We start from the raw sequence: 72,089 nt of genomic DNA on the forward strand, positions 1-72,089 counted from the left end.
TGCATCATTCAGTAACATATTATTTAGTCTCCAGGTATTGGAATAGCTTCTATTCTTTATTTTATCATTGATATATAATTTCATTCTGTTATGGTCAGATAGAATGCAGGATAGTATCTCTAGTTTTTTGTATTTGCTAAGACTTGCTTTGTGGTATGACATATGGTCTATTTTGGAAAAGGATACATTTGCTGCTGAGAAAAAAAGTGTATTTGCTTGTTGAGGATAGAATATTATCTATCTATCTATATATATACATATACATATATATGTACGTTAAGTCTAAATTACTGTTTTATTAATTTCTATTGCTTTTTTGTTTAGGTTTTGTTTGGAAGATCTATCTAGTGGTGATAGAGGTGTGTTAAAGTGTGTTCTGTTTGATCCTTGAAGTTGATAAGGGTTCGTTTGATATACATAGATGCCCCATTGTTTGGGGCATAGATATTTACAACTTTTATGCAACTTTTATGTCTTTTTGTTGCATGATTCCCTTGAGTAGTATGAAACGTCATTCTTTATCCCTTTTCACTAACTTTGGTTTGAAGTCCACTTTATCTGATAAGAAGATGGAAATCCCTGCTTGTTTACGTAGTCCATGTGAGTGATACGGTTTTTCCCATCCTTCCATCTTCAGTCTGTGGATGTCTTTTCCTGTGAGAAAAGTCTCTTGAAGGCAGCATATTGTGGGGTCTTTTTTGTTTAATCCAATCTGCCAGTCTGTCTTTTAATTAATGAGTTTAAGCCATTCACATTCAGGGTTATTATTGAAATATGGTTTATATTCCTGCTCATTTTGGTTTACTTTTTGGTATTTAACTTGACTTGTTTTCTCTTTGATTGGCATTTCCTTTAAGGTAGTTCAACCCTTTGCAGATTTTTATTGTTTTTCATTTCCTTTTCATGGAATATTTTGCCAAGAATGTTGTGTAGTGCAGGATTTCTTTCTGTAAATTCTTTTAACTTTTGTTTACCACGGAAGATTTTTATTTAATCATCAAATCTGAAGCTTAATTTTGCGGGATTTAAGATTCTTGGTTGGCATCCATTTTTTTTTTTTCCAGAGCATGGTATATATATGTTGTTCCAGGATGTCTTAGCCTTGAGGGTCTGGGCTGAAAACATCTGCTGAGATCTGAATTGGTCTCCCCTTACAGATAATCTGATTCTTCTCTCTTGCACCCTTTAAAATTCTATCCTTATTTTATATGCTAGTCATTTTTATTATAATGTGCCTTGGTATAGGTCTGTTGTAATTTTGTATATTTGGTGTCTTGTAAGCCTCTTATATTTGATTTTCCAATTCATTCTTCATGTTTTGGAAATTTTATGATATTATTTCATTGCAGAGAGTGTGTATTCCTTGGTTTAAAACTCTGTGCCTTCCTCTATCCTGATAAATCTGAATTTTTTAAATGTTATCCCCTAATTCTTGGATGTGATGTTCATGGTTTCTTACCGTCTTCACTGTGTGGTCAACTTTATTTTCCAGAGTGTATATTTTGTCTTCATTGTCTGAGCTTCTGCCTTCTAAGTGATCTAGTCTGTTGGTGATGTTTTCTATTGAGTTTTTATTTGGTTTATTGTTTCTTTCATTGCAGGGATTTCTATTATTATTTTTCTTTTTTTCAAAATCTCTATCTCTTTCTTGAAGTAATATTTTGCCACCTGTATTTGCTCTCTTATTTCTTTGTTGGTGTTATCTATTTTTTGCCTGTATTTTTTCTGTTCATTCTTCAATTCTCATGTCATTGTACCTTCTGAACTCCTTCTCTGTCACTTCATCTACTGCACTGTCAATGGATTCTATTGCTATAGTATCTTGGTTTGTTTGGGGCATTTTCCTCCCTTGTTTTTTTCATGCTGTTTAAGTGTCTTCCTCTCCAGCACTGTGGATTTGAGGTGTTGCAGTTTCTACTGTATAATCTTGTAGTGTCCCTGCAGGTTAGGAATACCTCACCTTTTTTTTTTAATTTTATCATGCTTTTATTTATTTATTTTTTATTATTAGTTGTTCAAAACATTACATAGTTCTTGACCTATCATATTTCATACATTTGATTCAAGTTGGTTATGAACTCCCATTTTTTCCCCGTATACAGATTGCAGAATCACATCGGTTGCACATCCATGTTTTTACCTACTGCCATACTAGTGTCTGTTGTATTCTGCTGCCCTTCCTATCCTCTACTATCCCCCCTCCCCTCTCCTCCCCTCCCATCTTCTCTTTCTACCCAATCTACTGTAATTCATTTCTCTCCCTTGTTTTTTTCCCATTCCCCTCACAACCTCTTATATGTAATTTTGTATAACGATGAGCGTCTCCTTCCATTTCCATGCAATTTCCCTTCTCTCTCCCTTTCCCTCCCACCTCTCATCCCTGTTTAATGTTAATCTTCTTTTCATGCTCTTTCTCTCTGCACTGTTCTTAGTTGCTCTCCTTATATCAAAGAAGACATTTGGCATTTGTTTTTTAGGGATTGGCTAGCTTCACTAAGCATAATCTGCTCTAGTGCCATCCATTTCCCTGCAAATGCCATGATTTTGTCATTTTTTTAGTGCTGAGTAATACTCCATTGTGTATAAATGCCACATTTTTTTTATCCATTCATCTATTGAAGGGCATCTAGGTTGGTTCCACAGACTAGCTATTGTGAATTGTGCTGCTATGAACATCGATGTAGCAGTATCCCTATAGTACACTCTTTTAAGCTCTTTAGGAAATAGTTCGAGCAGGGGAATAGCTGGGTCAAATGGTGGTTCCATTCCCAGCTTTCCGAGGAATCTCCATACTGCTTTTCAAATTGGCTGCACCAATTTGCAGTCCCACCAGCAATGTACAAGTAGGAATACCTCACCTTTAAGGAAGAGATCAATGTTTACTGCACCCAGTGCAACTAATATGCAGTCATAAATAAATTAGCTTCTATTTAGACACTGACAGGTTTGCAGCTATAAACGGAAATGATGAGTATGGTTATCTTCTTCCATATAGCCAGTAGGTTTGCATAAGGCTTTACAGTTTCTAGTGGTGGACAGAGAGAGAAGGGTGGGTAGGACATGATGTATATGAGGTATGATGTCAGAATATAGCAGTATTAGATTACAGAATGAGTGTAAGGGGAATTAACAGAAGTTGGCTGTTAGCAGGAGGAAAAAAAAGATAAGACGCGACCCCATGCAAGATTGTCTGTTGCTTCTGCAACAGTAACTGTTAGCACTGGTGCAACTGGACCCGCAGGGGCCTTGGGAACAGTCTTCTAGGTACTGGTTGTTGTCCCTAGATAAAAGGAGCCACATCCCTAGATTGTGGTGGCAGTAGCATCAAGCTTGTAGGTACCTTGCTATTGGGCTTCCAAGCCTTAGTTGGTGTTCCAACTAATGGTGGTGGAGGTGGCGGTGGAAGTAGTCTAAGATGGCCACGGAGGTACCCCAAGATGGAGGCAACCACTTTCAGACATGGGACTGGGAAGATGAGCTGTGTGATGGTGTTGGGTGGCCTATTGATGATGGCACACTGTGGTGTATGGTACAGCAATCGGCAGCTGCCTCCTGGCCCTGTCTGTTGTCCCACAGTGGAGATTACCATGTGGGGAGGGCTAGGGCAGTAGCTACAGTTTTCCAAGGTGGAGGTGGTTTGGGTGAAGCCACATGATAGTGGATAGGGAACCACAGTGGGCATGGTGTTCCTCTCCACCCAGGCGGCACACAGTGGTTCCTGTCTCCAGGAGAGGCAGCGTGGGGTGGGTTCTGGTCAGGGCCTAGATGTATTAGCTCTCTGGAGGCCTTTGGTGATTCTCCAAGTCTGTTCTTCTGTTGCATAAATTAAGGTGTTCTTCTGTTGGATAAATTTTGTGTTATTCAAGCAGAGATTTGATGAATTTAAGATTCACAGTTTGATGTACAGTGCGCAATGCAATTTTGACTTCCATCTGGCATACCATCCCAGAGTTGAAGAGATTCTATGTTTTTGGAAAGAATGTGATCAAGTTATTATAACAAATTTAGTTTACTCTTCTGATATCTTAAAAAATGAAGAGTGTGGCTTGCCAACTTGGGCTCACAAATTTGTAAAGAGAGATGGGAAGAAAGAAAATGTCATTTGAAAGAGACAAGAATAAAAGAGTAAATCACAACTTGCTATTTAATTACCCCACCTATCAAATAAAAGACATATTTATGTTACATTTTGTTAAGAAAAAACATAACTACTGAAAAGTCTTAAAACTTGATGGTTTTCACATGGTTGTGGTTGATATTTAAATATGAGATAAAAATTGCTCACTTACATGAATGTGTACTATAGATATTAGATGAAGATATTTATTTGATTCTAAATAAATTTTCTTAAGGAATATATAAATATATAATTTATATATAAGGAATATATATATAATTTATAAGATCATTAATTTTGTTTTAGAGAATATGGAAATTAAAGACCTTCCTATATTTTTATTAACATAGAACAGAGCACTAAAATTTTTCCTATTTAGCATTTGATTCATCATTACTGTATTTGGAGACTGAGCATGATTCATGCATTCAGTCCAGCACATAATCTGTAAATGTTAAAACCATGAGTTTCTTAAAACAAGGTTCTAGGAATGAGACAGCCACAATTTTGAGCTACATTTGATCTGTTACCTTTCACCTCAAAAATTCATGCTGTATAGGAAGCACACAAACTCAGTGGCTCCAAACAAACAACAATCATTAATTATTTCTCACAAGTTTCCCAAGTTGATGGATCCAGGCAAGAGAAGGAAGGGAAGTTGTAATCTTAGTTGGACCAACTGACACAGGCAGCCAGCCAAGGGTTGGCTGTCTGGGCTGGGCTGGATTCCCTGGGTGCAGTTTTGTTCCATGTATCTTTTAGTTTCCTCTTGAATCCAAAGACTGGCAGGGCAGAGGCACAGAAGGAAAAGCAGCAAAATTACAAATCTCTTGAAACCCAGCACATTATCAATCTCATCTCATCCTACTGGTTAAAACAAGCCATACTGCTAAACTCAGATTCATGTATTATGAAAGGAATTGCAGTCACATGGCAAAGAGGAGGATATAGGGGAGACGGTTCTGAATGGAAAGATTTGTACTTAATATTTGCGACAAATGAGATGCCTAATAAGACACATTGAGGAGATGATGTCGATCATGAACAGTCTACTGCTTTTAGCAGGATCTCCTTCTCAAGCTTTCGTAAGTAAATTCCAAACATTCAAGGTCCCGTCTTTTATATTCATGTCACCTCTGCAAACAGAGCAATATTTGGTAAGTGGACTTATCACAAAACTGAACGGGACTGCAGTACACATGAAATGGGGAATGCTATTTGTGTACTCCATTTGGCCACCATATCACTAATCCACGCAGTTTATGTTCCAGTGGCTCTAACAGCTTCATTACTACAATACTTTATTAAATCTTTCTTTCTACCAATTCTATTATAAGCAGAAAGTATGAAAAAAAAATCTCATCTAAAGAGCAGTTTCCTTTATGGCTACTCCTCCCTTCCATTTCCAGTTCTTCTTGGAAGCACCATTAAAGAAAAAAAAAATCAAGATTTTGAGATTAGAAGGCAAAAGAATAATTTTCTTCCTAACAGCTCCTGCAATGGAAGAAGGACAAAGATATGGTAAAGGAGGAAAGATTCCCCAAAGAAGTTGCGTTTTCATTTACATTTTATTTCCTTTCTCATATTTAGCTTGTACCACATTCAATTTAAAGGTGCTTGTTTGCCAATGTGATGTTCAAATCTATTACTTTATATGCTTCCAGAATAAATAGCATTTAAAAAGCTCTAGCTGCAAAGCCATTGAACACACTCCAGTTCTTTCTTTGCAAACTTTGTGCACTGTGCTAATAAAATGTTGTGACATATTTGATGCAATATATTTTCTTCTTTACCATGTACTTTTTATGTGTTTTTCAGAAAAATAAATAAAAACTATGTACACAACAGCAAATAAAATAAATATTTTGTTGCTGACTTCTGCTTTCTAGAGGATGAATTATAAATTCTCCACTGTAACAATTTTCAATAGGTGAAAATACCATCTTCCAAGACAGCTAAACAGTTTTATATTTAATTCATGTTCAAGCTGTGAGAAGTGTTAAGATTTTTTTTAATTATAAAATGAAGCAATGACATGATCGATCCAGTTAGCAACATTCCTCCTGTTAGTTTTTTTTTTAAATAATCATATGGTTTAAAATTATTGAGTGATACACAGTGGTAGAACAGATGAAGTAAAATGTTTCATAAGAATGGAAATGAAACATTAGCATTAAAGATAAAGTTATATGTCTGTAATTCACTCAGAGAAGTAGTGTTTCCTGCTTAGAACTACAGGAGATCATCTCTGAATAAAAACTAATATTTGAACCATCTTTTACAATTTGAAAAGTACTTCTGGCCTCATTTCCCTATGAGTTGGAGGATGACTTGTTCAAAGTTACATAGAAAATAGGGTATAGAACCCATACTCCCATCTCCTGATTTTTAAACCTCATATTTTAAAAAAATGGTCTACAAGTTCCACAACCTTATAAACTTTTCCACTTCTTGTGGCTTTCTCTCAAATTTCTATAAACTCAAGTTACACCGCATTTACTGGCAACATATCCCTGAGTTGTTATATAGGTGGCATGGTCTGTATTTACAACAAAATTGGGAATGTTATTGCAAGTAGAAATCTCTTGTTCTGGCTAAATCTTCAGTATCTCTTTCTGGTACCCCTAAGCCCTTGACCTCTCCAGGTTTATCATATCTGGTGACATTTGATGACAGACAATAAATAAATGATTCCTGATTAATGCAATTTGTAACATTTCATAGTCCAAACTGATTTGAAATTTCTTTGATTCACTATGTGGGACTTAAACACGTGTGATCGTGCATCCATACACCAAGGATCCTGTAGCAGCAAGTGGCCTTGAGTTTTCAAAAAATATGGAAGAGAGTCCAATCTGAGCAATGTTTGCAGAATTTTGTTAAACCAGACTATCTTCCCTGAGACTTAAATTCATACTCTCACTTCCCATTCAGTAAAGTTCCTAAATCTCCTTCTTCAAAAATAAATTTATGTTTTTCTGCTCTGAATGTTGAAAGCCTTCCAGCAAGTCCTAAAAGCACAGTATTTCATCTCCTGCAGTTTCAATGAACTTTTTTCTTAATAGCTCAGTGAAACTGGAGAATAATTACTTTCTCAGTTAATGTTAAACCGATGGCATTTTTAAACAAGAAGCTGGCAGCAAATCCTGAGTCACGCTCTGATGCGTTGAGAGTGGTTTGGCCACTTTGCGACTCACCTCGGGAACATCAGACTTCCTCTGTCGTGCCAAGTACAGCATTAAGAAATACCAGTCAAGGTAGAGATGCGGGGATCTGTTGGCTGTAGGCATAGAGTTTTGTGTCTCCACCAACTTCTATTTGAGCCCGGCTTTCCAATCCTTTTCATAATCACAGTCCTTTTGCAAAGACACAGGTTGGAACAGATATGTAGATGGAAATAGGTTAACATTAATAGTGTTCACATTAATAACATGTAAGGCCTTTAATTTTTCTCTAGTTTATTTGAAAGTTGGAACAAATTCAGAGTCTTTGGCCAACCTTTTGAAATGACTTAAGACAGGAAAATCATATTTTCCAGTAGTAACTCAAATATCCTGCTTGCTATACTGATAACAAAAATGAACTATGGCAGAGGTAAGCCTTTCATAACAGCCTTTCATATAATAGATATGTTGATCAATCTGCAGACTCTGAAATATACATTTTCATGAGAAAAATTCTGCATCAGACACTGTGAGGAAGATTTATTAATGATGAAACAGGTGGGTTATGACAACTACATCAGTAACTCTAAGACATACTAGAACGTATTAAATTTAATAATAGATGTGCAGATAAAATATATTGTGCATGGAAAAAAATGAGTCAGTCTCCTCTTTGAAGGGGTTAAGAGATGGTGAGAGAGGGATGGGTCACAGCCAGAAGACAAGGTCAGCACTGGGTGTGACAAGGCCAGAATGGTGGGTTTCCATCAGTGCAGACACACAGGAAGCATGCAATTGGAAGCAAGCATGAGATCGATTCTGAGCTGTAAGTCTTGGGCCAGGAATCAAGATTGGGGTCACAGAGTTGGAAGTTCAGCATTGGGAAGATCAGAATGAGAATTGAGAGGATGAGAGTTGCAGCAGTTTGGGAACAAATAAAGACAGTTGCCAGAAAAACAACTGCAAACACTGAAAGGTGTTCTCATGACTGGATTTGAGGTGCTTGGTTTGGGATGGCTCATTCTTGGGGCCAGAGTCTCCCTGTACCAATGGGCAGTGTGTGTGTGTGTGTGTGTGTGTGTGTGTGTGTGTGTGTGTTTGGTTGGTGCAACATCCTGATTACTATCATATTCATGAGTGGAATAAAGATTTTTGCAATCTAGAAAACAGTTAGAAAATGAATATATCACCCATAATCTAAAAATCTCTTTAAGCCCCACATTATTCATAATGATTAGACTGAGTTAATCAACTATATAACCCAATTTCAAGTCTCACTTTTAACTAAATAAACACAATGTTGGTGGCACAGAATCTCTAAGTATAAAAAAGAGGCAAACAGATGATTGGTATACTTTGGCTTTGGCCCTGGTTCTGCTATCTTTTCTTTTTTAAGAACTTTATTGTGGTATATTTTACATGTTATAAAGCTCACTCATTTTAGATCCATGTCAATAGTTTTTGAAAACTTTGAGAAGTGATGTGAACATCACCATAAATCAATTTTGGGAGCTTTTTCATAACCTATAAAATATTTAACTTAATTCTGGCCCAAAGCAGGTAGAAGTAGTAACCTATACTGTGTTTATTATCATCAAGATAGCAGGACAACTATAGCCACTTTGGAAGACAATTTCAAATTTTCTCAAAATGTTAAATATGTATCTACTATATCACTTAGCACTTCTATTCCTAGGAATCTATCCAGGAGAAATGAAATATGGTGCTTTTTTATAGTTAGTCCTTTTTCTACCCATAATCTACTATCTGATTTTATAAATTTTCCATTTCTTAACATTTTATGTAGGTAGAATCCACAATATGTGATCTCTTGTTTCTGGCTTCTTTCGCTTAACAAAATGTTTTTGAGGTCCATCCATGAAGCAGGTGTGCCAGAACTTTGTTCCGTTTCATCACCCAATACAATTCCATTGTCTGGCAAGACCATATTTTGTTTATCAGTTCACCAAATGATGGAGATCCAGGTTGTTTCCAGACTTGGGTTATTATGAATAATTCTGCTATGGACATTTAGGTGCATATCTTTGCATGGAGATGTGTTTTCTTTCTCCTGGATAGAAACCTAGGAATAGGTGATATGGTAGATACATATTTAACATTTTGAGAAAATAGGAGTTGTTTTCCAAAGTGGTTGTAGTTGTTCTGCTATTGTGATGATGAAGACAATATCTGCTACTATTTCTATGTGATTTGGGACAGGTATTTATTTATGTACCTTCACTCCCCCGCCATACACACATACATAAACACACACTGTTCAATTCTCAGAAAAATTCATTGTGGTCAACAACAATATTATTATTTATCATTCCCATATGCTGTGTTCATCACCTAATCACTCCAAAAAATTAGTAGCCTGGTATTTAACACACACACACACACACACACACACACACACACACACACACACACACTAAGGGGAAAGACCCCAAGTAGTATAAAAGAACAAGGAAGGCTGAGACAGGAAGATCATGAGTTCAAAGCCAGCCTCAGCAACTATGAAGTGCTAAGCAACTCAGTGGGACCCTGTCTCTAAATAAAATAGAAAATAGGGCTGGGGATGTGACTCAGTGGTCAAGTGCCCCTGAGTTCAATCCCTAGCACCTCCCAAAAATTTAAAAAATAAAAGAAGGAAATATCAGAATTAGTTGATATTACTGGGTAATTTATGAATGACTAAAAATCAATGTCTGAATAAGTTGAGTGAGATGAGTGAAACACACTGCTTTTTTTGGCAATCACATTTATGCAAGAAATGTAGTGCATTTCAAAAGAGGATTCAACCTGTTACTTGAGAAGTATCCCATTGTTAGTGCTGTCCCGATCTGATTATATTTTAAACTTTGCATATGCCAGCTTTTAGAGCAACTGAATTACTTGAGGACAGAAACTGGTCCTGTTATTTTTGCTATCACTGCTGACGAGGGGGATATGACATATTTGATGGTTCAAATGTGGCTACAAATATCTTTGAAGAAGTGATGTCAGTCTTACCAGAGTTAGAGCCCGATGAACATATGCCATTTAGAAGCAGTGACCATGAGTATCCAAACTGTAGGAATGATACTTTGTGCTAAAACTTGTGAATCTATTCCACTAAAGTGACCTCACTTTTGATCTTTAAGTTAATGACTATGAATTTTCTTCCCAAGGTAAACTAAATCTCCGGGGGTGGGGGGGTGGGGGGTGCTTTTATTGCATGCATTCTATATATTGTGTTTCAGAAAAACCTAACTTCAAGATGATCCTCTGATGTCAAATTTAGGAATGACAAGCTTATGCTGAAAGGGGAGAAAAGTACATCCCATCTGTGCATATGGTGTTAAATGAAACAAAACAGTATCTGGATACAACCATCATCTGTTCTTTATGCCATTTAGGCTTAGGTCTTAATAGCTTTTCAATATATTTTTTTTATATTAAGGAACTTTAACTTGAATATGTGATATTTTTCTCTCTTCTAATTGGTTTTGAAAGAAGACAGACAAATAATGGCAGATAAATAATTATGGTAAAAGCGATTGATAATGACTTTCAAATTATCTTTTGATTAAAACTAGAAGGATCACTAGAAAGATGTTTCGTGACAGATATTTTCTTATGCATCTTTAGGCACCTACTCAGGAAACGAATTGACGATAAACGTCATACGCTTTGAAAATGTTGATTGTTGACTAGGCAATCCTCTTCTTTAAACATGCACTAAGATTATAAGGGGATGTGCTATCTGAACAAAAATATTAATCAAAAACCCTTATTTCCATTTTAAGAGCCAAATTAATTAGATTCAGTGTACATCACATGACCCAGTCAATGGTATATAAAATAGATATTAATAATGTTTGTGATTTTAATTATGTACCACTCAGGAAAATGCTCATGATAAAGTTGTACATAAAACTGATACAGAGTATTACATGTGTGAGATTCAAAATGAGTGTATTTGTGTGTGAATGTGTGTGTGTGTGTGTGTGTGTGTGTGTTTGTGTGGAGAGGGCTGTGAAGAAAAAAATGCTGGAAAAATTATACCAAAATACAAATAGAAGTTGTGAGGGTTTTGTAATTAGGGGTACCTTCTCTTTTCTGCCATCGAATTTCTGTGTGCATTTATGTTATAGTAAAGAAAACAATAAGTAAAAATTGAAGTGAATTATTAAGACTTTAGGTTAAAAGTAAATCTTTTAATTTTCTTTAGTAGTAGCACCTATTTGTTGTTAATCATGTGCTGGTAAATTTCTTCCATAATATTTAGCTTTATTACTATTTGCATTGTTCAGATACTATTCTGATCTTCATTTCCTGGAGGAGGAAGGTGTGTCTTAGAGAATTGTGTTGAGTAAGATAAGGCCAGGAGCAAAGTACTCAGTGAAACCCCAGTTGGCTGTTCCTTCTGGAGAATACCCCCTAAGCAATGCACTTGTCTGCCTCACAACTGAAACTGAAGATTGAGTGATAAACATGAGAACTTACAGTCTAAGTGCTGGAAAGAAACAGAAATATATATATATATATATATATATATATATATATATATATATATATATATTCCTTTTAGATTTGGATTTTGCTGAAACAGAATTTTCATGTGTCTGACTGAACCTCTCATTCGTAAGTCAGAACATTTGGCCAGATGAGGTCAGATTCTTGGGATAGGAAGTCAGAGAAAGCGAGTGTTGGCATGCTTCCTGGTGATTAGTTTTACTGTTCTACCCCACCCAACTCTAAACTGCTATCACATTCTTGCTTGACCTCAGAGATCACTCAGGTTTACTGGAAACCGGATTAGCTGGCCATATTTGGTATTCCTGGGCATCTTTCCATCCTCCAAATAGGAGAAGTTTTGGGAAATATGCACAGTCTAAACACCAGGAAACAGGAGTCACATCTCCTGCTCAGGGAATAGTAAAGGAAAGGACCGTTGGAGCTCCAACCCTTATCCAAGGCCAGATTGCAGGCGGGCTTTCCAGTGGGACTTTCACAGAGTGGGTGGGTGGTATTTCCTTTCTCTTTCCTGAGGATAGTCTGACTCACCCTGTCTGATCAGCTGAGACAGTCCTCTAAGAACAGCCCTGACTTAGAATTACAATAACAGCCTTTGTCTGACAGAAGAGATTTCCTGAGCCAATGTGTTGGGCCTGGAGATGAGCCGAAAACCATTTTACACTAGAACAGTTGAATTTGTCTCAAAAAAATATTTGTTTGTACAGACTGTTTGCAATTTGAATCAGGAGTAGGAGGATCCAGCTGGTGGCTACAAAGTGTGACAGCGTTTATCTGAATTAGATAGTTAAAAGGGAGCATCAATGCAGGGAAGGAGTTTCTTTTCATTTGAAGTGTCTGTATGTTCCTCCTCTGCGTGGTATCTCCCACTCTTCCCTTCAGAATGGAACTGAGATTTTTGTTTGGGTTTAGCCACCAAAACAAACACATTCGAACAGAAGCAGCCCATGAAATGTTTTCAAATATCTTCTGATTGCACAGTAAAGTAGCAAAGAGTGATGATGAGATTATTATTTTTTAAAGATAACAACGCCATTTCCCTGCTGTTTAAAACAGTTGATAACAAATCCTAATGGCACCTTGACGTATTCAAACTGTAATTTAAAATAACGAAGAACTGAATAAACCAGGGTAGAACTGTGTCTGAAACTAGTGCCACTGAGTCACAGTGTAGCAATGTGTGGTGAGTTGAAAGCCTAGCTGTCAGTCTCACACGTGCCAAGCTCTGAAGAACTGGCAGAATTTTACCCATTAAAGGAATTTTTAGCCTCAATTTCCAAATTCATACATTCCTCGATCTTTGGCCCCCAAGAGGAGCAATTTGTAACAATTTCCACAGTAATAAATAAATGATCCTACCATGATGAAACAAACCGTCTTTAATCATGGATTTTTCTGTTGTATCCTTAATGAACATTGATTATCATCATGATTATAATGATTTTGATCGCTTACAATAAATTTTTAAATAAACACAGGTACACCTGTGAGCAGCCAGAGGAAGATCTGAAACCAATCCATCAACAAAAGTTCTTTCTAACCTTCCACGTTCTCAACCGCCATTTGTTTTGAAAGGGATTTAAATGAACATTAAACATTTGACAAAGCTTGCTTTTTTGTGCTCAATAATTTATTTCTTGTTAGAACAGTCTTTCAGGCTAATTAAGATGAATTGTTTGTAATTAACAGAAACCTGGCATTCATAGATTGGCTTAAAGTCTGAATTCTAAATGACTAAAAGAATAGGAACCTTGAAATTAGAAAATGATTGCTTAGTCTGTAATTTGTTGGCCCAGGAGAGTACACATTCAAGATTGGGATTGCCACACAAATTGAGCTTCTGTGTTCTGAAGTAATACCAACATTTAAAACAGAACATGTTTCCCAATTCAGGGTTAAAAATAAGTCTTTAAAAAGGTCTGAGATCCAAACTGAGCACACCTTGAATAATTAGACCATTTCCCTGAAATTTGTTGGTTGATTTTCTTCAGAGATTTGCTTTATTCCTTTTTTTTTTTCTCCTTTCGGATTTTCTTTCCTTCTTCAATTCCCAGTCTAAGTGACACTTTGATGGGAAAGAATGTGCAACTGACCCAACTTGGTGACCTTGCTTAAACAACACATTTTTCTTGTCTATAAAAGTATCCTGTTGAACTAGATATTCTTTTCAGGCCCTTTTCAGGCCTAAGATGTTATAATCACAACTGTTTTTTCTTCATTCTCTTGTATTCTCATTGTACTCTGAGTAACTTGTTCTACCCAAGACAATCCAACACAGTGGCTCTCAGACTGCTATGAGCACAGGTTGGGGAGAACCTGTTGATAGTCAGATTCTTTTGCCCCACCCCCAGGTACTCAGGTTTAAGAGATCTAGGAAGCAGCAGGTTAAGAGACACCTGCATCAGCTTTGTGGAAGATATTCTGAAGACCCCTATCCCTGTGGACCAACTGCTTTGATTGATTGTTTATCTACTTTATTTAGTAACATCCTGTTAAATTGCAGATGGTACAAAACCCAGCTGGCCTCATGGATCATCACAGGTTACAAACAAATAAAATTTAGTTAATACCAGGAAAGCTGGTTGTTAAGGAATTCTGTTTGACCAAGATATCTATTTTTATTATAGCTTTTTATAACAGAATATAAAAAGGAAAAAAAAACATACAGAGACAAAGAATAAAATTTCAATTCTGACTACCAGAAAATCATTTATCAGTCTCTGGAGAAAAACAGGGTTTAAGCATGAAGATTCTGTGTGGCCTAAGCAGGTTTCAAGGAAGAAAGCTGATGAATCAAGTGCATCCTTGTTTTAAGTCATCACAAGCCAGCTGGGACATTTTGTTTACATCTTGTACATTATGTTCTGAAGGAGGTTAAGACCTCTGGCAGTGAGCTCCCTGGTTAACTTCAGGCCTGTCCCAGCCTCTCTGCACCTCAAAGAGCAGCCCAGGAATTAGAGACCTGCCTCTGTGGCAGCTTGCTTCCTGGTCTGTCCCTTAGTGTGTTCTATAGGCAGTCCACTAACATCATCTTCCTGATTTTACAGACTCTTGAAAATCAAAAGGGATCAGGGCAGAGAGCTGTGCTGTACATTCTTCTTACTTTGTCATAACCCATCTCTACACTGTCTTCTGTCTCACCTTTTTAAAATCTTTAAAGTGGGATTCTGTCCCCTGTTTCAGAAAGGACAATTCCCTGACCCACAATTTCTGATGGAGTTTTTCACATTTTTTTAGAGAGGATGGTGCTGCCTGAGGGAAGTTCCCTGACTCCCTCTCCCGCCCTCCCATTTTGTTACCTTTGGAACTCCTGACCTGGGAATAGATACTCCACTTACAAAGTATAGAAGACTATTTTATTTTTTATTCTAAGAACCTATTAAATTTTGTGCATCTCCATGGGTGGAGAGAGTGGGACCTACCATGAGCTGTATTGATGAAACTCATGGAATTTTTTTCCCCCAAAGAACCCTTAATAACATTTTGAAGAACATTAGGATCTTGTAGAGTACAGTTTCAGAAAACATTTCTCAGGGAAGATGGCAATGGTTTTCCATCGTGTGTACTAAGGCAGTGTGAACCTGGGAAGAAACAGAAGGCTGGATTGATGGGCTGCAAGACTTTCAGGCAAAGGAAGAGTGTGACCATAAGGTTAAAGGAGACATTTTTGCATATGTATTTTGAAACTTATCCTTTTCTTCTTGAGATCCACTAGCTCATAACTACTTTGAATATGAAAGTCCCTCTTTCATGTCAAATTTCTGGTATTTCCATATGACTACATAATTACATTGTTATTATCAATTCATTTAGGCAATGCACTGTGATTAAAAGCTACTATTATAAAATAACAACAAAATACCACTACACATCTATAAAAGTGGCAAACCTCCTAAACACAACACCAAATGCTAACAAGGATGTGGAACAATAGGATCTTCCATGTATTTCTAGTGGTATACAAAAAAAGTGTAAAATTGGTTTTTAAAAAATTAAATATACTCTTACTGTAGGATGCAGCAACTGCCTTGGTTGGTATTTATTCAAATGAGTCAAAAAATATGTCTGCACAAAAACCATGTCTGCAAAAAAACCTTCACATGACATTGATGGCAGCTCTATAACTGTCAAAATTTAGAAGTAACCAAGATGTGTTTTAGTAGGTGAATGCTTACATTGTACATCCAGACAATGTAGTATTATTCCTAAATAAAATGAACCAAGTTATCACGCCATGACAAAACATGGAAGAAGCTTAAATGACAACTGATTAGTGAAAAAGGCCAAACTGAAAAGGCTAAAATCCTGTGCACTTACAACTGGATGATATTCTGGAAAAGGGAAAACTATGGAGACAGTTAAAAAAAAAATCTGTGTTTTCCAGGGAGTAAAGGGGAGGGAGGAAATAGAGAGGGTACAGGAAATATTTATGGCAGTGAAAATTTCTGTGATACTGAAATGGTGGATGCACATTATACATTTGTCAAAACCTATAGAATGTACATGACCAAGAGTGAGCCCTTACATAAATTATGGACTTTGAATTCTACTGATGGGTCGATGTAGGTTCTTCAGTTCTAACAAATGTGCCACTCAGATGCAGGATGTTGACAGCAGGGATGCTGTGCTCATGTGAGGACAGAGGTACATGGGAATTCTTTATGGCTAGGAACCTCAAACTGCTGCAAAAAAAAAGTATCCTAAAATTAAATGATAAAAGGTCCATTTATCCTGTGACATAGCAATCACATAAAATAAAAACTTTTGTACACAAACACAAGCTACTATGACCTTAGCAATCTACATAAGTTAATTTTAGTCTATAAATTTGTATAGAAGCTTATGATTAATTTGAAAATAGTATAATGGTCGATTGGAGGGCCCTTTGGAATGGTTTTGTGGCTGGCATATGGGGAACCACGGCCTTCCGGTTAAATCACCTAATTGGAGCTTTTGTGATTCTAACACCAAGGTCTCAGTCTTGCACGGGTTATTTTCACTCTGTAAACTTCATTTTGATTTGCCACACACATCTGCTACTTATTGGTATTTTCACTCCAACTCTCCAATATAGAAGAATGATCAGCAAGACACAGTATACATACCAGCTCCAAATCCACATAGACAGATACCTTTTTTGGACTCTCTATTTCCAAAATTGAGGGTATGAAGTCTGGGCCTAGGCTTCATGACCTCAGTTGCTACTTAGCTATTTTAGTCTTCAGCACTTGGTCTAAGAAATTCTTTTTAATGACCTAATGCATTGTTTGAAATACTTGGTAGAAGTATTTGATAGTTTAGGATTTACATTACTTACTTGTGGTCAAACTCATATCTGCTTAATTAGGATAAGCATAATTTGTCACTCTGGTTTTTATACTTATAATACAATTATCCTTTTCCAGGTAACTGTTGTATGCCAGGAGCTGGTAGTCTACGTATATGACTAGCAATCTCACTAGAATCCTGAAAGATAAACATTGCTCCATTTTACAGATTAAACAACTATAATAGCAAGAGGTCAAGAAATTTGATGATGATGATGATGGTAGTTAATAAGTAGCAGAACTGTTATCTGATCCCAAGTATACCGAATATTTAAATGATGGTGGTAATGAAATGAAGATTAATTTCCAGTTCTAAAAACAAGAATCATTATAGCATGTTTATCATTACACCTAGTGGAAAAAAACCCAAGACCTAAACCAAACTGCCTGGATTAGAATCTTAGTTATATAATTTACATGCTGTGTGATTTTAGGCAAGCTGTTTACCTCATTGTGTTTCCATTACCCATATTTAAAAGGGGATAATAATATGCTTAGAGATTCAAATGAATCGGTATATGTAAATATGTTTAGAACAGTCTCTGGCACATAAGTACTTATTCTATGTAGTTATTACTGCTGTCATCAAAGATGAAAATATTTTGGTGACATCATTGTAACACTACTATGGTACAGAACTTAAAGTTTTCAGCACCAATGACCACCACTTGAAATTCTGATTATGTGATATTCTGGAACTCACTGGAATTGACAGGTTGCTGCCTTTAACTGGTTTGATTGAATTCATCACTGAACACTCTCTCAGGATCCTCAGATTGCTGGCCAGCCAACATCTTTCTGATTGTAGAAATGGCAAGACAGTTAAAATGAAGGCTGTAGAGCCAGAAATTTTTATTTTTTGAAAATCCGATGGAGCATAAGCTTTATTGTATCCTTTTATTGAGAAGAATATGAGATTAATCTTATCTGTTTGTTTATAATATTGGGACCTGGGGTACCTTAGTGTCAGTGTTGATAAGAACTCAAGGTATTATGAAATAGGTTTAGAAATGTATTTGTGAGTCTTGATATTCTATAATAAAAGTGTTTTAAAACCTCATAGTTGCTATATGGTAGGCTTACATAGTTTGAAATTACATTAGCGGTAGAAACATCAACTTTGCTGACATCAGATACATTTCTCCCTGAGAGAAAGGTTGAAAACAGCATTATGAGACAGTTAATCAGAGAGAGATGCTGTATTTTTGACATGACCTGATGTTCATGCACTGGGGCTAATATGGTTATATTCAGCATCTCACATACAAAATACAGGTAACTCATTTGTGGCAGAGTCTAGTTCACAAAAGCTTTCCTCTGCTCATCTTTTAAGATAAAAATTTAAATTTCTGTAACCGTATTTTCAAACCACACTGTTTGTTCTGCGTTCATATTTTTCTTTGGTCTTAAAAATCACCTTTTTGTTTTTCTAACAGCCACATGAGAAGCTACAGCTATGGTTGAGCTCTGACTCTGTATTCAAAGAGAATCAATTTTACACAGTTTGGGTCTGATGCAAATGGACCAAAAGGCAGCATATGAAGTATATTTCCTTTTATGCCAGGCCATTAGTAGCAATGTGCATGAGAAAAATTAGGACTATAGCAGTTACAAACCAGAGTACTGTAACATAACTAACTTATAATTTATTTTTGAAAATAGAAGTATACAAGCAATTTGGAGAAAATAGCTCACTACATAGTTTCCAGATACTTAGGTAAGTAGTTACCATGAACAGACCTTAGTTATTTCATCTCTGGATGGCTCAAAACGAATATGCCAGGTGAAATGTGTTTAATGGTGAAAACAATAAAAGAAGATAATGCTTAAACTGAAAAACACTCCAGGAGAAGGTACAGAGTGAGGGCCATCAAGAAGCAGCTTGCAATGTTTCTCTCTCTGTTTCCAGAACCCCTGGGGCGAGGCTTACACCAGGAAAGGAATGTGCATCTCATTAAAAATTGTAGTCTTGAAAATGTTGTAAATCTTTCATTTCCCACTCAAGAATGTAGTCCTCCTGCAGCCTGACAGAGAAAGGAAGCAAGGGCTTTCTTCTTTCTCTTAAGTTAATTAAGAGTCTGCTGTACTTCTCAAGGGTTTTTATTCTTACAAAGAAAAAAATGAAGGAAAACGTGATTAAAAATGTAATCGATGCTTCTTCAAAGAAATTAACATCATGCACATGGGAATAATATCACTGCAAAATAAAATTTTAGCTTTTGCATTTTAAACTAACATAGATGTGCATGGCTGGGAAACATGGATTTAAGTGAATATTGTTAGTATCTACAGCACTTGCAGAAACTTCTGAAGACAGCAATTGAGTCATTTAGGTGGAGTCTGAAGCATATTTCTGTTCTATTGCGCTCTAAATTGGCTAAATATGAAATGGAGAATTCTGATAAAAATGGAATACAGTACTACTAGTAGACGTAAGTCATCAGCAATAAACACATTTTTACAACCACAAAATACTATAAGACAATTACTACACAATACTGGATAATGGATTCAGAAAATTGTGGTTTGTCTTTATGAAAAGAGTTTGCTATAAACTCATTCTGGTTGTTAGCGTGCATTCCAAGGGTGACCACCAAAGAAACAAATTCACAGAAGACATACACAAAAGGGCCCGGGAAGAAACGATCTGTTCATTGGTCTTTTTCCTCAGTCACTCTAGAATATCTGTAGTCCTGCCAACTAGGACTGCAAAGGAAACAAACATATGTGTGGTCTAATTAGAGGAGTCAGAAGTCACTAATGACTTAGAACTCACATGTACATATTTTTAAAATTCAGAATAGTTAGCAAATGAGCTATTTGGTATCCAGCTGCAAACTCTTTATTACCATTTGCCACTATGGAAATGGAAAGTGAATATTTAGAAACATTTATAATAATTTAGCAGAATAATTTTATGCTTATTGATTCCAATAATAAAAAATTAGAGGTTATACTTTGTATATTCTTTCACAGTTTTCTTTTTTTAGTAGCTTGGTTTTATTTTTATTTTTATTTTTTTAACAAAGTAGTCATTCTGCAACGAACCGGGGAAAGAAAAAAAAAAGTCTGGCGATTCACCATAAGAGTGGGAAAATCTAAGTCTGGATTCCAGTTAAGAGCAAGTAGACTAGATAAAGCAACCAGAACACTACATGGCCAAATCCAGTCCACTGACTTTTTCTAATGGTACACAAATGTATCTATCTTTACAAATGAACATTTGCAATTGATTTGATCATAGGGAACACTGAATTTGAACCCCAATTGAACAAAATATATTATACCCCTTCCAAACAATTAAAAAATAATTCTGTTACCAAAAAGTTTAGCCAACTTGTGGAAATTTTTCTCCCCTATTTTATATGTGCTTACATTATTACCTCAAATTTTCCTCATGGGTCAAAAAGCCTAAAATCTTTACTATCTTCCCCTTTACAGAAGAAACTTGCCAACCACTATGAGAGAGAAGTGTTTTCCAACATTTGAGTGTTCTTATAAATGCAAAAATGTGAATGCTTTCCAAGTTCATACAATAAATCTTAGACACCTAGTAATGTCATGCAAGTGAATGCAGATATTACTGTAAGACGATCCAAATTAAAGTTTTCTAAATTTGTAACTTTCTTTTTATTTATTTTTGCAGTGCTGAGGATTGAACCCAGGGCTTCTTGCATGCTAGGAAAGTACTCTACCACTGAGCTACATTTCTAGCCCCAAATTTATAACATTAAGCATTTATTCATGTGTTTTATATATTTTTTTATTAAAATAACACAGAAAATCATTTTTTCAAAAAGAAAGATTTGTCATGAGAACTGAAAGACTCCAATCTTTTTCAAACCCAATACAACTCTCCAGGGGTAAATTTTAAAGATTTTTCTTTTTAAGTTCTGCTAGCATGCAAAACATAATTCTGAATAACTTGTGTCTTTACCATTTATCAGCTACAGATATAAACTCTTGAATCCTTCTATAGAAGAGGAGGATTTAGCTTAATATTAACTCTTTCTCTAACTTCCTAAATTAAAGAAGGTAAATTTAGTTAGTCTATGGGTATTGCTCCTTTAAATCATATAGAAACATGGTTAATTCTTTTTCTGTCAGCCTTAAACATCTTCTGAAGCTTCAATTTTTTCAGGCACCCATTCTTCCCTGCGCATCTCTCTACAAATCTTTCTCTCATCTATGTCAGCTGCACCCATGTACAGGCAAGACTGGTAACTTTTATATTCAGATCTGTGAATGTTTCATATTTTTGTTGTGATTTTTAAGCCAGTGTTAATATTTTAAAGTGAATATACCTCTTTTTTTTTTTTTTTTACTTTTTTTCCATGTCTCCAGTGCAGTGATTGCTCTAAGGCTAGGTTTACAACCCAAGTTAGTTCTACAAGACTCAATTCTAGGACTTCTGTTTTTACTATTGGAAAAAAAGACACAGATCTCGCCTTCAAAAACCTCTATGCAGTCTTTATTTGATCATCAGTTGGTTTCCATTTCTTTCTTATTCCCTCTTTGCCTTTTTATTTTATAATCTGGGAAGTGTTTTGTACTGTGTATTTTTTCAGCTGACTAATGTGATCTTCAACACAGTATATAGTTTCCTGACAAACTTAGCTTTAATTTCCATGTGCTGTGCCTTAGTCTATGATGATGCCTATCTCCTAGCAACGGCTTCTTATCTCATGTTATGCATATTATCAAACCTCTTAAGCAATTGGAATTGTTTGAAATTCTCCATTTTCTTTCCCCCCAAATCAGTGATCCTCACTGTGGTGATATTTTGCTTTTATAATCTAGGGTTACAGAGATGTCCATTGTCCTGTGATCCCAGACTATGGAGGAGTCTCCTGTGGTTCCTTCTGACACCTTCCTCATTTGTGGAGCATAGAGGAAGCATAGATAGGATTTGTGGAGCTGGGGTCGAGGCCATGTGGAGCAGGGGAAGATTATGCTTTCCATAAAATGAAAGACCCTTTAAAGCATCCATGGAGAGGCAACAGTGGGAGCAAAGAAATTCTTTACGGGGACTTCATCTAGAAATCAGCCTCCATTTGGATGCATTCCAACTGGAAGAAGACATGATGGACATCAAAATTGGTTGCAGTATAATGACAACCAGACAGACTGGTCTTCCAAATGTATTCATTCTTCTGATTAGACAGACATGTGCTGACAGTTTGCCCATTTATTAATTGAATTATTTGGTTTTTTTTTGGTATAAGGTTTTTAAAAATTCTTTATATAGTCTAGATATTGTTCCTCTGTCAGAAGAGTAGCTAGCAAAGATGTTCTCGCATTCTGTAGGTTCTCTCTCCACATTCCTACTTGCTTTCTTATAAAGCAGAAGCTTTATAATTTGACTGCATGTGCTTTTTAAACATCTGCCATCATCATTTTGGCCTTGATGAGGCATTTAGTAATGATTTTATATGACTTTTTCTTCCGTCTGCAAGCAAGACTACTTCAGTACAATATGTCAATTCCTTCCAAAGCCTGTTTTAGACATTGACTTAATGTTATTTACCAACGACTACATTAAGAGGAAAAAATGTTTAAATGAATAAAAATTGCAATATGTATTAATGTTCAACTGGTAACAATTAAGAAATGTTAGATGAAAAATAATGACCATAAAGGTCTGATCTGATAAAAGTAGCTGAAATCACTTTCACGTGGCACACAGAGTCTATGGTAGAGGTGATTAATATTTGTAAATAAAATATTATGGATCTAATTTCACACTGTTAAAAATGATTAATTAAAATCAATACTGAAAAGAAACAAGATCTTTAAAGCAATATGTATACAACCTAAAATGACGTTCTAAAGGACAAGTTGATTAGGTCATTCACTGTGGTCACTGTTTTCCCTTTTTTAAAAGTTTTTAGATGAAGTCAGAAACATGTGCCACATTAGACACCATGTTTAGCGAACCGTGTTGATTTGGAAAGTTGTGGACAGATGTATAATTTATGAAAATGTATTTTATGTTTTTAACCTAATATGTAAAATCTTATAAGCTTGTGACACCCATTTCCCATTTTCTTTCACATCCCTAGCAGTTGTCCCAGTTCCAAATGTCCCCTGTCTTATCATTTTTTGATGTCTTTAAAGCTCTCTAATCACTTAAAATTATTCTTGTGAATCCAGTCATTGTTATATGCTACTTATCACATTAATTAGACCAAACCATTCAGTAGAGTCTTTTATTTGAAATTATGCATTCATGTTGTCTTCTGGGATTGAATGTCTTACTTTCATGGCACTGAAATTGTTATAAGTTCTAAAGAAAAGGGAATATCTAATGACTGTTTATATTTTGTTTTTGACAGATTGTCAAATCATTAAGGGCCAATATGATGACTATAAATATGTACCAATCAAGTATTATAAGAATGTTATTATTTTAAACATGTAATTTGGTAATATTATAAAATTCATCTAAACAATTAAAGAAAAAAATAAAACCAATACAATTTCCTACATTTTTGGAAATCATTAAGTGAATATTATAATTTTGTATTTAATGCAACCAAGGAAAATTGAAAAATCATATACTCTGATGTGACATGACCTTAAAATTTTACTGAAGTTGTAGGATAATATAGATCCCATATCTTTTTCAGTGAGCATTTGAAAACAATGAACATTTAGAAAACATGTAGCAGGAAGAAAGGAAAGTTATTAATAAAGATCTCTATTTTTAGATTAGATCTCAGTTTAATTTGAAATTTAAGGAGTATTTTGGTTTGTTACCCAAAGGCTCATGTATTGAAGGCCTGGTCTCTAATGCAGTAGTTTTCAGAGGTGGGACTTTGGGGAATGACTGACTTATGAGGCCTCTGACTTCATCAGTTCATTAACCTATTTAGGACTGAATGGACTGTTGGGGGGTAGTGGAAAGTGTAGGAGGTGGAACATAGTGAAATGGAGTGGGTCCTTGAGGATGTGCTCTTGGGGGATTATATCTTGTCCCTGGATCCTTTTTCTTTTCTCTCTCTGCCTTCCAGCTGCCATGAGATGAGCAGCTCTGTTCTACCATCTTTGCCATGATGTTCTGCCTCACCACAGGCCCGTAGAAATGGAGCCAGCTGACCATAAATTGAAACCTCTGAAACCATGAGCTAAAATAAATCTTTCTTCCTCTAAGTTGTTTATGTATTAAGTATTTAGGTCACATAAATGAAAAGATGACCAATACAGGGAGATGCCTAACAATATTCCTGACATGATTTTCCATTATAAATCAATATTTTCATAATATTTATAATAAAACCAGCCTATTTTAGAATACTGCTTACTACAGTATATTTTCATTCCATGAAATAAATATTTTTTTTATCTTTTATTTTTTGTGGTAGTAAATATTGAACCCAGAGCCTCACACATGCTAGACCATCACTCTATCACTGAGCCATATCCCCAGCCCAAGAAAGTATTATATTAAGATAAGTTGAACTATAAAATACTGTAAATAACCGATTTATTGTCTCCAAGTCACTTATTCTAAATATAATTGGGACTTCAAAGGAACAAGGTTCTCATTCAACCAATATTCAGAGGAGTGTGTATTAAATGAAGACTGGCGGAAAAAATTAGGCATGCTTAACAAACGAGAGATAAGTCACACAGAGGGGAAAACAACTTGTCAATGATCAAAACACATGTTACTTACAGATGTAGGTTTAGAACCTATAGCACACTGCTCCTACGTATCTGCAGAAAACACAAATTAACTTTGATTAAGCAGAAATAATAAAGTCAAAGTTATTAATGAGCTCACAGAATCAAGGTAAAGTCTGAAGATTTAGGGTGTAGAACTAGAATACAACCAGAAGAGTTGCAAATTCAGCCAAGTTTAAGCCATAGGAAAATTGTGGTTAAGATGGCTCTATGAGGGGCTGGAGTGGTGGCTCAGTGGTAAAACACCTGCGTGGCATGTGCAGGGCACTGGGTTCAATTCTGAGCACCGCATTTAAAAAAATAAAATAAAGGTCCATTGACAACTAAAAACATTTTCTTTTTAAAGATGGCTCTTTTAGATACTTGATACTTTTACCAGTGGACTCATGACTCTAGAGCTAGAGCTATGATTCTTTAAAACATAATTTTATTAAAGTATACTTTATACAGAATAATATATTAATTTTAATGTGCAATTAAATACCTTTGTAACATGGTAAAGACAGAAAACATTTTCATCCCCTGCATATTTCCTTTTGTCAATCTTCAGTTTGCTCCCCCTGGCCAGTACTTGTCTATTTTATCACTTCATATTAACATGGCCTTGTCTAGATCATCATATGAATCAAAGAATACAACTAATGCAGTCTTTGCATTTAGTTATTTTCTTTTAAAATAATGTTTTGAGATTCATCCATATTGTATATATGTTTTAGCTAGTTTTTTTTGTACTCAATACTGTTTGATCAATATGTCACAATTTGTTTATGGACTCATAGGTTGATGGGCATTTGTATTAGTTTGAACTATTATTACTAATGCTCCTATCAACATTTTTGAATAGGCCTTTGGATGCACATACATTTTCATTTACTTTTGCTAAATTAATAAAAATGTAATAACTACATTTTATTGTAAGTGTATGTTTCATTTTATAAGAAACCGACAAAAAGCTTTCAAAGTCGCTGCCTCATTTTACAGTACTACTAGCAATGTATAAAATTTCCACATTCTTGCTAATATTTCATACTATAACTATTTTAAATTTTATTTACTCTAGTGGGTACTAAGAAGGATTTCAATTTATATCTCATTAGAAACTAATGATATTGAGCAGAATTCCATGTGTTTATTGATCTTCTATTTTGGGTTGTCTGTTTAAGTCTCTTGATCATTTTTATTGGGTTTTTTTTATTGAGTTATAAGGATTTACCTTATATTCTAGAGAAAGTACTTTGCCAGTTACATGTTTGCAGATATCTCTGCCAGTTGGGCTGGAGTTTTTATTTACTTTATGATGATTTTTGAAAAGCAGAATTAATTTGTCAAAGTCCGTTGTATTATTTAAAATGCTTAATGTTTTTTAGGTACTCTCTATAAAACCTTTGCTCATGAAGATCATAAACATTTTCTTCTTCTTTTTAACCATTTTGTGTATTTGTTACTTTGATGTTTACATTTAAATCTATGATCCAATTTGAATCAATTTTGAGGATGAGGCAGCACACTATTTCTTCCAGGGCTTTTTATTTGTTTTGACCATACAGATTTTGAGGTTTTATATCACTATTAAAAAAAAATCAATTGCCCATATGTACAGGTATTCTTTGGATTCTCTAGTATATGTAATTGATCCCATACCAATACTAAACTGTCTTGCTTACTGCAGCCCTATATTAAGTCATGAAATCAGGTAGATTAAATCTTTCAATTTCATACTTATTGTTCCTTTTTTTCCAGACATGTTTTTCTATGTATTCTGATTTCATACAAATTTAGCATCAATTTCCAATTACAACGAAAAATTGTGCAGTTTTTTATTGGAATTGCATTGAATCTATACATAATTTTAAAAATGGACATTATGTCAATATTGAATCTCTGCAGAACTTTGCCCTGATGATAAGAGTCCCTTTAGTTCTCAAAATCTTAACACCATGTCTTGTCTTCATGGGACCTCCCTCATTCATTGTATCGGTCCAAGCTCCTTGTATTCCAGTCAGGAAAGTGCTCCAGGCTGAATTTGGGAGGGCTGTGGATTTTATTTCCTGAATTTTCCATCTCACAAGTATCACATTATTTTGGTCTCTGTCAGCCAATAGATGAAAACCATTTCCTTGTGTATTTTGTTCAATATTATAGTTTTTTTTATAGAGACATTCCAGCATGGTGAAAACTAAAATAGATTTTCTGAATCTTAGATTATAATGCCCATTGTCTCATTGGATTTTTAAAGCCAACTGCCATTAATAAAAATGTACACTGGTCATTCCTCTATGGGCTTCAGTTTCTTTATCTGTAAAAAGTGAAAAATGAGAGTTTCTGCATCACAGGATTGTTGTAAGGATTAAACTAGTCAAATATGTAGAACATGGCATACAACAGAGTAAGAAGTATTTGCATAGTAACTATCTTATTATATCTAAACCACTCCCTTAAAGATTCAGAAATCTGAAACAAAACCATGCAGTTAGCACAATCTAGTCCATGAGCTCTTCTAGTTCCTTGACTTAAAGAAAAGGAATATCTAAATCTTTTAAACTTATAATAAGAAATTCTTTCAAATAGGAAAGATTTGAGGTATTGAGTACCAGAAAAGTGATGCATGTGCTTTAGTACATTGGGGAAGGGATTTGAAAATAGAACCATGGATGGAAGAAAACAATTAATGTGCCTGTGGAAGCTTCCATTCAGCATTGCTATCTTACCAAAAGGAAACAATGAAACACATGCTCTACAAGCATGCACAATAAAAAAGTTCAAAACCAATCTACTGATCTTTCATATGTCTATCTTTCATATGTGTATGTGTGTGTGTGTGTATATATATATATATACACACACACATTACATTATATATATTTATATACACATATATAAAAATAGTATCAAAACAATTTCATGGATTCAGAGAAATCATTTAATGAGATGACCATACTTTGGGCTTGTTTTCCAATTTGTGCATTTATGGATTTTCTAAGGGCAGGAATTGAGTGAGATGAAAGTAAAAGAAGCAATAACAGAGAAGAAAATAAATTTAACTATGAAAATATTGTATGTACTCCTTGACCATAAGTAGATAAGGTCACACTCTGTAGTGTGTGTAGACAGATTGCTCTGAATGATCTCAGTAGCAGAATTTTCCCTGGTCTGAGTTCACAAAGATGACAGAAAAACCCAGGGTGAATCTCATTACCTAGTGCAAAATCAAACACCTTTCCCCAAGCAGATATATACCAACTGGAGTGCTCAGGATTCCAATATCTTTATCTTAATTATACTCAATTGTGCATACAATCTTGTCAATTAAGATGGTGTATTTTGTGGAAGGTAGAACTTGCCCTATCTCCTTCCACCATTGAAATCAGAAGGCAATCCTGGCTAATGTGAATTGTAGAGACAGAGACACAGTCTACAGACTTTTTGAGAAAAAAAGTTGAATTGCTTTTCCAAGAAATGTGCTGGGAGAAACTATCTTTCTTCCTACCGAGTATAATTAAATATTCCTTTCTGCTAGTAGCTGTCCTCCATCTCATGACCAGAAAGAGAACTTTGAGTTAAAGCTAAAGCAGTTTTGAATTGATGAAATGCTATAGTAGACAGAGAAAGAAGAGATGGAAGAAATATGTCTTCAGTAATATCATGGTCTTACTTGACCAAGTCTTTGCTGAAGTCTTCTGCGCTAGTAATATCTCTTTAAGACAATCTGAGCTTATCATTACACTCAAGGGATCCCTAAATAATGCACTCTCAAAGAAAGAAAGCTTCTATTAATTTTCTTTCTGACAACAATTTTTGGAGGTTATACTCTTTTTATTTTATTACCTAAAATATAAAAAAGTTCAAGAGTACAATACCACTTATTTTCTTGCCCAAAGATTATATTTCTCTGGTTTATCTAATATCAACGCTACTTGACAGAGAATTCCTATTTCTTTTTCCACTGCTTTGAAGAAAAATACACAACTTCAAATCATAGCTCTTTTTTTCCATTTAAGTTCAAGATCAACCATTTTAAATACAGTTATTTCATACTAGACAAAAGTGCCAAAAACATACATTGGAGAAAGGATAGCCCCTTCAACAAATGATGCTGGGAAAACTGGAAATTTATATGTAGCAAAGTAAAATCAAACCTCTATCTCTCACCATGCACAAAACTCAAAGTGGATCAAAGACCTAGGAATTAGACCAGAGACCCTATGCCTAAAGGCTGAATGTTTTCTCTAATTAGTGGATGCTGATCTATGATTGGGGTGGGGGAGGTACAATGGAGGAACTTTGGATTTGGCAAAGGGGAAGGTATAAAGGGGTTATGGGGGGTAGGAAAAATGGTGGAGTGAGATGGACATCATTACCCTAGGTACACGTATGATTGCACAAATGGTGCATCCACACTGTGTACAACTAGAGAATTGAAATGTTGTGCTCCATTTGTATATGATGAATTAAAATTCATTCTGCTGTCAAGTAGAACTAAGTAGAACAAATAAATTGTTCTCTTTATTTTTTTCTTGTTAATATTAGTCATTTATTCTTTCACATCTTATATAGGCTGCCTCTCTCATACTCCTCATTTAGAAATGCTTCAATCAAAAATACAGTATACCTAAGGGGAAATCAAATAGCTTGTGAAAGATATGATTTGTCTTAAAAGAATGCAGGACATAAGTACAGTAAAAACAAATTTATATAATGGAGAAAATTTGTATTTGAAACGGAGAATATGTGAATATCTGCAACAGAAAATTAAAAAAGCTATTTTAATAGCTATTGCTGCCTAGATTAGAGGTAATAGTCCCTTATGGTTGCTCACGAAATGAAATACATATGTTATTTCACAAATTGACCCTATTTTACCACTCCATTGTAAACTTCTTTTAAAAGTCTTTAGTTTTCCAGTATCTAAAATTTTAGAGTATAATTAAAGTATGAAATTTGTTAGTTTGTGCTTTTTTGTTAGAAAGGTTTTGGTAGAACAGTAGATATAAAAATTTGCACCTAAAACAAAAGACATAACAATGACAAATAGGAAAAATATTATTAGTAGAAATTCCTTTAATGCAGTGCTCTGTGAATTCATTAGGGTCCATGAACATCTTTTTCTAGGTTCTAGAAATTGATTGTATATTTTGCTGATGCTATGAAAATTTGCTTTCACATCTCAACCACTTAATTTATGATATTTAGAAAAGAACAAATTACCTTATTATATTTCATCAAAGGCAGTTTTCTTCCTTATCTGAGATAATTCCATTATACATATAATTCAGATGTTTCTCTTTTCTCAGTGGAATCAAGGATGGGTAAGATAAGTGATCTTTGAGTTCATCCATTTCAATAAAATATGACTTAAGTGGAAAAAAAGAAGAAACTCCTCTGTTTTAGAGGTAGCTAATGTTGGTTTAGGTAAATACAAAGCTGGAAGAAAATTGAAGCTGAGGCTGCAATGTGCTTGTGTGCCTGTGTGTTTGTGTGTGTGGGTTTTGTGTAACTCAGGCCAGAAAAAGGAAGCATTTTATAAATGCATAAATACTCGAGGAATAAAACAAATTATTTCCTATTTATCCATATTTTATGAGTTAATCTCTATCTCATTACAAAGATTCATGGGGAAATATTAAAAGATAGAATACATGTTCAAGATTTTAAGGCACATTTTATGTATGGTGTTAGACATTTGTGTGATAATAACAAAGAGTTGTCTATGATAGATTGTGATAAGCTCAAATTCAATAGAAAGTATTTGCAAAGTCTCCACTCAGTTGTATGGATGGATTTGTGTTAAATAACAATAGTTTTTTTTACCTATTGGTCCCAAGGTACTACATATGGTTTTAGAGCAGATAGTAATAATAGAAGAAAGCTCTAGAAACAAGTAACCTCAAACCACATCAGAACTGTCTTGCTGAGAAAAGATAATCTAATATGTGGGCACCTCTTGGTCTGTGTGTTCTTCTGGATGCAGCTATAGAGGAGTGCATGCAAATATAATGAGACATTCCTCAGCAATCGCTTCCAAAAAGACATTGTCCTTGTCTGATATAAATAGTGAGTACCCACTGTTCTCTTTTCTTCCTTCAATTTCTGTATTTTGCATTTAAAATTAAAAGATTAGCTATTACATACAGAAGTTTAAGAATAATGAAGAGTATTATTATAAAGTTATACAATTCATCATATGCTAGCAGAGAAAAAGAACAATAGTTTTTCAATCAATTTAAAATACTTCTTAATTAACATATCCTTATGATAGATGCCCTTTTCTGTCCATGTACGGGCATCCAAGCAAAACTGATCTTATATTTATTGTAAGTTGTAAAATTGGATGCATATTGGTGAGGAATTCTTAATACTGACAAGTCTTTGCAAAAGAATGCATTAATGTTTGCAAGGGACAGTGGCAGTGATCTCAGGAAATGGAATGGAAAATGTTTTACAAAGCAAAACAGGTACACAACAAGTAGTGAGAGGTGAAGCCTGGGAGATGAGTAAATGGAAAGAAAAGTGAGGTGAAAATAGGGAAGAGTTTGTGAGAAAGCCCATTAGCAGGGACAAATTAAAGCAAATCATTAGGCACCCAGTGTGATCATAAAGTAATGAGATAAATGTTCCAGTGTGGCTTATGGAAATACCCTCTTACCTCAGGGGGCACACTATGCTCTTCAATCTGCAAATATTTGTCTCATGCTGATTTCCATAGCAACAAATTTCCCATTAAATTTGAAAATTTAAAACTGCTAAGTTATGAATTTCTTAAGAGCAAAATGATGTCATTCGTAATTGTATATCCAGTTCCTAACACAATGTGTGGCAAAGGGGAATATCAATATACATTTAGCAAATAAGTATACATTGTAAATATATTAATAAAGTAATTATATCTTATGTAAACATTTAAAAGCAGTTGCAGTGATAAGACATTTAAAATTTAGTCCTAGAAATTCTTTCAATTTGTAATTTTTCCTGAGTTTTAGTTTATTTATTCCATGTGGTAGATTTATTTTACTTTGAAAGTAGTAATTAAATATAATTTTATTTAATTACCATATTTAAATAAATATAATTTTAATTAATACAATAAAAAGAATTCTTTTTAATAATTATTTACTTCTTTCTTTTAATATTATTGTAACAGAAAGGAGCTGACTTTGGCTTCATATTTCTGGACTTAAATTTGTTAACTACCACTTACTATGGCATCTTGGGTAAGGCAAATTGATCTTTCTGAGCCTTTACAAGGGTATAAACTAATCTAGAATTATTATTGTTAGATTGTATGTGGAATTATTGAGATGATATGTACATATCACTTATTTTCCTCTTTCTGTTCTGAATTTTTAGAGAATTGACTAATAGACAAAGACTGGTCTCATAATACCCTGAATGGGAATTTGTTTATATTTAGTTGTAATAAAACTCTGCTTTTTCTCTGGGGTTGTGTCAAAAATATGTTCTCCTCAATTTACTCATCTCAAAATTCTGTTCCTTTATTTCCTTTTAAAAATTCAAATGACTTAATTTGCTTAAAATTATGTAAATAATTCGAGAATTTTTGGATTTATAGTCCTCTGGAAATAAATAATTTTCTAGAATTGAAAATAAAAACTTTTTAAAACTATATTTTATTACTTTTTCTTCTCATTACCTATTTTTCCCTTCAATGTCCAGTTCCTTTCTCACCAAGAAGTCTTTACCCTCCCCATCAAAAATTGTTTTCTATAGTGGTTGCACCAATTTGCAGTCCCACCAGCAATGTATAAGTGTGTTTTTTCCCCCAAATTGGTGCAACCACTATGGAAAGCAGTATGGAGATTCCTCAGAAAACTTGGAATGGAACCACCATTTGACCCAGCTATCCCATTCCTTGGTTTATACCCAAAGGACTTAAAATCAACATACTACAGTAATGCAGCCACATCAATGTTTATAGCAGCTCAATTCACAATAGCTAAACTATGGAACCAACCTAGGTGTCCTTCAATAGATAAATGGATAAAGAAAATGTGGTATATATATTAAATGGAATATTACTCATCTTTAAAGAAGAATGAAATTATGGCATTTGCCAGTAAGCAGATGAAGTTGGAAAGTATCATGCTAAGCGAAATAAGCCGATCCCCCAAAAGCAAAGGCCAAATGTTTTCACTAATATGCGGATGCTAATTCACAATAACAAGGTGGGGGGCACTAGAGAAGAATAGAGTTTGAGGGAAGTGAATCAGGGGAGGAGATGTGGGAGTAGGAAGGATAGTAGAACAAAACAGACATTATTACTTTATGTATATATGTGACTGCATGACCAATGGGATTCTACAACATGTGCACTCAGAAAAATAAGAAATTATATCCCATCTATGTATGATATATCAAAGTGCATAAATACATTCTACTGTCATATATAACTAATTAAAACAAATAAAAAATTAAAAAATGCACAAACCAAAAAAATATTTTCTGAAATATTTGAATTCCTGTTCATTTTAAATTCTGCCATAGGTAAGAATTTCTTTATGTAATTGGCAAATATTTATTAAAAGCCAATAATGAGTTAGTTAGGCTGAGACTAAAAACATAAATAACACAGTTAAGAAAATTCAAATGTAATTATCATATAGTACAACATTGACAGTGATATTACATTTATGCCTCACTGCATTTTTATAATTTAAACACCTTGACTTTATAGAGTATTAGAAATATCTTTGCTATATACAATTTTCCCATTATACTTTGTAATGAGAAAACCTCAGTAACTAAAATTCAAGGTTTTAAGTAATAATACTTAGGAGGAATCTAATATTCTAATGATTAAATTTCTTTTTGAGTCAGATTTGTTTTAATAATAAATTTAATAATTTAATAATCATACAGAATTGAGACCAATTTTTTTTCTAATAGTCTTAGAAATTAATCATATCAAGGTTAAAATTAAAATACCAAAAATATATTGGATGATTTAACCTTACATTATTCTTTTCAGATGCCTTTAAGTACTGTTACTCATCCTCTCTGTTCATCTATAGAATAGATTTTCCTATTGAAAACTGAAACCAGTATCAGTTTCTCTGGTTTGCTTTTAAGGATTCTTGGAGGCATTTAAAACTCTATAAATTACTTAGAGGTCAGCTTTCTTCTTATTCCAGCCTGGTTCTCAATACATTTTAAAGAAAAATGCAATATATTTAATACCCATTGTATCCTTCATAAAAGGTAAACATTTTTGTGAATTATTATTCTTTTATCCTTGCACTTAATTAAAGTAAACACAAAAATGGCTGTCCCATGTTCATTTCTCCCCAGTTTCATAATGAACATGTGTCATCTATTCAAGATATTGATAATGAATGTTAGATCTTTGGTCATGTTGGTCTGACATATTTATTTTAAAATGCTTAACTATGTAAATACTGTATGATCTTCATTCAATGTAGCTTCTTTCATCATCCATAGTTTTTCTTTTTAAAAAATATATGACAGCAGAATGCATTTCAATTCATAGTACACATATACAGCACATTTTTTTTCATGTCTCTGGCTGTACACAGAGTCACACATGTCTTCATACATGTACTTAGGGTAATAATGTCCATCTCATCCTACCATCTCTCTTACCCCAATACCCCCATTTTTTAAATATGTCATCTTAATGTTGTACACTTAAGTATGGCTCTAATAGCAGAAAGTCAGTGTATTAGTGAATAAATCCCCACTTACAAATTAGTGTATAAATTCCCTCTTACAAATAAAAACATATAGAGAGAGGGCCCATGATCCAGCCCCAGTCTGGGACTGAAGATCTGGAAGCCCCGTGGAGAATGTGTCTAGGAGTCCATGTTTAAATACTGAGGAAGCTCAAGTTTGATGTCCATAGGCAATATCAACAGAAAAAAAAATGCACCTACTCAAGAAAAATTGAGTTTTCACTCATTGGAGGACTTCTTCTTTATACCATTTTTTAATTTCATCCAGAACCCCAGCCTATTGAACAGTGCCACCCACATTCAAGGCAGGTCTCACTCCTTCAGTTTGCTCAACAACATGCCACTTATCTCTGGAAATACCCTCATGAATTCACACAGAACCGTGCTTTACTAATTTCGTAGGTGTCTCCACCCAAATTGATAATTCATAGTAACCATCACAATAAGTGATCACTAGTTCTTCCTTGTGTAAATTGACATTTAACTTTCCTCATTTTAAAAATAATTCAGAATAGTATTGTCAGTATTAAGTGACACAATGAAGATAAAGGACTAAAGAGACTCAGTGATATTATGAACATAACTGAAATTATCACACGGGACATAAGTGATAGACTTGCATATTTTCTCTGGAACTTTTTCTAATGATAAAAGGATGTGTTCATCTTAGCATCACCTTAGGCAAAGTCTAATTGGAAACACTGAAATCAACTCTCTTGTAAAGAAGAAAAAGGAAATCTGACTTATGGATTACTTAAACACAGACCTTAATGTTTTGTCTCTAGCTTTCACTGAAAGCCGTATGTTAAACTGCAATAATTCTAGTTTATTCGAGTATATTGATTATTGAGTTTCTCAAGGAGAAAATTTGAGGAAAAAATATTGTTAAAGATGGATGTTACTTAAAAGTTCTTTTGATGTAAAATGCTTTGTTTTCTATCCATAAAATTATCCTCTAAAAACTACACATGTGGATGTGTCTGTATTATCACAGTAACAATTTACTTTTTAATATACATTACAAGGTAAGATCTTGAATTTATTTTTTTTTGAGAAGAGAAAATGTACAATTTTGTTTTCATTAAGATGTTATCACAAAATGTTAATATAATTTTTATTTTCATAGGGAAAATATAAACAAAAATTGTCCCATTAGCAGTATAATTATATGAGTACATGTATGCACATATATGCACATGTATAAACACATGTCTGATCACAATTTCTCCTGCCTCTAGGGTTCATATGCCTTTTGTGGTATGAAACATGCAATGCTGATTTTCAAGTATAATATTTTAAAATTTTATTTCATGCCTTTCTACGGTTAAATATGAATTGCTCTACTATACTAACATTAGCCTCAGACAAGTATGTGAATTCCTACAACAGTGGTTACCCTATTACAATGGGTTGAAAAAGAAAGAAAATAAGCTTCTACATGGTGAAACACAGTGACAGAAATATTTAACAAGTGGAAACTAACTATGGCATAAGAGATTCTTCAATTGCCTTCCAAGGTGGTGTGTATGTAGAATCTTACTAGCATTATCATCTGCCATGACTAATTAAACCTTTCTCTTCCAGCAGTAGCTGGAAGAAAAATGGTTTAAACCAAAAAACTAAATTGCTTCTCTATCCCAGGAAAGGTCTGAGCTAGAAACTCAGAGAGATAAGAAAATTCTGCTCTGGATTCTTGTTTCTCATCAGTATGTTAAGTGATGCATTCCATTTTCAAAGGTGAATTTGAAGAAGGTTAGAATACTGAGGAGAGGAATATGGTCTGAAGCCAGGTATCCTTCTCACTTCCTCTGACAAACTTTCCACATGTTTGCTTTCATCATTTAGATCGAATGGCTAAACATCAATCAAGCCTACATTCGAATGTAAATATTAAAGCATATTCCAAAGTAAAATATAAAATGGATTTGGGTTCATTCAGTGCCTCAAATTATCTGCTAGATTGCTTCCATCCATTAATGTGGATAATAGAGAATTGACTGAACACCTTTTCTATTCAGGAACAATCGAATTAGGCTTTCCATCTGCAGAAGTGACTGTCATAATTACTGAATGTGTTCAATGCTCACCATAAATCCTTGCTGAACATAGGTAGAGAATAAATAATAACTCCTTGAGGTATTTAATGACTGGGGAAAAGGAAATTAAATGCCCCCATTATTCAAAGTTGAAATTATAAGAAAAGAAATGCATGTGATACCTCAACTCTAAGAGCCACAGGCTTGCATTATTAAACAAAGTTAAGAGTTTTCTAAACAATAGCCATGCCACTATACCAGACTTAGCTTTAGTTTTTAAATATTTGTGAAAAGTTTTATAAGAAAGCAAGATAGTCTACAAGAACACATGCACAGCCAAACATGGTGGCGCACGCCTATAATCCCAGCAGCTCAGGAGGCTTAGGCAGGAGGATTGCAAGTTCAAAGCCAGCCTCAGCAAAAAAAAAAAGGCAGTAAGCAACTCAGTGAGACCCTGTCTAGAATCCAAAATAGGGCTGAGGATGTGGCTCAGTGGTTGAATGTCCAAGTTCAATCCCCTGTATCCCCCCCCCAAAAAAGAGAATACATACACAGAAAATAATCTTTAAAAAATATTTTCCCTAAAAAACAGTCATAGCACATTTTTGAAAGGGCATCTTGTAAGTGGGAGCTATAAGCAAAACTTCTATGAACCAATAAAGGCAAGGCAATCCTGTGTTCCTCTGGGGCACTTTGGCAGTGTGATAAAAGCCTATACTCTGGGCTGGGATTGTGGCTCAGCAGTAGAGCATTTGCGTAGCATGTGCGCAGCCCTGGGTTTGATCCTCAGCAACACATAAAAATAAATAAATAAAGGTATTGTGTCCAACTACAACTAAAAAATATTTAAAGAAAAGATACATTAAAAAAGCCTATACTCTGTCAGCATACATACATGTACTTAGACACTACTCTCTGGGGGGGGGAAAGAGTAAAAAAATGAAAAATTAATCATAATTTCAGTTCTCTCTCCTCTTTTAACAACCTGTATTTAAAAATCTGCAAAGACTAAGACATGGAGGTGATATAAATATTTTTTCTACATCTGTAGATTAATATTTGAAAGTGGCAAACTGAGTATTAAATATGTGGGGAAAATGTCTAAGATCTTGACTTGCAAATATAGATTACAGATTGCTGACACGTCTTCTCATGGCACAGGTGGAGAACTCACAGATCTTAGAAAGCAATCAATTTGAGTTTCTCAATACTATTCAGCAAGATGGTAGAAGAGCCCAGCTTAGAATAAAAATCCCAGCTTTACCAGTATATTTATTTTGAAAATATAGCACCCTGGGAAGATAAATCACTGATCAAAAACCCATTTACTTCATTTTGTGGAATTGTTTAATATGTTTTTGGTCAATGCATTTTTTGTTTTTTGGTCTCATGATCAATTTATGCATATATAAATTCACTTTTATTTATCCTTTGTACTCTATTGTTAGTTTGTTGAGCTCATGTTTGTTAAGGAACGTTATATTTGCCAATTCAACAAACCTCTATATATCCAGAATTTTGTCAGTTCAAGTGCCCTAGAATGTAATATCCCAAAGGTCAGGGTTGCATTTTCTGTATATGTACATACTAGCCATTATCTATATGTGATTCTTAAAATATAAATTTAATTTAATTGGATTTAAATGGTTAAATTTTACTTTCTCAGTTGCACTAGCTGAATTTCAAGTGCTCAACATTTTGAAAAATCTCAATAGCTTGAGTGTGACTACTGGCCACTGTATTGCATAGGATAGGTATGGAACATCACTAGTATCAAAGAATTTCTATTAGACAATACTGCTACACATGAGTAATAAAAACAGAAAAAATATATATAAAAGCAAGTTTTAAGGAGGGAAAGATAGAGGGTGAAAAATAATAAATACATGGTGAACAGACTGATAGATATGGATACAAAGAAATCAAGGGGACAAGGGAAGGATACATGGTGAGGAGGGAAGAGAAATAATTAAAGACATTCTATTTCAAATTTATTCTGCAACTGGGCAATTGTGTAAGAAGTTGGTTCAACAACACTTCTCCAAGTCTTATAAAATGTGGATCTAATCCTCAGTTCATGATGCAGAAGAACCATGACTTATCACAGATACCTCCTCACTTCAATTCATACAGCATCTCTACCATGGGGTAGGTTCTTTGAAACACAATGAAAAATAGGGGCTTTCAAATCTTCAAGAGAAAAAGGAAACCAGCCTGGCACAGTGGCCCATGCCTGTAATCCTAGCTGCTCAGGAGCTTGAGGCAGGAGGATTTTGAATTCAAAGCCAGCCTCAGCAAAAGTGAGGCGTTAAGCAACTAAGTGAGACCCTGTCTCTAAGTAAAATACAAAATAGGGCTGGGGATGTGCCTCAGTGGTCCAGTGTCCCTGAGTTCAATCCTGCGTCACCCTTTGCCCCCCGCCCACCAAAAGGGATACAGATAATTTAGGATCTTGAGCGTCTGCAAGCTATATTAGTAGCATAGGGATTAAAAAAAATAAATAAAAATGTCCATATATCTGTGGCTTAAACCCATATTTATAACTCTTCCTTGAAGATTATATGTTGAATTCTCATTGTTCTTGTCTTTCTGTCAATTTTTACTTGTTTTAAAATTATCTTCTTATATTATCCATACAATTAACTTTAACATCTTCTAAGCCATTTACCAGAGCCAATATGTCCTTGTTATTAAGAATCAAATATTAGCAATAAGGATTATGATCCTTGTCTAATGGTTATATGCAGGAATTTTTTGTTTTTTTTAAAGAAATATATAAAAAAAGAAGTTTTAAAAATGAACCTATTTGGTTGAATAATCTTTTCCCTGAGCTGAATATTTCTCCAAAGAATTGTCTCAGTGGCTGTTCATCAGTCCCATTGCAAATGACCCCCCAGAATGGTATGACTGCCTGCCTGCTCCTCAGGAAGCTGTAGTATCTGGAATTCAAGCTCAGAATCATCACAGATTCCTGTGGTAGCAGAGTAGGATTTTCCTGTCATATCATAAAAAAGAGCTTCTATTACCTGTAAGCCATAACACATAAAAAAAAAACTTTTATTAAATTTTCTACTAACCCTATACTGACTTTTTTCTTTGATCTTATACATTTTTATTGTTATACAGAGCATAAATCATTCTAATGGGAATGCATCTTATCTCTCCTTTAGGAATGTTGGTACTCAAAAGAAAATATAGCCAACTTCAGAATGAAAGTTTCCATTTAGCTAGGTCAGAATACTGAAATCTTTTTAAAAGTCTATAATATGATCTACAAGGCAATTTATAGCAGTTTTCTGTTGAGTACTATCCAGATTCAAGGTCCATTTTTCTCCAAAGCTAAGGATACTCTTAATTCAAGGAAAAGTCCACACTAGACAAATTCATTTTTGTTCTCATAGATGTTCGTTTTTGTATGGATTATCTGCCAGAACTTTTGTGTAACATTCAATTAACACTATGCCAAATATATGCTAATTCTGGAGATGTGGCAGTGAATAAGAAAGTTACATAGTTTCTGATTTTATATATATTGACATGGTTGTGTATATATTCAAATATTAAATTATATTTAAATGCTGATGGAAGAGTTTCAGTTGAGAGGGAAAAATAAATGAAGAACGATGACTGACTGCAATGAGATTGGATAATACGTGGATTTAACTAGGCTGGATGATTACAGAAGGCCTCCACAGGAAGCAACATTTAAGCTAGTTAGGCATTTCCATGTGAAAACCTAGGAAGAGAAAAGAGTAACTCCTATGGTAAAGGGATGCTAGCATGTTCTAGGAATTGAAAGGGTAGAGGTATGGAATAAAAAGGAAAGTGCTGAAACGTAGGCTGCGGTTGAGACAGAAGCTATCAAAGGAGGTTGAGGAACAGAGACTAGAGGGAGTAGGACAACAGGTTGTGAAGCACAAAGAGGTTCAGGAAGATGAAGGTTCAAAGACAACTGGTGGAAGATGGCAGGTGACCTTGGCGAATGACATCTTGGTGCAGTGGATGACTGCGGTAAACCACAATGAAATGGGTTGGAAGGAAATGAGAAGAGGAGATGAAAGGTATAAATAATGCCTTGCAGAAGTTGGTTTTGAAAAGTGAAGACAAAACATTTGCAGAGAGTAGTTTCACTTTTATTTTTATGGATTCAAATACTAAATTAGATTTAAATGCTGATGGAAAAGTTTCAGGTGAGAGGGAAAAATTAAGATAGGAAACATGAATAGGAAAAGAGATAATCATTGTAAGGAGATGGCAGACAGGACTGAATTTTGACTCATTTGTTACTCTCAAATATTATACATGTAAATTCAGAAAAAATATTATTTTTCTATTCTTATGGAAATTCTCTTTGTAGTTCTTTTAGTATCATTTGGCATTAAATGTTTCACTATGCATTGTTCTCACACTAGACACAACAGTTGTTAACAGTGATTACTTATATTATATTTGCGTTTTCTTATTATTAACACATTTCTGGGCCATATCATGGCTTATATAACTAATAAAAACTCGGTTTAATAGGCTGTTTTCAATACTAACATACCTATTATTAGGCAAAGACTTATTTTGGGATTACTAAAACTCAAGTTATACAACAGAATAAATGTCTAGACCTTCTGAAAGGAAGAGAGCAGAATGAATTGTCACGGAGGAAGATTCAAGAATGATGGCAGCTCAATCCAATTACCAGCCATGGTTGCTGGGATCAGCAGAAATGCAGGGTTGGGAGCTGTAAGCAGGCAAAGCCAAGAGCTCCTTTAGGCTTCTGGAACAGAGGGAAAGCATTCTCCTCCGTGAGCCAAAGGAAAGTCAGAGGAACATAGTCCAAGAGCTCAGGGTGATACCCTGGAGAGTGCTTAGCAAAGGGGTTCCCAGAGCTATGGAAGAAAAGCGGCATCTGACCATTTGAATGATTCATGATAACCTTGTAGAAACATGCAGAGGTCACAGGCCTTTCTACTCCTATTATTCTTTGAAACTGGGAGAAAAAAAAGACAAAGACAAAGAAGAGGAAGAGGAGAAAAACCTAGAAACATTTATGACCCATATTATGAAACTTTATGGAAAGACATTAAAGAAGAAAAGTATATGGAACAACAAAGCATACTTTGGATAGAAAGACTCTGAAGAACATTCTAGAAGTAAAGGTTGAATTCATGTAGATCCTGTGACTTAGCAGTTCTATTCCTAGTACATAGGACAGAGAAACTCTGAGATACATATAGACAATGATACATCATCATTATCACCATCACAATTACCGTTAAGGCTATTGTTTACTGATGACTTACCATACAGATATGATTATAGTATGATTATAAATATATTATATGAATTAACTCATTTATTAAGTTATACTATATAAAACTGCTGGTATTTTTCTTTTTGGGGCTTACAAAAAAATATCATTTCCACATGCTTCAAGCTTTCTTTTCTCGGTAATCCTACAAAGAAGATACTATTATTATGTCCATTTTAAATGGGAACTGGGCCATATCATGGCATATATAACTAATAAAAGCTTGGTGTAATTAGCTGTTTCCAGTACTAATACACCTATTCTTAAGCAAAGACTTATCTTGGGATTACTAAAATACAAGTTGTACAACAGAATAAATGACTAGACCTTCTGAAAGGAAGAGAGCAGATACATATAGACAATGAGACATCATCATTATCAGAGGCAGAGAGTGGTTCGATAACATGCTAATGTTGTTTACACTGAGTAGCACAGAGAGACAGCAAACTCTTGCAGTCTGATGCTAGAGTTCACATTCTAAACTGCTTCACCAGGAGAAAAGATTCACAGTAACCTATGGCAGGAAAACAATATACATGGCTGTTAACAGAGGAACCGATAACCTGACATCTATTCATACAAAGGAATGCTACACAACTGCAAAAACAAATAAACTAAACTTTTTAATCCACAGCTAGTGAATAAAAGGGAGATTCCACAGAAATCTGTGTAGTGTGACCATTTTTATGATGGTCGAAATATAGGACAACACTGTGTATTTCATGATGAAAATTAATGTGACACACATTGGAAGGTACTCATGGGAATGGCAAACACTAAATGAGAACAGTAGTTAATATGTGTGTATAAAGATGTGAGTGGGGATGGATCAGGAGGGAATAGGAGCTACATTGGTCATGTTTCATTTTTAATGAGGTAGTGATGGGTGCCTAAATGCTTGCTGCTGGATTTTCAGGCTATTTCTTCCACCAAAAACAAAAAAAAAGAAAGAAAGAAAAAAAAGAAAGAAAGAAAAATATATCCACAATAAACAAATCTAGGTGAACAATATGAGGAATAGAGAAATTATAAGAGTACTTATAGGAGGAGGAATATTTAAAAAACTACAACCTAAATCGTATAGTTGTAAATAGCAGGCATACAATCTCATGTAAATAAAATTATTTACATTTGCACATTTTCATACCATTCTTAACAGTAATTGCTTCAGTGATAAGAAATTTCAAAATAATTTATACTTTTTAAATATTTTGGGCAGTCTTCAAATGTTTTACAGTACACGTATAGGTGGTGATTAAAATAGCACTATAGGTAAAGGAAAGGTAAATTTCAACAGCTAGAAGAAATTCTAGCTAAGGAATTCTAAGTGTGGACTAGACTTTGAAGTAAGGCAAATGCAGATTTCTCTTCCATTTAGGGATGATAAACAAGCAGTCAGTATCCTCCCTGAAGATCACTCATCAAGTTCAAATTCCAGGTCTGGTGGACCAATCTAATTAATTATTTAACAAGGCCCTTAGGAATGACTGGGCTTGCTGGGACACTATCTTCTTTCAGGATCTGCCTGAATCTTCCACACACATGGAAATCATTCTTTTTAACTAGAATGTTGAGGAGGAAGGAGGGGCAGGTTTGAGAGCTGGAAGGAAGGGAGAATTCTAAAGTCTAAATTGGGAGTAGATCTTCTGAGATGAATCACAAGGGAAATGGACTATGGCAGAATGGCAGGGGAGGATAATTCAATGTTCTGAGTGGGATTAGAATTTAGGAGGATAACATGATGTTCTTTTCTCCTGGGAATGGGTCTGCCCCTTGGATTGACAGTGAGCCTTAGGTTCCACTAGATCCAGCTAAAACCCACCCAGTGGTTTCTTTTGAAGAGTTGAGGTTCCATAGAAGCAGAACTTTCTCATTGCCCAGATGAGAAAGATATGTTAGAGGAGGCTATTCTCCCTACCTCTAGCTAGAGCCACGGGATTCTCTGTCACCAAAAGGACGGGGGTTAGTGTCTTGGCAGGGTCAGTGACCTGTTCGAGGAGGTCAGATGAGAGGTAAACTTGCCCCAGATGACTTCTCAGGCAGCCAGAGAAGCAGCTCAGGCAACGTGTAAACCAGTCACAAGACCTCCTGCTGACAGTCTAGCTTGTGAGCTATTGCATTGAGAACTCTGAAAAAATATCAAAAATCTTGGGTAAACTAATTTCTCAAATGAGTCAGGATTGATCATTTGCTCAATGCAAGAGGATATATCTAATTTTGCAACACTCTGGTGAGAAATGGGAATATGGATTACCTTATTTTATTAAAAGTTAAGACTATTATAGAGAATACTAGCTATGTGATTTAATATTGTGGAGAATTTGTTTTGGAAAATTGGTAGACATTTCCAGTATGTTTAGTTTCTTTATATTATGGAGTGAGAAAGAGAGAGAGAGAGAGTGTGGAGGAGGGTCAGAGAAGAGTGAGGGAGACAGGAAAAGAAGAACAGAAGGAAAGAATGGAGAGGAAAAGAAAAAGCTTCCATCAGGTACAGAAGCAGAGGGGCTGTGTGGAGAGACAGAGACCTATAATAGCTCTTCGGTCTGTTTTTATAGAAGTAAACAATCCTTAATAGTGAAAACATAGAGCTGAAACCTTCGGGCTCAAAGGAGACTTAGATTTCATGAATTCCTAAAAGCTCACTATACTGATTACAAAACACAGTTTAGAGAATTCCTTAGAAGAGAACTATCAGAGAGAACGGATCTCTGTTGAATGTCATGTGTTAACTTAAGGCTTAATATATGTATTGTTAGCATTTTCTGAACAGAGTTTTCAGCAAATTAGTAGCAAATGAATCATCCATAATTACCCATGTTGGATTACAGGAGAGTGTTTTCCTACTTAAGGTAGGCTGGGGTCAATTTTATGGCAGTATTATTTATGTGTATGCATAAAGACATCTGGAGGCCTGAAATTTTCATTTCCATTTCCATTCCTTTTATGTTTTCACAAGTTTGTGCGAGTTGAACAGGAATGTCTGTTTTCTGCTAAATCCATTAGAAACCGATATAAGGGCGAGAAGAAAGGATGTAATGGAAAGGTAAGGTATTAGAATTTAAAAGAATGTAGAATAACAGACCAGACGGTGGAAAACATGGGTGAGAAGAATTAGTCTCATCTTCAGAATGGAAAAGCTCAGGCACAAAAAGTCAAATCCTATGTTTGTGCTTTGTTATTTAATAATGAATGCCTCTCAGGAGAATACGAAATGTTCTCACGCTGTAGTTTTATTTTGACTTTCTCCAGTTGCTAATGAGGTTGAATATTTTTCATGGCTTATGCATCAGCTGTGCTTCTTGAGAAATTTCTATCTGTGCCTTTTGTCAATCAGTACATTGTTTGTCATTTTAAAATTTACTTGTAGGAGGTTCCCCCCCCCCTTTTTAATATGCTCTTCAAACAAAATCTTTGTTGGTTCTGTGTTTTGCAAACACATCTTTCCTACTTGTGGATTGTCCATTAACTTTTTAATGGTTTCTTTTGATGATGAGAAGTTCTTTATTTTAATGTAGATGTCTTTATCAAACTTTCTTTTATGGCTAGTTCTTTTATGTCTTTTTTCAATGTCCTACCCTGAAGTAATTAAGATATTCCATGTAGTGTCTTTTAAAGTTTGTAGTTCTGTGTTAAATGCTAAGTCTTTAATCTACCTTAAAGCGATACTTGTAAAAAAATGTGAAGCAGGAATTCAATTTCCATTATTTTGTTTGTATCTATAATTAAATGTGCCAGCACCATTGGTAAACAGTCCCTCCTTTCACCACTGAGCTGCAAACTCTGTCTCATTAATTATTAAATTTCTATATATGTGGGTTTATTTCTAGAGTTTATATTCTGTTTTCCTGGCTTATTTGTTTTCTCTCCTGAAAAATCCTGTTCTAATTTAATTACTTTTGCTTTATAATAAGTTTGATAACTCTGATGATATGCTTTCACTTTAGCCAGCCCTTTACTCTTCTATACAAACTTTAGAATTAGCTTGTCAAATTGTATAGAAGAACTCATTTTGAGATTTTATTGGAATTGCACTAACTGTTGAATATACTTGGGGAAAATGGACATTTTTCTGATATTGAGTACTTAGAGTCTGGTTATAGTCTCTGATGGGAAATACAGTATTTTCTTAGTCAATCAGCATGATTTTTATTTATTTTAAAAGTAATTTATATCTGAACCAGAACCTCCCAGGACAGGGTTAATGTTTATATAAATTTGAAGCACTTTTCTAATCATAGAGATGATGGGGTCATGTATAAAACAGAGACACAGTCTGTGAAGCACTTACCATGTAAAATTCAGAGCTATAAAAAGAGAATCTGGTATTGATATTTTAGGGAATTTACTGAATCTGTTTTGAGTTCATTGACACTAAAACAATGCCAATTATATTTCTATAGGCTGATAGATATTTAATGTCTTTTGAGTTTAGTTATAATTTCTGTATAGGATTACTTCTTTAAAAAAACTATACTTTTTGAAAAATAGGTATATTTTGATTAACAATCTCCTATAATGATTTCTTTATTTATGAATTTCTGATTTTATTCATACTTCTCATAAGATAAATAAACAGAATAACTAAAAGAGTTCAAATTTCAGAGGGCTTTTTTTCTTCTGGATGCAAAATTCACTCACAAAATGTGTCCAGACTTCTTTTGCTCATTCGTGTGTCCCTGAGTGAAGTTTCCTATTCGCTCTCTGGGATAGAAGGTAGCTCTTCTGGCCTTGGTGTTGCACTTGGCTGGTCCACCAGACTTCTCTCTCCAGTCCTGGGTGAGAAGTGGATGTAGGGGATATGGGCAGCTTGGCTGAGTTCTTTGCACTGAGTAGGTCCCTGCTCAGGTTAATGCAGGAAAGAACAATAGGTTGGGCCTCTTCTCACACATTGGAAAAAGGCCTTGTCTTTCTTCTTGATCCACAGTACAGGAAATACAAATCAGCCCACCACAGACATACTCGAGAGTTGGAAAAGAAGATTCTGAAGGGCTTTAAGTCTCTCTTGAGGGTAAGTAACTGCTCCTGCTATTGAAATAAGTCCTGATAGTAATTGAGCTATTGAAATGAGTCCTGATAAGAAATGACCCCAGGAAAGAGAGAGGATATGGAGAAAGAACAGTGTATAAGTTCTCTCCTCCAAAACTCCTTCTCAGAATCTTGCATTTCAGAGTGGCCTGAGCCTTTTTTCCTCAGTCTGAGGCTGTAGCCAAACCCTAAAACTCAAGAACCGTGACTATATTTGCTAGTCTATATTTGTATCAATTCTTCTCTTGGCTACTAGTGTGTGGCAGAAATCATTTTCAGTCCATGCCCTAATTATTTGCTATGTGTCTTGTCTACTCCAGTAATTGGAACATTCTCCAAGGACATGATTTCTGCCTCATATCTCTTTGTTTTTCCACCTACTATAAAACATGTCTACATTGTGTAAGAAATCATGGTCAAAAGTCACAGCAGTCTCCAGAGTATCCCCTGCACAGAAATACGCATGCAGGTCTGGGCATCTTCTGTGAACTCTAATACATTCTCAGGGAGGTGAGGTTATGGCCAAGAAAATTGTGGTTCAAAATAATATCATCTTTCCAAAAGGGAAGGATAGTTTCAGAGGTCCAGTCTCAGATTTATCCTGTGTTTAGTGTTCACAAAGTCTACAGAGGGAGTGAAGCTACTGGTAAAAACAAACAAAACATAAACCCAAGCAAACCAAACATGGAAGTTTATTTGTGCACAAAAGTATCTTTGTGACGGAGAATGCATAAAACACTCCTGTAGCATGGAATACCTGTTGACTTCAGTGAATCGAGGGCTTCAAAGGATGTGACACAATTTCATCATTCTGGGTCCCACTGTTTTGGTGACTGAGGCACACCAATCCTCAAGGTGGCCACCAACACCTGAGTCAGTGGTTCAGAGTCTTATTTGGCTTTATGCTGAGAAAAAAATGTCAGACCCATCACAAATTCAAATGTCATCTGAACTCATAGCATGCTTCATGTTTCCCTGCATAGACACTGCCTTAGTCAGTAGATGAAACTAGGATAAATTACTTATAAGCTCAATTGAAATATCTGTTCTTGTAGGTGTGGGAAAATTTGAAGAGAACTAAGATCTCAGGGCCAGAGATCTCTTCTAAATGAAGACAAAGAGAACACTGCTAATGGGATCCTAAGTTGTGAATATAGCTTGAGGAAAACTCATTTGACCTGTGCATATTAGATGATTAAAAAATATTTACTGACTTGACAGTCAATTTTCAAAATTATTTTTATAGGAAGCCAATTTTAAAAATCAAAAAACCCAAACCATAGAAATATAGAGGACAGGGACAGTATTATTTCTCACAGCATGTTTTCCTTACCTTTGTGTCCACATCAATTTTGGATTTTCATTAGCAGAATTAGATTGATGGAGTTTCATTTCTTCCTTCCTTGTTCTACGTCTACAAATATGAGCCTTGGATTATAATGATATAGGTCCACTCTTTAAATTTCACCTGGATGGCATAGCTAGACCCAAGGCCTTTTATGTTGCAATGAATTAATGTAAGCTTTTTATATGAATTATCATTATTTACAAAAGTCTTGAATATAAAATGCTAATAAATCATAAATTACTTGCCCTAAACAAATGGATACAATGTAAAAGAAAATTAAGCCAATATGTAGCTGTAAATTCATTGTATCTTCTGTAGTGAATGTCAACTGATTTCTATGACTGTTTAATCTAACCCTCATTTTCCATAATAGCTAAAGAAAAACATTTGACATTTTCCATCTCTTCTGGAATAAACAGTTCTATTCTAGAGACCTGGACTATCATACATACACTTCAGGATGGCTCATTCATATTAGTGAGGCTCCACAGCAATTTAATGACATATAAAAATCTAACTCTAAGAGATTACCGGAAAGATAATTTTGGTTTTCCTAATTGATACTTCCAACTATGTCTGGCACATTCCAATTTGAAAACTGCAAATTAGAAATACATAATACACATCTTGATGGTCAAACTTAAGAAAAATTAAATTTTTAGGTAAACATTATAGCACAAATTCTACATTAGATGTTTTTAATTAATGTAGCAAAAGGACCATCAGTCACTCTCATTAATTTTAAAACAAAACTGGATAGGAAAAAAAAAAAAAAACCTACCTTTCAAGCATGTCCCTAAAACACTGTCAGAACACCATCAGTAGACGAAACTAGAATAAATTACTTATAAGCTCAATTGAAATATCTGTTCTTGTAGGTTTTTTTTTTATCATAATCAGCAGATTTTGTTTCTGGTGCCCAACCTACCATATCATTTACCATAATTAAAAGCTTAGGCCCTTCATAGGCTATACTTGAATAATTCAGATGATAGAACAACTAGCCTAGGAGGTTCATAACACAAATTTAAACATGGTTCTTAATGGGGCGTTGCATTATTCCTTCTCTGGACATTGTAAAGTTTAATCAAACAAAACCAGTTGTAAACTTTATACTTGGGACATTTCCTCTACTCTCTCAATCTCTCAGAGCCTCCTCTTATATGCCTATTTTTATTATTTCCTTCATTGAACAGATAGAATAGCCAATTTCTTTGTAGTTCAGAAAATATTTCTGGCACTTTTTATGGGTTAAATAATAGCCATACAGAATTATAAATTACAGGTAGGTTATATATAATATAACTATACAGATTATTTCAAAGAATGCCTTTGGCTTTAACATCCTACAAATTGCTAAAACAGAAAATATAATTTGGGGCTTGGAAGAAAAAACAGTTTCCTGTGAACTTCTCATTACTTCTTAACAGAGCATTTTCCATCACAAAGACATGAAAACATTTGGCCACATTATCAGTATTTTAGAAAATGCACTTTTCCCAAATCTAAAGTTCATGTTGTGTGTTTTTTCATTTTTTAAGACAAAAATATGTCTTAGTGGCTCTTTAGGCCACTAAGAAACCTTCTTCAGATGGTCCATAACTTTAGAAATGCTTCAAAACATTAATATTCTCTATGGAAGTTTGGTATTTGAAAACTGTAAACTGGAAATGCCTAATACACATCTTGATGGTCAAACTTAAGAGAAATTAAATTTTTAGGTAAACATTAGAGCACAAATTCTACATTAGATGTTTGTAATTATGTGCTCTTTACACACACCTCATTTTAAAATAAAAAAAAGATGTATTTTGACTTTAAAAACAATGTTAAATATGGGGATAGAAAGGATAGTAGAATGAAACATACATTATTACCTTAGGTACATATATGACTGCATGACCAATGTGATTCTACAATGTGTACAATTATAAAAATGAGAAATTATACCCCATTTATGTATATCAATGTGATAAGTGCATTCTACTGTCATATATAACTAATTAAAACAAATTTAAAAATTAATAAAAATATCAAATTAAAAAAACAATGTTAAAAGGTACATATTTATCTCTTCCACAGGGAAGCTTCATGAAAATAACACAAATATTCATGATCTCAGTCTGGCGCCGGACTAAAACTGTTACTTGGTCTCAGACATCAAAAGCCATTTAACCTAACAATCCTGTTAGTATTTGCTTTCTCCTCATTTCTTATGAACCTCTAAACCAAAAAAAATAAAACAATCAAAAAGATAGTGAAACTGCGGAGTGTGTTGGCACATACCCATAATCCTAGTGGCCGGGGAGGCTGAGACAGGAACCAGAAGTTCAAAACCAGCCTCAGCACCTTAGCGAAGCCCTAAACAAATTCTCAAGATCCCATCTCGAAGCAAAATATAAAAAGGACTGGGGATGTGGCTCAGTGATTAGGCGCCCCTGTGTTCAATGCCAGGTAACAACAACAACAACAAAGATTGAAGTAATTAGTCCAAAATCTCTTCCCTACTCCTTTCAAACTCCATCTATGTTCCATTTCAACAATTAAGGAAATGTAGGAGCCCTTATTTGTCTTCTTTTTTACAGTAACTCCTGGACAGAATTGAGAGATAGTTGTCTTTACTGTTTTTTTGTTTTGTTTTGTTTTGTTTTTTTTCCTTTATTGGTATTGGGGATTGAACCCAGGGGCACTTAACCACTGAACCACATCCCCAGCCCGTTTTTATATTTTATTTAGGAGCCACTGAGATTTCAGGTGTGCATTGTCATGCCTGGCTGTCTTTATTGTTTTGAATTCCATTTGCTAAGCAGTTTTAACCTCCATACCTGGGTATCATGCTACCTCCCCGATTTACCAGGACAACCTACTCTCCCAGCACATGCCCAGTGTTTATGGGGACTGAAAAAAAAAATTGCTGTTTTGAATTATTAGGCTCTTCTGCCTCCTTGAGATGAGGTCTCACTCTGTTGCCCAGGCTGGTCTCAAACCCCTGGGTTCATGATCCTCCTGCCTCAGCCTCCCGAGTAGCTGTGACTACTTACATATGCCTCTATGTAAGGTTGAATTATTATGCTCTTAATTTCATTACTACTTGATATACACTTGCAGCGACCCTACCATTTCTCAGTACATCTGGTTTGGGGACAATTACTTAAACTGATGTATTTGTAACTCTCAAAGACCAAAAATTTTGGTTCACCCTGAACCATCCTAACACAATTATGCCACAACATAATTATGAATAGTGCCCCTTCTACATTAAAAGTACCCCTATTTGGAAAATACACTATGTGGCCATCTTAGCTGTAGATCTACAATAATCTTCAACACACAAAAGGCAAGTAGGTTAAGGTCTGAATAGAGAACACTGATTTTAATGATTGGATTACTTTGCTTAGTCTTTGAGAACACTGATTAATTGGGGACTTGGGGACTTACACCAAAATCGAGTGACTTGGAGTGTGACTGAAATGAGGAGGCAAGAACTATAGCTGGAGGGAAAGGCAGGATATGTCACACCTGATCAAAGCAATTCAGGCTCGACATTTCAAAATAAACCTCATCATTTCCTCTCCATCATATCCAGCTATCCATCCAAAACTTTGTTGTCATTGTCATTGTCATTAAATTTCTCTCTCTTTCTCCCAATCCTGTCAATATCTACCCAGGCTCTATGATGGAATCTACAGAATCCTCTTCCGTTTTTCCTCCACATACAATTAGTTCCCCATCCCTGTCTGTTCTAACTCTAGTATCATGAGACCGGAAGCAAAGTTCTCATTGGCTTTACCAGTGCTTGGATACTGTCACAACTTTCTAACTGTCCCTTCCTCCCTCCTAGCTCCTAGTCAACTCCGAGGACAGACTGTATTTTCCTAGATCAAGCTGTGTCTCGGGCTGCTTTCATGCCTTTATCTGCTCTCTGTTGCCAGTAGGACAGTCAAGCTGCTTAACCCGAATAGGAAATGCCAGTGGGCCTCTCAGCCACATTCTGGCCCTTCTTTCACTAGGACTGAAGCTCTTGGCATGTTCGTGCCTATTGACTCCTAAAAACTGCTCTTTTCTCCTCGCGTTCTTTTGCTATTTCCTTTGCAAAAGTGCCCTCCTCTTCCCCACTTTTACTGCCACTCTCTTCTGAGCCACGGAAATGTCTGTACAGCCTCAAGGCCCAATCCAAGTGCCACCATTTCTCTTTCCAACTCTTTAAATTAGAATTCTGTATCATTTTCTTTTTGTCTATGCCGAGGTTTGAATATGGGTATCATCCCCCAAAAGTCTCTGTTAAAGACTTGGTTCCCAATGTGGCTTTATTCGGAGGGCTTTAATAGGGGGTCCTAGTGATTGGGTGTGGTCCTTCCAACAGAATTGTGGGACTTCGGTCTGTAAAGTCTTGTCTTTGTTTCTTAGCTCAATAATGTGAAAGATTTGCTCCTCCTCACACTCCCTACCATTTCCATCTGAGTTGCTTAGGGCCTCACTAAATTGGCTGTCCTAACTGTCTTTATTGGCTGTCTTTATTGTTTGGAATTCCATTTGCTAAGCAGTTTTAACCTGGATGCCTAGGCACCATGCTACCTCCTCCTCACCAAAGGCCCAAAGCAATGGGGCTGTCTGATCTTGAACTGGAACCCCTAAAACTGTAAGCTAAATATTTTTTTCTCATCATAAGGTAATTGCCTCTGGTATTTTGTTATAGTAACTCAAAGTTGACTGTATTTTTCATATCTCTATTTTCAACAATTAAGGCTTAGAAGTGCCACATGAAAACTGACTGTCTTACTTCTCATTGTCAAACCATGGAGGGCAATGGCCAAATATTATTTGTTTCTGCATTGATAAAGCATAACAAATCCTAATATATATTTAGTACGATTTATTGATGAAGACTTTTGTAAATTTCACCTTTAATAGCTTGGTGCCTATTTTCTACCTTCCAATAGGAAATATGTATTCTCTTCCGTTTTTATTTTCTATAAACTCTTGTTTGCTTCATTGTTTCACTCTTTGTGTTTCTCAGTCTAAGTATTCATAATCTCAAGATAACCTGGGCACCATGCTACCTCCCCAGTTTTCCAGGACAAGATACTCTTGTCATGCCCAGTGTTGATGGGGACTGAAAAAAAAAATTCTTGTTTTGAATTATTAGGCTTCTAATCCCAGCCCAGAAAAGGTAACACTATTAACAAAATTTTGATATTTTGAGTTCTCACATAGCAATACAGTAATACTATACACAATGCATAATGTAGGTGCTGAAACTGCATGTATTGAGAGATTATGTGCCAGACTTTGTTCTTTTTACTTCATGTATATTAAGTCATTTAGATTATAAAATAACTTTGTGAATCAGTCATTTTATAATCTAATTTTAATTTTAGTTTTAGGCTGGAGAAACTCCCACATATTACGTGTATTGATACTGTTACTCTGCTTCCTCATCTTTTTTTTTTTTTTTTTTTCAATCAGGCCTTTGGTTGGAAGGGAACTGAAGGCAAGGATAGGCTGACTCATAGAAATCCCATCTGTACAGGTAAATTCTGAAATATCCTCTACTGAATTTAAACAAAATAAGTTTTCATTCCATGAACATTTATTAAACAGAAGCTTAGAGGCCCTGGCAAAGGACTGAGAATAGACAGCATAAATAATCATCAAAAACTACATGAACAAACACCCTACATGTGGAAAGAAATCTATCTTCAAAGAGTCGCACTTTATGCACAAGATTTTTAGAAGAACTGTGTCATTCATCAAACCTCTGGTCTATTATTTCTGGCCCTATCAGGTAATTTTCCAAGGAAAAGGCCTTTCACTTCAAGATGGGTTCTTTCTATGCTTTCTACTTGGAGACTAGAACTTTATTTATTGACCTCTTAGCTAGAACTGACCAGAGAAGATGACACTGTATTTAGATAGTGCTTTAATTTGTCTACTTAAAATATTTTGTTGAGTGCCTACTATCTTCTAGGCATAGCTAGGTGAATGAGACAGAGATGTCTCTAATTCCCATTCTCACTCACTCTCCTGCCTAGGGCTTTGGTGGGCTACAGCTAAGTGGAAAAACATCTGCTATAAATCAACAAAGTATTTATTCAAATTTCCAGCAGTAAGGTGGCACACCTCCAGTGATTTATTGTGCAGGATTCCCCCTTGCTGTGCATGTTCCTGCAAAGTCTCATTAGGACCTTTCAACTAAAAATATCTGATCCAGCTAAATTTTGGAAAAGGAAACTATTATTTGAGGAATTCATTTTCAGCAGCTGAATGCCTCAGGAAGTTAGAAATGCCCTCCGGAGCTTTATGCCTCTGCTCCTCTCATTTGAAACCAGCAGAGGTTGGAACAGTTCTTAGTTATTAACATCTAATGGCTGTTTTGTGACTTCTCAAGTGCGTTGGACTCCTCCTCCCAAGTCCCAGGGAATGGAAAGATACTTATTTGAATTTAATTAACTCAGAAGAGATTCGGCCCAAAGAATAACGAGTGAAAGCACTTGGTACTGAATGTTCCTACACCTTCCCTAAAACTTTATGATAGATTTGTTGGACTAATAATTACCAGGAGTATGTGAAAAAGAAGTCCCACCTAAGAAGCAGAGCCAAAGGTAGGAAGTGTCTGTCACCATGGTTCTCCCTCTGAGCCACAGTCATGCTCTCATCTCTGCCTATACCCATTTTACTGCAGTAACCCTCTTGCAGGAACACCCTATGGCCCAGGTAAAGGTTCCATAAAATACACAGGGAAGAAAATGGCAACAAATGAAACTTCCAATCTTTACTTTCCCTTTGGGGCAAGCTCTCAGTCTATCTTTCCCACCTAAAAGTGTATACAGGAATGTCACTCTGTAATTCAAAAGGATGTTCCCATCTTGTGAACAGTCTTTTATAACTTCTTTTTTTGACACTCAAATTCATATCTAGCCTGGAGAGGTGCTATATATGGATATAATGTGATTTTGTAGATGCTATGGAATCCTCCAGTGGCAATCCATTTGCATGTTTATTCATTCTCAAATATTTATTTCCAGCAAATCACATGTTAGGTGTTATGTTAGTAATTGTCGGGGTAACAGTGAGCAAGACAGATATGACTACCATGCTTAAAGACTTTACAAATCAGTACATTTATTTACTCACTTGTTTAATTAACACCTGTCATACTGATGGCAGTGTGTGAGAAGGAGTGGAAGATTCCAAAATAAACAAGAAATAGTTCTAAGAAAAATGTGCAGAGAGCCTGGACCAGTACAAGGACATCAGAACCATGAAAGCTGGAGCAGGAGGAAACTTCAAAGATAGTTTGGAGGCAGAATCAGTGTCTGATAATTTGTAAGGTTAAGGGTAGATATTGATGTGGGGAAAGAGTTAAAATTATTTTAAAAAATTCTACCATATTTGGGAGGATTACTGGTTGTAGTAAATAAAATTTGAAGACAGAGGAGGAGAAGCAGGTGGAGGGCAGGTTTAGGAGGAAGAAAAGATTAACAAGGGTAAGATATGAGGATAAGAAAAGCACTGAGTTTGGTTTGAGACACTCTGAATTTAAGATGATTTACCCATCCACGTCATTTAGACTCAAATGTGAGGCTATGAGCCTCTCTAATCTCAAGAAAATATATGCTAGATATTATTTATTTCTTATGCAAGTTCTTATTCCTAGAGGATCTTTGGTCACATAAATTCCCACACAGAATAGACTAGGGTAAAATGGAAATGGGGACATTAGGGCCATGATGGGCACATCTTGCTTATTAAATCTCTCCCCAAATATAAAAGCTATTAGTTCCTTCTGCATATATTCCTGGAGCTTTCTGGATCTCATCCCATCCAAGTTTTGCTTGTTAGACATTTTCTTCACTTATGTGAGCTTATCTAGATAAGTTTTTTCCCCTTTTAAGGTTTTTCTTGTTCTTTCAACCAATGAATCCTAATTTAATTTTTAAAAATTTCTTAGAAGTAAGGTATTGCAAACCATGGAATTTCAATTATACAACCAGCTGAGCTGAAGAAATGTAAAGCACCATGAGAATGTTCTCCCTGGCTCAGCAGGTGGAAATCTTTGTGATACACCAGCAAAACAGGTGGGCAACTTCAAGACTTGTTCCCTAGAAATTAATGCACGTACTTGTTAAGCTACAGATTGGTACCTTGGCAGAAAAATACCAGGATTTTGGAATGTATTGAATAATACTCAAAGGTTCTATAAAAAGAGACAAATTTTGTTTGAGTTAAAACACTATTATGTGAAAACATAAAGTGAAAAAAAGTAAAAACAAAAAGGCTTTTGTTTTCTTTCATTTTGCCACTAAAGGTCCCTTTTCTGACCTGTAATTGGAACCGAGTGAGAAGTGAGATTGGAGTCTTAGAGGCTATAAAGCCAGGCCTGCTAGGTGGAGCTAGAACAAGTTAGCAAAGCAGAAAGGTAGAAATAGAGTGAAAACTAAGTGAAACCTCAGGAAGATAGGGTTAGCAAGCCCACCCAACTGCTTTCTGGGAAAGTCCTTATTGTTAAAAAACAGACAAACAACAAACAAACAAATACAAAACAAGATGGAAAGAAGTTACATGAGGCTTTGGTAGAAGCCTGGATAAAGCCTACTACTAACTACAGAGGGGCAATCCCAGATGGAGAATCCTATCTAATTCTCTCTGAGATGTGACAATGAAGGTCAATAAATACAGAAAATCCACACAGATGAAAAAATCAGAGAAGACAAAGCATTTGTCTAACAAATGGTTAGACAAAGCATTCACTCGCCCCGGAGGACTCCCATTTTTACTTGCCATGAACCTGCTACCAGTCTGCTGTTTTCCTTTTATTCATTTTCAAAGAGGAGGGGGCATTTTTGTGGGTATTAAAAAATACCTATTATTTTTTGCTCCCACCATTGTGTGTAATGTGTATTGAGGATGGTTAAATATATCATTAAATGTATTTAGATAGATCATTTAACCATAGGTTACTCTACCAGTAGAAGCTAATCTGTACTTGACCTGGAGAAATTCCCATCAGCCTAAGATCCAGAACTTGGATATGGAGGTAGTAACTAGAGAGGATTTTATGATTTCCTTGTTTGGGGAGTAAGTGGGTTTTCATGCATAATTAATACATGCATTAAATTAGGGGGAGTGGAATTTAAACTGTTTTGTTGGAAAAAAAATTGATGTGCATATTGGAATGAGATGAGCAGACTATTGTATGCTGTGGTTTTCAACTCTTTTATCAGCCTTTTAAAGCCAAAATTTGCTTTAGTAACAAACCCAGCAGTCAGTGGCTTAGGTAGCAAAAGCTTGTTTCTGGCTTGTGTTGCCTGTCATATATGTTGGCTCCGATTTTGCCCCAGGATGAAGCTATCCTTATCTAAGATGTTGCTGTGGGATAACAGCATGAAGAAGCATGCGCAAGTTGTTAAAACTTCCCTTAGAAATGTAACAGATCTCTTCTATATATTCTCTGCCAAAATAAGGCATGCACCAATCAATACTGTCCATGTGACAAAGACACATCAAAAAAGAAAACTTTAGATCAATATCTCTAATGAACATAGATGCAAAAATTCTCAATAAAATTCCGGCAAATCGAATACAAAAATATATCAAAAAGGTAGTACACCATGATCAAATGAGATTCATTTCATGGATGCAAGGTTGGTTCAACATACAAAAATCAATAAATGTAATTCATCACATCAATAGACTTAAAGATAAGAACCATATGATCATCTCAATAGATGCAGAAAAAGCATTCCACAAAATACAGCCCCTCCTTCATGTTCAAAACTCTAGAAAAATATGGATAACAGGAACATATCTCAACATCATAAAAGCTATATATGCTAAGCCCCAGGCCAACATCATCTTAAATAGAGAAAAATTGAAAGCATTCCCTTTAAAACCTGGAACAAAACAGGGATGCCCTCTTTCACCACTTCTATTTAACATAGTTCTTGGAAAACTGGCCAGAGCAATTAGACAGGCAAAAGAAATTAAAGGGATACAGATAGGTAAAGAAGACCTCAAATTAGCACTATTTGCCAACGATATGATCCTATACCTAGAAGACTCAAAAAATTATATCTGAAACTCCTAGAACTAACAAATGAATTCAGTGAAGTAGCAGGATACAAAATTAACACCCATAAATGAAAGGCATTTCTGTGTATCAGTGACAAATCCTATGAAAGGGAAATGAGGAAAACTACCCCATTTACAATAGCATCAAACAAAATAAAATACTTGGGACAACTTAATGAAAGAGATGAAAGACCTCCTCAATAAAAACTACAGAATGCTAAAGAAAGAAATTAAATAAGATCTTAGAAGATGGAAAGATCTACCTTGTTCTTGGATAGGCAGAATTAATATTGTCAAAATGACCATACTTCCAAAAACACTACACAGATTTAATGCAATTCCAATCAAAATCCCAATGACACTCCTCATAGAAATAGAAAAAGCAGTCATGAAATTCACCTGGAAAAATAAGAGACCCTGAATACCTAAAGAAATCCTTAGCAAGAAGAGTGAAGTAGTTGGCATCACTAATACCAGCCCTTAAACTATACTACAGAGCAACAGTAACAAAAACAGCATGATATTGGCACTAAAACAGACTGGTAGACCAATGGTACAAAGTAGAGAACATAAGAGACTAACCCACATAATTACATTTAGCTTATATTTGGCAAAGGCACCAAAGACATACATTGGAGAAAAGATAATCTCTTCAACAAATGTTGCTGGGAAAATTGGAAATCCATATGCAATAAAATGAAATTAAACCCCTATCTCTCACCATGCACAAAACTCAAAGTGGATCAAGGACCTACGAAGTAAGCCAGAGACAGTATGTCTGTTAGAACAAAAAGTAGGACCAAGTCTCTATAATGTGGGATTAGGCCTCAACTTCATTAATAAGATTCCTGTGGCACAAGAATTAAAATTAAGAATCAATAAATGTGATGGACTCAAACTAAAAAGTTTTTTCTCAGCAAAAGAAATTATCTGTGAGGTGAATAGAGACCCTATATCTTGGGAGCAAATCTTTACTTCTCACATATCAGATAGAGCACTAATCACTAGGATATATAAAGAACTCAAAAAGCTAGACACCAAAAAACCAAATAACCCAATCAATAAATGGGCCAAGGACCTGAAGAGACACTTCTCAGAAGATGATGTATAATCAATCAACAAACACATGAAAAAAAGTTCATCATCACTAGCAATTAGAGAAATGCAAATCAAAACCACACTAAGACTTCATCTCACTCCAATCAGAATGGCAGCTATTATGCATACAAACAATAGTAAGTATTGGTGAGGATATGGGGAAAAAGGTACACTCATACATTGCTGGTGGGATTGCAAATTGGTGCAGCCAATGTGGAAAACAGTATGGAGAATCCTTGAAAAACTTGGAATGGAACCACCATTTGACCCAGCTATCCTACTCCTCTGTCAATACCCAAAGGACTTAAAAACAGCTTACTATAGGGACACAGCCACATCAATGTTTATAGCAGCACAATTCACAATAGCTAAACTGTGGAAACAACCTAGATGCCCTTCAGTAGATGAACAGATAAATAAAATGTGGTATATATTCACAATGGAATATTACTCAGCATTAAAAGAGAATGAAATCATGGCATTTGCAGGTAAATGGATGAACCTGGAAAATATAATGCTAGGTGAAATTAGCCAATCCCCCAAAAAAATTGCCGAATCATTTCTCTGATTTAAGGATGCTGATCCATAATATGCTGTGGGGTGGGGGGAGGATTAAACTAACTCTAGATAGGGCAAAGGCGAAGAGGAGAGGGAGGAGAATAGAGAGGGTATAGGGGTAGGAAAGATGGTGGAATGCAATGGTCATCACCATAAGTACATGTAAGAAGACACAAAGGATGTGACTCTACTTTGTGTACAACCATAGATACAAAAAATTGTGCTCTATATGTGTAATACGAATTATAATGCATTCTGTTGCCATATATAACAAATCAAAATTAAATTTTTTTAAAAAAATCTGTCCATATGAGATGGGGTTTAGTTGTCTTCCTGGGAGGAAATTTATCCTGGAGAAGGACTCTGAATATTCTTCGTTTTTCTCTTGAAGATCAATCCCTAGCTAACTCTGAGCCAAAGTAAATTTGCCAAAATTGACACAGGTCCATAAGGGCATGAAAGATATGGTTAACTAACCATATTTCCATTATATCTATATTTCCATTCCTCTGACCAAAGCAAGTCTGGTGAAATTCAATTCCTGGAAGGAATACTTTTTTATTGGAATTGCTAAGAAGACAGCCTTAATCCTGAAATTACAGGAGCAACTAGGTGGAAAGAGAGTTTGCTTAAAAATGAAATCATTGCAGAGGCGAAAAAAAAAAAAAACAGAGAAATTGAACAAATAAACAGAGGCCTGATGTCACTATTTAGGATTTTATGTCCAGCAACATCAGCAGGAAAACATTCTAACCTGGAATTCCCAAATATGTAAATCTCTATTGGTTTTCTTAATCCAGTCAATCTTGATTTCTATCACTTTTAACTAATAAAGGAGAAGTTAATACCTAAACTATTCACCATGTAAATGGTTTTACATTCTTTGCTAAAATGGTCACAACTTTTAGCCCCTTAGCTATCAATTCAAAGTGAAAATAATATAATTAGTATTCTGTATTATTACTATATTAAATACATACTCAAGACTATTGCCTGCTGTATGTGAAAATTTATCAAAAACTTTGTAATTTTATATGGTCTAATCCAAGGCCATTCATATAACTACATAATAAAAACAAACCATTTTTTTATGCTTAGCAATCACAGCTTTTCTGAGAGTAAATTTCTTCCAGGGGTATCTATGGACATGATACCAGCAATATTAGCATCATTTACCATAAGTACAGAATTTTAGGTTCCATTCAGACCTAATAAATCAAAATGTGCACTTCAGCAAGATTCCCAGGTACTTTTTGTTTTGTTTGGGATATTAAAATTTAAGAGTTGTCTATTCAAAAGACTTTATGCAATATGGTAAATATGAAGGGCATACCTAGATATATTATAAATATATTAAACACTTAAGAGAGTGTACAACATTTCTCTATATAACTTAATGGCTTAATATCAAATAATTCTCTAATGGGGGTAAATCCTAAGAGGGATATTTGGAAGCAGTTCAGATTATAGAATCCAGGAAAATATAATAATAGTCTCCTTTCCCTCTCTAAAGGGGAGCACTCCAAAACCCTAGTGTATGCCTGAAACTTCATATGCTATAGAATCTAAACTGTGATTTTTTTCCAACACGTACATACCTATGATAAAGTTTAATTTATAAATTAGGTGCAGCTACATTAACAACAATAACAAATAATTAAATAATTATAACAACATACTATAATGAAATTTAAATAATTGTGGTTTGTATTTTTTCCCCCTCTCAAAATAACTTCTACTTTCATGCTTTCCCTTCAAGGAAGCACTTTATAATATTTATTTGGCATATCTGAATTGCCGGAATCAGTACTCTGTTTTTTTCAGGTTTTTAAAATAGTTTTTCAAAAAAACTTTAAAAGGTAATATGTGCATTATAGGAATCAGAAGAGCACAAGAAAAGAACAAAGTCATTCAGTCACAGCCAGCTCAGGTGCACGTGTCACTCCAGGTTGTGTGTATACATATACAATATCCCATTTTGTGTGATTGAGATCATGGTGTGTACTGTGGTTTTCCACACATCATGGATATTCAACACTTCAAAATGCCAAAGCTACATGAGTATTTTGATAACCAAAAATACACTATACCAACTCAATATTTATAGCAGCTCAATTTACAATAGCTAAACCATGGAACCAAAAAAAAATTGTAATCCTTTCTTGGGAACAAAAATTTTACTGAAAATAGAAATGGCAACAGACCTCTAGATAGACATATTGGCAGAGTTACAACTAAAATAATGCATTCCTTAATGCTCCATTTAAAATGAGACAAAGCAACAGAATACACGAAGCATGTTTCTAAGAGTGCTCATTATCAGATTTCTACCACTAAAATATTAGCAATAATGCATGTTCCCAGTGAATTAAAGTATTCTCACAGTACAGCCAGAAGATGTACACACATCAATGGCTCACATCAAAATGCAAATCCTTGAGCACTTGTTTCTATCTTTCCCTGTGTGCTTCCTCCTTCTCCTCTGTTGCCAGCCTAATGGAAAGTCCTGAAACACACTGCCCAGGGGTAAAAATAATTCCATGTCCAAGATGCATCTTTTCTATCAATTATAATAAAAAGATATTTTCAGGTTGGTTAATTCACTAGCTCTGATCTTTATGATATAGTGTCACCTCAGGACATCTAGAAAGCTTAGATGTTATGAAATAAAGAATGAACTTTGTGCACAATAAATGCAAGTATCCATGGTTATAATCTAAAACTGCATTCCAGATATGGAGATACTAGCAAAGAATGCTTCCCCTCACCTTTCTATCCTTCTTCACTATTCCAGTGACTAAGTTCAGGACTACCCCTTGCTCCAAGAGGTGGATTAACAAAGGTCATTCCCAGAAGTCAGTTCTTCCTAAAAACTAACAAATGGATATTTATATAGGGATTATTTTGCTACTTCTAACAAACTTTTGGCATTGGGACTAATCTTTTTAATACTCAGCAACATATAATAATAGCTAAACAATCTGAACTACTCTAAGAAGCACAGAACACTTTTCTCTGCTTACTTTCTCTGCCCCCCCCCACCTAATGAACATTCAACATACTCTCCAAGAGGTCAAGTATAACAATACCATTTCCCTAAATGGCAACTATTCCTATGAAGTAAAACTTGGAATGGAACCACCATTTGACTCAGCTATCCCACTTCTTGGTTTCTACCCAAAGAACTTAAAATCAGTTATTATAGTGATACAACCACATCAATGTTTATAGCAGCTCAATTCAGAATAGCTAAACCATGGAACCAACCTAAGTGCCCTTTAACAGATGAATGGATGCACACACACACACACACACACACACACACACACACAATAGAATATTACTCAGCCTTAAAGAAGAATAAAATTATAGCATTTGCTAGTTAATGGGTGGAGCTGGAGACTATCATGCTAAAAGGAATAAGCCAATCCCCACAAACCAAAAGCCGAATGTTCTGTCTGAGAATGCAGATGCTAATTCACAATGGGGTGGGGGGTGATGGCTAGGGAAGAATAGAGTTACTTTAGATTAGGTAGAAGGGAGTGAAGGGAGGGGAGGGGCAAGGGAGTAAGAAGCATAGTAGAATAAATCAGACATTATTACCCTATGTTCATATATAACTATACAACCAATGGAATTCTACATATATAACTATACGACCAATGGAATTCTACATCATGTATAACCAGAATATAAACTACACACCATTATATATGATATATCAAAGTGCATTTTACTGTCATGTATAACTAATTAAAACAAATTTTTAAAAAATTTAAAAATACTTAAATGACATTACTTTAGCCTTCCATGTTTACCATGTGTTGTGCACTTTTAAACATCTAGAGAGACTAGATGTTTCCAACAAGGACTAAAGTTTCCCATTATAATGCAGTAGCACTAAATAGACTTACTGCACACACTTACTTAAGAAAAGCTAGACATCGAAGCAAAATAAAACAAGGCAAAAACCTTTTTAAAGGGCTAGAATTTGAAAGTGTCTTCCAAACAGGAACATTCTGGCCCGAATCCTCTCCTCATCTCTTCTCAACCCAGGGCTTCGATAGGCATCTGTCATGTTTAGAGATGACTACCAATTTCACTTCCTAAGTGATTTTAAGAATAGTCTTTTTATAAATTTTAACACAAATGTACTCAGTGTGTTAGTTTACTAATTCTACTTTTGTCATAACCTGGCAAACTCTTTAATATCTAGATAGACTAGATGTAAACTAGATCTCATTTATCCTTCATATAGACTATTGACACAGCCCAGTGGAACGAAACTCATAGACATAAAAGGTGGTGTCAATCTTTCTTCACAGAAAATGCACTGGTATAAAGCCCTTTGCATTTTCTTTTCCTCCTTCCTCCCTGAACCAGCACACATATAACGTGTACTGCTTAGTGAAGTGTTTTCATCATTCCCTTTCCAAAAGACAGTATTTCATTATGAATTTTAACAAAAAGATATCTACAAAATGTTTTATTTACTACCTCTACTTTTTTCTTTTGTATCAGGGATTGAACCCAGGGGTGTTTAACTACTGAGCCATATCCCCACCCCTTTGTATTTTACTTATTTTTTAAAATTTTGAGACAGGTTCTCTCCAAGTTGCTTAGAGCCTTACTATGTTCCCCAAACCAGCTTCAAGCCTGTGATCCTCCTGCCTCAGTTTCCCAAGCCACTGGGATTACAGGTGTGCACCACCAAGCTTAACTCTACTTTTAACATAATTTGTGCACTTCTAAACAACCAGAAAGACTAGATGTTTCAAATAAAAACTTAAGTTTGTCAACTATGTACCTAGTAGTATTGAATAAACTACACACATGTAACAGTGGTTATATCTAAAAGTGTCTTCTAAGAAGGATCATTCTGGCATAGAATCTTTCATTTCTCCCATTTCCTTTTCTCTATGTTACATGTGATATTGGCACATGTGTCACTCAGATGTGATGTTACAATTTCACTTCCAAAAGTCTTTTTCAGAAGACTGCCTTTCTGTAAATTTTAGCACAAAGTTTACAAAATGTGTAGGTTTACTAATTCTACTTTTGTCATAATATATTGGCAACATATTTACTATCTAGTGACTAATATGATAAAGTTAGGACTCTCTGTCCAGTATATATGCAATATATTCAGTAGAGCAAAGTTAAATGAAATGCACGTTATAGGGCAATGGGTAAGCTGAAATTTTCTAGCACACTCTTAACAAACTCCTTTTGCAACTTCTTTCCTTCCACTTCCTTCAACCCAATAAACAAGTATAGACAGAGCACTATTCAGATGTGGTTTAACAATTTCAAGCACAGTATTTCCTATCAGTTTTTAAAAGCTATTTACAAAAAGTTTTAGTCTACTACTTCTACTTTTAAATATGTCAAACACTTTTATAGAAGGACTAGATATTCCCCATAAGAACTCGTCCACCTCACACAGCACTGGTAAATAATGGTTATAATCTGAGGTATCTTCTAATATTATTATTTTGCCCTTGAACCTTCCCCTCCTTACTTCCTTCTCTCTATTTTCAGTCCAGTGGACAAGTACGGGCATATGTAATGCTTAGAGATGATTGAACAAATTCATACCCAGAATTCATTTACAGAGGATAAGCCTTCCTATGACTTTCAATGCAAATTGTACAAAATGTGCTAATTTTATTAACTACTTGGTTATACACTACTAGCAACCTCTTTCATATCTAGAGACTAAATATTGAGAAACTGGGACTCATTTGTCCATTATGTTTATTATATACATAGCAAAATTAAACACTCAAAACAGAAAACTGATGTCTGAAAATGTCCAAGGATGAACACACATTTTACTTTTAGCAATTGCTTTCCTCCCACCTCCTTCATATCACTGAACAAGTACAGACAGTACTACACTGCTCACAGAGATAGTTTAATACTATCATTCACAAAAGACAATATTTTATATGAATTTTAGCAAAAAGATATTTACAAAATGATATTTTACTACCTCTACATTTAACATACATTGGGCACTTCTAAACATCTAGACTAGATGTTTCAAGTAAGGTCTTCGTTTCTTCACTATATACACGACAGTCTTGAATAAACTGCACACATGTAACAATAGTTCTAATTTGAAAATGTCTTCTAAACATGAGCATTCTGGCCCTTCACCAACCTAGTGGGCTATACTGCTCAAATTTTCAGAAGACAATCTCTCCTAGGGATTGTAACACAAAACATACAAAATTTGTTTACTAATTTTACTTCTGTCATACACTGGCAACCTCTTTGACATCTAGAAACACTAGATGTTGATTAGGACTCATTTATTCTTTAGATACATCATGTACATATCAAAGAAAAACAAAATGCATAGACTAAGGGAAATGAGTAAGCTGAAATCTTCTAGCACACTCTTAACAAAACACCTTTTGCAACTTCTTCCCTCCGACTTCCCTCAACCCAATAAACAAGTACAGACAGAGCACTATTCAGAGGGGGTTTACCAATTTCAAGCACAGTATTTACCATCAGTTTTTAAAAGCTATTTACAAAAAGTTTTATTCTACTACTAAGGGCTATTTAGACTAAGGACTAAAGATGTGGAAAGAGAATTTTTAAAAAATGGTTACTCTTGCCTCATTATAAGCACACTGGAATGGCGCTCCAGAGGCCTAGTGCACAAATGTCTACGCTTCAACAGGGGTTTTGGTTATTGCTCCCCCCCAAAAAAATTATTTCATAAGAATTTTAACAAAAAGAAATTTACAAAATGTGTTATATTTTATTACTTCTATTTTTAACATATATCAGGCACTCTAGAACATCTAGAAGGACTAGATTTTTTTCAACTGTATATATAGTAATGAGGAATAAAATGCGCACACAAAACAATAGTTACAATATGAAAAACGTCCTTTACCTATATCGAGTCTGGCCCAGGCCCTCCTCCTTCTTTTCCTAGTCAAAGTCCTCTCCCTGTTCTCTAACCCTCTGAGCAACCCTAACAATTCCATTTCAAAATCACTTCCAGAAGACATTTCTGATTTTTTAAAACAAGGTGCATTTATAAGAGGTGTTATTTTCTAACTGTATCACACGTGACAACCTCTTTACATCTAGCGTGTCCAGGTGCAGCAGAAGTTTTAAGGGCGGAAGGGGGGGTAGGGGGGGAAGCTCAGCGCAGCTTTTGCACTTTGCAGACAGAGGCCTCTGCGCAGGCCAGTCACTCTTCCCACAGGGCGGGGCACTTCCGGTTGGCTTACGTGCACTTCCTCCCCGGGTCTCCCCTAGTAGATGACAACCCGCTGTCCAGGCCCGAGGCAGCTCCACCCGCTGGCTTCCGAGCTATCTCGCATTTGGAGAAGGTCAAAGCCTTTGTCAGTCCTTGGGGACAACTGGAGGCCCCACACACCGCAAGGAGCAGTAAGTACGCAGGCCCCATCTGCAGGCTCCATGTCTAATGGCGGCCGAGCTCGGCTTGCTCTCTCTTCTCAGGCCCTTGAACCTGCTCTCCTCGCCAGGCCTCACCAGTCGCTTCCCGATGGCATCATGTCCTCAGCTGCAGCCTTGCCCAGGCTGGACTGGACCCAGCAGCCCGCGAGTACGGGCTCTGACACGCTGCCATGCTGCCATTGGGTCACCCACATGGGAGAGTCCTGTTGTCCTGGTCAGTGTGGAGCTTCGGTGGGGCCCCGGGCCTGTAGAGAGGTAGGAGGCCTGCACTTGGTCCAGCTCCCAAGCCTGGCTGGGACCCTGTGGGCCCAAGCAGGCAGTGCCCTGCCTCCCACCATCTCCTGCCGGAATCCAGGTATGGCTACTCTTGCGCCTTTGGCCATAATTAAGTAAAATAAGGCTCACCTGCAACCCAGCCCAGTGCTACCACCTTGATGGTTGATCTGCAGACCAAGACAACGCCACAGGAGTCAGGGGCCTTTGGTGTACACGGTGTGCATATGTAGGACCAAGACACCACCCAAATGAACACAATTTAAAACTTAACTGATTGTAGAAATTTCTATTTAATTTATTTGTACCATGGTTGATCCTGAATAAACCATACAACGTGAAATCATGGATAAGGCAGAAACTATTGTATTGATATGTTTCTAAGGATCAAAGTGACTGATAAAATCAACCAACTAGTAACTTTCTCATTCTTCCACATAATATGATGCAATAAGGAAATCCAAAAGCTTCTTTTATTAACATAAATATGGGGTCACATTATGGCATGATCTACTCTCCATACCAGATTTATCCAGTTCCTCCCCAGATAACTTCACATATGGTGGTCATCTATTTGTGTTTAAATTAATATTAAACACACTGTGGCCATTGCCTTGTGGCTCACTGTGACTCCCAGTGCTATTAGTTGTTGGCCCCAGTTCATCAGCTATCAGCCTCATCTGGAGAGTTTGGTTAATTTTATTAGTCATAGACATTAGAGGACCGACTCTCAGCTTCATGCTTTCCCAGATGAGGCTGCCACCATTTCACAGCCCAGTTTTTGCCCTCCCTCCTGTTTAATTTTTCTTGCCTATCATCCCCAAACAGGAATTTTTACCTGTTTAGGTTAAAGATCAGATTCTGGTCAAAGGACAGAGCAAATCTCACATTATAATTCAAATTTGTTTATCATGCCATATATTATATTCTTATTTTAATATAGAGAAAACTAAGGGGCAGTTAACTTTATAAAGGATGAGCTCCTAACGCTTGAGGTACACAGTAGTCATCATTGTATCAGTGTGTCAGATTATACATTGCACATCGGACTTCCCGTTAATCAGAGGGTGGGTTATGGTGCTAAGCCATGGAGACAGGTGTGCAAGAGCATAGCTGACCTGCCTTCACATACAGATCTCAAGCACCATGCATCAAATAGAGGTATAAAGCATCTGGTGGAAATCATTTTAAAAATGATTAATTATCTAAAGTCTCCCTGCTTCAGCTCCTAGGAAGAATTTGCTATTGGGAAAATCTTTATATACAGACTTAAGCTCCTGATTAGTGAAGGTTACATTAAGGTATATTTTATCCCGCATAAGTAAATATTCTGGGCTCTTTCATTTGAAACCAGGAAAAATAATATTTCTTTTTCTGCTGCTACTTCTTCTGACTTTTGTTAGAGATTTAATCTTAATAGCTCTATTGCTGGGAGAGAACACAGCATAGGAGAAGCTTATTTTTCTGCTTTATTTATTTATTTATTTGGACTAAATAATAGAATGTAAATTGATAGTTCTGATCCATTTTTCTCACCAATACTATGAATGAGTATCAGGAGCATGTATTTATATTTCTCTACCAAAACTACTCAAAATGAGAAAGACCAAATCCAAGAACTTGACAAGTGTGTGTCTGGTCAATTTGTGTTCTTTTCTATTCCCTTTGTGCTCCTGGATACTACATCAATTATGTGGTATTGTAGTTTGAAGTTATCCCAGGAGTAAATTTAGATGATTATGGTAGCTAAAGACAGACAATATTTGGGGTGATACTAATTTAATATTCTTAAAACTCATAATAATGACTTTGTCTTTGCTTGTATAATGAGGTAAAATTTTTCTGTATGATTAATTCTAGCCAACACTTTAAACACCAGTAAATTCCAGAACAGAGTGGTAGATCTAAGAAAACCTTATATGTAGTCATAACTAATATAGTAATTGTATAAGGTCACCTGAAGAAACAAGACAGTCACGAAAGTAAAATAGAAGGATTGTACAGATTAGGAGAAAAGTATATGAGAAATATTAATAATTTATTGACATAAATATAGCAAGCTTATGCCTTAGAAATTCAATATATATTGATTTTATGCATATTTGTCCTTTATCCTTTCTTCTTTCTCTATGAGTTTTGTTCTTTCTTTTCTTTCTCTTCCAGAATACTGATGATAAAGTAGTCTAAAAAACTAACTTCAAATGTGCAAAAATCAGTATTCTGATATATATCCTAAAATTTAAAGAAGTATATTATTTAGGGAGACAACATATAAGAAAACATACATTATTACATATTCAAAAATATCCATGTTAATCCTATATTAAAGTGTTATTTTAAACAAAAGATTATCAATCTTTTGTATGTATTTTATTAAGCATTTACTATGTGGCACATTGCTGCTATGTTTATTTCTTCCATTGCATAAGTTATATATCATCTTTTAGGCATGATAAAATGTAGATTGAAGCTCAGTAAATTTTTAAAAAGTTTATTTTCTTAAATAGCAATTCATGAATTGGGAAGCTTCAAGCCAGACGTGAACCTCAAACAAGATGAAGGAAGGGGGAGGTTACTATGGAATGAACAAGGAAGTAAAGCAAAGAAAATATTTGATTGAAAATATAATTTGCCTTATTTTGTCTATCCTTTTGGAAGATCACTAGTCCTATAATTATAAATTAATTGTTTCAAATTGGTTGAGTTTAAGTTTTTTTTCTTTAATAAAGTCCCTTGCAAGGTCAGTCTCAAGTTGTTTTGCTTATGTTTGCAAATGGTACAAGGTTAAGGTCACTTATGAGGCCTAACCAGTTTTGTGTGCTCAGGGATTCCTCAGACCCAGTCTCCATTTTATTGTAGTTTAACAGGCATTCCTTTTACTGTAAACAAAGAGGGTCTTAAAGGAAAGTTTTCATTGGGGAGGCAACCATGGCAGTCTTATATGTTATTTTCCAGGTGAAGAAAGGGAAGAAAGCCTCTCAAAGCCACAGATGAGGAAACTGCAATAGGAAGAGAAAATGAAAAAGCAGATTTGAATGGAGGAGTCTCTGAAGATGTTGAGCTCTCATTTCTCTACCAAGATCATCTTGAGTTCTAGAAGGCAAAGGACTGTGCATATGCACTTGGTGAATTCTCAATAAATTCTAATTTTACCTTTAAAATATATTTTATTACTATTCCCTCTGCTCTTTTCAATCTCTACTTTTGATGCATTAGGTTATTGCCTCATGTGGAAAATTTCAATAATCTACATAACAGTTTTCCTGATTTCTACATTTAACCTTCAATCTAACCCCCATATGATTCATCCCCTACCTACTCCTTCATTATCTCCTCAGATTGAAAACTTTATAATTGATTTACATAGCCATTATGTTCCCTGAACACCTAATGCCAATTCTGTGACATCCTCCTCATAACATTAGTCCTTTTTCTCTTTGTTGAAATGACCTTCTATACCTGGAAAAACAAATCTGACTTATACTTCAAGATTCATTTCAAGGTTTCCTCTATGGAATTACTTTACAGAATTGTTTTGAATCTACCCAGAATGAACAGTTCTCTTCTGTTTGCTGGCATTGGATCTTGAAAAAATACTATTAAGTGAATTGCACAGTGCATTATTACAACTTGGACATTAATTCATTTCCTTTACTAGGCTGGAAGTTTCTGGAGAAAGGGATGTCCCCTTTGGCTTCATATCTTTAGAATGCATAAACATAGGCTCAATAAATATTATTAAATCAATTTTTGTTGAAAAATGAGTGGATAATATATGCTTGAGTGATAAGAGACTAACAAGGGCCAAAAGAACATTATTTCCCCTATTAGATATTATAATCGGTGACAAAGAAGTTTATCTGTAGACAGCATGAATCCACAGAACCCTGTGCCTCCTGACATGCTATGGCTAGCAGTGTGACAAGAAGTATCTTGGGAAATTCCAGCAAGATGAGATACTAGCCTCTTATACTTCTAGAAATGCACACAGACTACCACCACGTTGTCTAAAATCAACAATGAAACCCCAAGCATGAATATTGCTCAGTGGAATGGTATGGTTAGGTCAAGAGAACAGAGTTCAGATGGAAAAAAAAATCTAAAAATAATGGCCTGGGAAGTAACTACTCTTCTAAGATAAAATTGTTTCAGAAGGATTTTGCTTACATCCAGCAACATCTAGAATTGACTGACAGACATTGGATAGAGAATCCAACTTTCCACCTAGAACAGGGTTTCTGTAAAGATGCTGATCCAGATTTGATTTCAATACTTCTAAGAATGAGAATCTTTATTTTGAAGGAAACCATTTTAATTTTGGAGTATTTGTGGTGAGCTGCAATCTGCCTTTAGTCATTGACTTTGGTTCTTTTTCCTGGAGCAACACAGAATGCATCTAGTTGTTTTTCTGCA

This window comes from Urocitellus parryii, chromosome 14, assembly GCF_045843805.1.
Source record: "Urocitellus parryii isolate mUroPar1 chromosome 14, mUroPar1.hap1, whole genome shotgun sequence".
NCBI lineage: Eukaryota > Metazoa > Chordata > Mammalia > Rodentia > Sciuridae > Urocitellus > Urocitellus parryii.